Here is a 72089-nt window from a genome sequence, read left to right on the forward strand (position 1 = left end):
AGAATTGCGGGATCCATATCCCTCTGATGCACAGCATTAGTAACGATTGACATCAGGTATCCAGACATGGCCACTCTGCATGACCTACAGTGGGAGATCCAGAACCAGCTTCATCAGCTGACCAGAGTCGCTAACAGGGACCTGCTACATAAACTTGCAGTATCGTGTCAAGAAGAAGAGGTGGAAGATGTTCCCGGTGAGGATGCAACTGAGGTGGAGCTCTTTGACTTTATCGTTGACTTTCTGAGGAGTAAACGACTGAAGAGCCTCGAAGATCAGGGCATGTCTCGTCTGCTTGCATTTCGTGACCTCATTGATGACCTGCAAGCACCCCAGGTAACTGTTGAACTTGGTCAAGCATCTGATGAAGGGGATGCTGTTTCTGTATCAGAGACTGAACCAGCAGTCGTAGCATCAGTAATGAATAAGAGAGTCCCAACATCAGTGATTGCTGATCCTGTAACTGGTTTAGTAAAACTGACAGATGTTGCTGCATTGTTACCACATAGAGAGTTTAAAATACATGGTGGTCAAATCTCAGACTCAGCTTCTGATTTGAGTTTTAACTGTCTATGTAAACAAATCGATGAAGGTCTGGCTGAGGGGTTCTCAGAAGCTGAGGTCTTAAGAACAGTGCTGAAGGTAATTAAGCCTGGTACCTTTAAAGACATGCTCATGACCAAAGACACTCTGACCCTTGCTGAGTTAAAAAGGTTCCTTAAAGCACACCTTAGGGATAAGAGCAGTACTGAATTGTTCCAGGAACTAAGTAACGCAAAGCAACTTGACAAAGAAAGCCCACAACAGTTTATGTATAGACTAATGGGGGTCAAGCAGCGTATAATGTTTGCTTCTAAACAAGGTACAGACTTCCAATATGACAGCAAACTGGTGCAGGGAGTGTTTCTTCACTCACTTTACCAGGGGATGAATGAAAAATGCTCATACATCAGACGAGATCTTCAACCACATATTTCCGACATGAATGTGACTGATGACTTTATACTCGAGGTGATCACAAGATCACTGCGGGAGGACACCGAGAGGAAAACCAGGTTGGGACAGGTATGCAAACAAAAAGCAATCAGTATCAATACAGCCCAGCTGGACAGTGACAAACAGAATGCCATTCAGGTGCAGGCAGAGGTGCAGGCCAATCGCAGTGCTATACAGGAGTTAACAGCCCAAGTGTCATCTTTGGCCAAAAGTTTGGAGAAAGCCATCACACCGGTAGTGAATGTGGCAACAGAAAACACTTACAACCCTTTGCCACACATAAAACAGTCAGCCAAGCCTGAAGTTAAAGGGAAATGTCACCAATGTGTATCCCAAGGACATGACACCTGCTCACACTGCTTCCGATGTGGAAAAGAAGGGCACAGAGCTATTGGCTGCTTACAAAAGGGAACTCTGTCGGGAAACCGGGTGAGGTCGCTGGGGAGGGACCACCAGTGACCTTGGAGAAAGCAGAGTCCCCAATCCCAGAGAAGCTGCACCCCAAAGAGAAAATTCCATCTTCAACCAAGACCTCCAAATCGTGTCAAGTGTCCAAAAGGGAGCGTGTTGCTCAGCTGATTGGGGGTAGGTGTATGGTAACCTGTTATCTAGATGGGGTCAAACTTCAAATGTTGTTGGATAGTGGGGCCCAAGTAAGTATTGTGGAGAAGTCTTGGGTGTAAAAAGCCTTGCCAAATGTGACAATTAGGCCACTGGAAAGCCTACTCTCAGATCACCCACTCAAAGTCACTGCAGCTAATGGGACAGATGTGCCGTTTGAAGGGTGGATAGAAGTTTTTCTTGAGATGACAAGTAGCAGACATGGCTCAGTTGCTATTCATGTTCCCATGCTAGTAAGTCGCGGAGGGCTGAGCAGCCCGCTACTAGGCTTCAATGTGATACAAGAGATGATTGCAGGGAATGGTGATCAAAGAGACGACGGCAACTTAGTGAGTCTCCTTTCAGAAGCCCTGAGAATTCAGAAGAGTAATGCTGAAAGCCTTGTTTCGGTGGTTCACACAAAGCAACCCCTGGAAGAGTCAGAATGTCCAGTATTAAGAGTTGGAAAGAAGGGACTCACCATCCACCGCAGTCAGATCTGTCAGGTGAAATGCCGCATGAGAGCTTTTCCTGGAGGAGGAGTCATGTTGTTTGAGCCGAATGTAGACTGTCGCTTGCCAGATGGGTTGGAGTTATTTCCTGCGCTCGTTGATGTGCCGGCTGGCGCCTCAAAAATAGTGAGGATACCAATCCAGAATTCAACAAGGCATGATGTTTTTTTACCTCCAAAAGCAGTGTTAGGATTCATTGAAGAAATTGTTGAAAGCACGCCTGTAAACATCCATCCAACTATGCAGGGGCCTGGAGAACCACACAATGACACCCTTCTGTGCGCTACCCAAACAAGTCCAACCAGTGAAGAACAAAGTAATGGGAAGGAAAATGGCCGGGCTGGCAGTGTGGAGGAAAGATGGCATCCAAATGTTGATTTAGATCACCTGCCTGAGCCTGACCAGAGCACGGTACGGCAAATGCTTTATGAGGAATCAGACGTGTTTGCTCGTGATGAAGGAGACATTGGGTGTGTCCCTGGCTTACAGCTCAAAATCAATACGACTGATGACACTCCAGTTCAAAAAAGCTACAATTCCATTCCACGGCCACTGTTTAAGGAGGTAAAGGAGTATATCCAAAATCTCCTAAACAGGGGGTGGATTAGGAAGTCTGTTTCTGCCCATTCCTCACCTGTAGTGTGTGTGCGGAAAAAAGACAACAGTCTTCGCCTGTGTGTTGACTTCCGTGTGCTTAACCGCAAAACCGTTCCAGATCGTCATCCACTCCCACGGATCCAGGATTTGTTGGACAGCCTAGGAGGCAATTCATGGTTCTCCATCTTGGACCAAGGGAGTGCGTACCATCAAGGGTTTGTGAGTGAGGAGTCAAGACCTCTAACTGCCTTTAGCACACCCTGGGGACTCTACGAATGGGTACGAATACCCTTTGGCCTGACGAATGCACCAGCTGCCTTTCAGAGGTGCATGGAGGGAGTGTTAGAGGGCATCAGAGACGAGTGTTGCGTGCCGTATTTGGATGATGTCCTTTGCTATTCCAAAACGTTTGACGAACATGTAGACCATCTAAGACAAGTGTTCCACCGGATGCGACAACACGGCATTAAGCTTCGCCCAGCCAAATGTGAGCTCTTTAAGAAACAAATTCGGTACATCGGGCGAGTGGTGTCAGGAGAAGGGATTCAGATCGATCCAAAGGATTTGGAAGCAGTTCTGGCCCTGAAAGACAAGAAGCCTCGCACAGTTGGAGAGGTCCGGACGTTGCTTGGATTTCTCAGCTACTACCGGTCCTTTATCCAAGACTTTTCACGACTGGCGAGGCCCCTGTTTGAAATTCTCCAAAGCCCAGCTGAGACAGGTCATGCCATTAAGCCTCAGACTGTTAAGGGAAAAAGTCCAGCGACCAAAGGGAACAAAGGGCAACTTCCCTCTCGCTCACCTGTCACTTGGACTACTGAACATCAGAACGTGGTGTCCAGGTTGGTGGACATGTTGACAAACCCCCCCATCCTGGCCTACCCAGATTTTGATCTTCCATTTGTGTTGCACACAGACGCTTCAAACGAAGGTCTGGGAGCTGTATTATACCAACGCCAAAACAACAAACTGCGTGTCATTGGGTACGGCTCCAGGACCTTAACACCTGCAGAGAGGAACTATCATCTGCACTCGGGCAAACTTGAGTTCCTGGCACTTAAATGGGCTATTTGCGACAAGTTCCGGGATTACCTGTATTATGCACCAACTTTCACGGTCTATACCGATAATAACCCCTTGACCTACATCCTGAGTTCAGCAAGACTGAATGCTGTGGGTCACAGATGGGTTGGGGAGTTGGCGGATTTCCATTTTGACATTAAGTATAGACCAGGAAAGAGGAACGCTGATGCCGATATGTTGTCCAGGTATCCCGTGAACCTGCAGCAGCAGATGAATGACCATACAGAGACAGTGTCACCGGAGGTGGTCTCTGCCGTGTGGCAGGGGACAAAATTGGTGCAAGACGATGATGTTCCCTGGGTGGCTGCATTGCAACTAAACGGTGATAATGGAAATGCTATACCACACAATAGTGTTTCAGGCATCATTCCCAGAGATATGAGAGCTGCACAACAAGCAGATCCAGCTATTAAAGAAGTTATTTCTTTGAAACTGAGAGCATGGACTCCAAATGAAAAAGAGAAAAAAACAATGTCTAAACAGACAAGGAGACTGCTCTATGAGTGGAACAAGTTAGAAGTAGAAAATGGACTACTCTACAGAAAAACAAACCAAAACCGACAACTGGTCCTCCCTGAACAGCTCAAATCAGTGGTACTGAAAAGCTTACATGACGACATGGGGCATGTAGGTTCTGAAAAGGTGATACATCTTGCCCGAGAACGGTTCTATTGGCCGTACATGCAGCAAGATGTGGAAGAATACGTGACAAAAAAATGCCAGTGTATTAAACAGAAGCACCCCAATATCCAGCAGAGAGCTCCAATGGGATCCCTCACCACCAGTGCACCTTTTGAGTTGGTCTCTATTGACTATTTGCACTTGGAGCCAAGCAAAGGAGGATATGAGTATATCCTTGTCCTCGTTGATCACTTCACGCGCTTTGCGCAGGCATACCCAACGAGAAACAAATCAGGAAAGACAGCTGCTGAAAAGATATTTCAGGACTTTATTCCTCGCTTTGGGTATCCAGAGAAGTTGCATCACGACCAAGGACGTGAGTTTGAAAACAGCCTGTTCCAAAGACTGCAAGAACTATCAGGAATTGCACACTCACGCACCACTCCTTATCATCCTCAGTGCAATCCAGTGGAGCGATTAAATCGTACACTTCTCCAAATGCTGCGCACCCTACAAGAAGAGAAAAAGAGTGAATGGAAAGATCATCTGCCTCAGCTCGTGCATGCCTACAATTGCACAAGGCATGACGCAACAGGGTACTCTCCATTTTTTCTCTTGTATGGCAGGGCTCCACGGCTACCAGTTGACCTACTTTTTCACCAAGGGAAAGACACTGAGGCACAAAACCACCAAACGTTTGTTCAAAAATGGGCCGAGAGGATGCGAGTCGCTTACCAAATAGCTGCAAATAACAGCCGACAGTCCTCAGCCAAAAGCAAAAAGCAGTACGACAGACATGTAAGAGGTACCACTCTCCAGCCAGGTGACAGAGTACTGGTGAAAAATTTGTCAGAGAGAGGAGGGCCAGGAAAACTGCGCGCCTATTGGGAGAAGGTAGTACATCGCGTGGTGGAGAGACTGGGAGATGGACCAGTCTATAAGGTACAGCCAGAAAGAGGTAGTAAGGCCATGCGGGTTCTTCATAGAAACCTCCTACTACCAGTAAATGACTTACCTTTTGAGGAAGAACTTCCTGTGGAAGAAAAGACAAAAGCAAAAAGGCAAAGACAACCTGTAAGAGATGTCAATGAAACAGCGACAAGTAGCTCTGATGAGGAAGATAGTTATACCTACCACCATGGCCTCCGGAGCAAGATTCCATGCTACAGACTCGTGAACCCTCAACAACAAGGACCTGCCATTCAACAGGAGCACCCTCAGGAACAGGAAACTGTCATTCCGAAGCAGAATCCTCAAAGTGAGCCCAAGCTACGTGCGACAGCAAGAGAGTTCTGTCCACTTGACAGGCAAGAATATGGGGGAGAGCAAGATGTTGTGGAGGCTGAGGAGTTAGCAGAAAAAGACATGGAGGAAAGGGATGGAGAAAATAGAGAAAATGACTTTGTAAGGAGGTCACAGAGGAGGGTGAGACCAGCAGAAAGACTCACGTACAACGCACTGGGTCAGCCATCATACTGTCACTGGAGGGCAGATATGAACACCCTTTCGGCTAGGCAACCCTGGATGTTGACACAAGGTGTCCCATCATTCTTTCACCCCATCTATTCCCAGCCGTACTACCACAATGACTTCACACTCATACACTGATGGGTCCACACATGAAGAAACAAATGTCAGGAGACATTCTTTTAAGTGGGGGAGAGTGTAGAGAGTTGAAAAAGCTTTCTAGTAAAATCTGGTATCAGAGATAAACTGGGGAAAACAGCCCCCCCCTAAAGGTTTTTGTTATGATTGTATTTGTGTACCTGTCAGTTTACAATGCTATTCTGCATCCAGCCGCTAGAGGGCGCATTACGCGCAGTGGTATCGAGTAGCGTTTTGGGGCACAGAGGAAGAATAAACCTTCCTGTTGTGAAACTGACATCAGCTCAACGTGTGTCCCGTTTTCTATTCTTTATCACAGGTTAGTAAATGCATTTAAATGAATGTATACTGCAGACCTTACAAACAGAGGATGTTGTTTATGTGGGTAATGAGCGCAACTCGCTAAAGAAATGGATTCGTTCTGAGTTGTGTCCGAATTGTGGGTTAAGGCTGCAGGCTAAATGATGCTAATGCTAGCGGACTGGGCTAATGTGGGATACTGAGTGTGTGTGGGGAAGCTAATCTGACCTGTGAGAGACTTCTGGACTGTGAACTCTTAATGTATTATGTACTCTGATAAATTGATTTGATACTATGTTTTATTCTTCTGGTTGATGTTGTGGTTACAAGAACAAGTTTGTGGTTTAATACAAAGACATTTATAGAGTGTTATAAGGAAACTGTTTGATCAATGCTGACTGCATAGTAGTAGTGAACGCTGTTAAAGGAGCATTGCACTCTATATAGTTGTAGGTTGTATAAGAACAGTGAATATGTTTGTTTTATGTCAAAGACATTATTTTCTTGTAAAGAGTAAAATAGCTATATTAAAAAAACAGAAGTTATATTGTCAGTACAGTGGAAATACATTTCACATAGATAAGTTAGTGCTGAACGAGAATTAAAATGTTTAAAAACGAGTTAATTTTATGATGTTTGTAAATGTAGTTAAAAATGAAGTACAGAGTACACTATTGTGTTTTGTTTATCGTTGTAAAACAAATGTGTTTATTGTGATACATTGTGAATCTGATATTGTCAATGGATTTAAGCAACATTTTGTTTATGTTTTGTCAAAGTTGTATTGAGAGATTTATACAGTCTCTAGCTCAGGGAACTGTGGCCATGTATGGTAAACTGGACTGAAGCATAAGGCCATTGCTTTGCAGTTAGTGTGGTGATACCTGAAGCTGTTCTAAGCTGTTGAGAAGAATAAACCTTCCTGTTGTGAAACTGACATCAGCTCAATGTGTGTCCCGTTTTCTATTCTTTATCACAGCACCACACGTTGTTGAACAGGAAACCAGTTGCCCCTCTGGTCATCATCTTAGGGAGGCAACATTTGCACAGGAACGCACACGGCTGGAGATCGCTATTCCCCCGCACTCATGGAGAAAAACATGCCTAGTAGTGATGTTCGATTCGTGAACGAATCGTTCAATACTCGAGAATCACTTTACTGACTCGTGAATCATGATTCACAAGCGCAACTGACTCACTGACTCATCTCTGTTGCTGTTAGCAAACTAATTCCATTAGTAGAAATATATCTAGCTTATAGTTAAAATTGTGGGGGAAAAAACAACAGTCAGTTTATTAACAAAAACATTCCTGCTCTGAACTGGAAGAAAAAACCCTGAGTAGAAGCTCACATCAAGACAATAGCTCCTCGGTTCACAGTAGCATCGCTCGCTAGCATGCTAACAGCACATTTGAGGTACTCACCCCCTCCCATGCTGTGCTGAATCATAGCATAAGCGAATCACTCAGGACTCACTCACCCCCTCCCTCCTGACTCACAGCTCAAACGAGTTGAACGACTCACTGACTCACCCCCTCCCTTCTGGCTCACAGCTCAAACGAGTTGAACGACTCACTGACTCACCCCCTCCCTTGCTGTGCTGAATCATAGCGTAAGCGAATCACTCAGGACTCACTCACCCCCTCCCTCCTGACTCACAGCTCAAACGAGTTGAACGACTCACTGACTCACCCCCTCCCTTCTGGCTCACAGCTCAAACGAGTTGAACGACTCACTGACTCACCCCCTCCCTTGCTGTGCTGAATCATAGCGTAAGCGAATCACTCAGGACTCACTAACCCCCTCCCTCCTGACTCACAGCTCAAACGAGTTGAACGACTCACTGACTCACTGACTCACCCCCTCCCTTCCTGTTACGAATCACTCACTCACTCACCCCCTCCCTCCTGGCTCACAGCTTCTTCTTCTTCTTCTTGGTTGGCAACCAATGTTAAGGCACTTTACCGCCCCCTGGCTCACAGCTCAGTGGACATTTAGATGAGAAAATATATATTTGACACATTTAAGGAAAATACAAATAAAATAAAAATTAATAAATGTTCCCTTTAGAATTTTTTTGTTCTTTTTTGCTCTAAAGAAAATAGTTGTTTTCTTTTACAATCATTCATCTTAGCAGTAGGATTTACATTAAAAGAGAAACAAATTAAGTTTGAGTGAAAATATACACTTTTGCACTCTCTGGTCAACTGACTCAGTGACTCAAATGACTCAAGAAACCCGATTCACTTTGGTGAGTGACTCATTAAAACTCGATTCAGTAAAAAGAATCGAATTTACCATCACTAATGCCTAGTGCTCCTCGGACTCGTGATATGGCAGGACCGTCGTAAAAGCATGTGACGTCATCACCGCAGCAAACAGTAAGAACAAAGTGGAACTTATCGGCAGGAATTAACATTGCACTTATAGCGATGCGATTGAAATATAGGGGGACTTTCGGACAATGTGGCTGTGAAACAACGCATGAGTGGATATGAACAAAACTCATCAAATACACTGTATTGTATTTCTCACACACACACACACACACACACACACACACACACAGACAGACAGACACACAGACAGACAGAGACAGCTGTCTGTATTGTATTTGTATTGTATTGTATTATATACACTGTATTGTATTTCACACACACACACACAGACACACAGACAGACAGCTGAGCAAATATGTGTCTGGTACATTGGGGGCTGCCTCTGCACACATAGCAGTGCGGACGGCCTCTTCTGGCCTCTCCACGGTGGATTTAACGGGACGTTCGGCCGGTTTTCTGCGTGTTTACAGGAGGATGACGCTGTTTCTGCTGTTCCTGCTGTTCCTGCTGTTCCTGCTGTTCCTGCTCCTCATGAAGGGTAACAGCGCTCTGATTCTGAGCACTGTTTGAACGCACAGTGTGAATCCGCGGTTTGATTCATACAGAGCGACTGTGTTTGTGAAAGTGTTAGGGCGGGTGTGAGAAAGCCCACGACCCGACACTACGTGACATTAGTAACGTGTGGGGGCGGAGCCAAGTTGCCATGCTACTAAAGCGTGCGGCGCGTTCCAGTACTCTATTTTAGGAGAGTTCCCAACTGAGGGAGGCACGTGACCCTGTGCTGCAGGTTAACTGTTAGATTTGTTTACAGACTCCACTCTGTGTGTTCATCGTGTGTGGATCCACAGATTGGTCGTTTTCACGAGCGGTCTTCTCAGTCTGTCAGCGTGTCTGCGGTTTGACATGATTAATGACCTCGGCAAAAAGAAAGTCTCCAGCTCTGTAAATCCACACACTATCAATATTATCTTTAGACGGCAGAAAACACAGTCTGAGGGGGCTGTAGTGACGTGCTAAGAAACTAACTCAACTAATTAGAAACTAACTAATTAGAAATACACTTAATCAGCAGTGGTGATGTTTTATATTCCCCATAAGATCTGGGGACCTTGGAAAGGTGTAACGAAGGGCCAGAGAAGAGAGTGGCTGTTAGTGAATCATCCAGCAGGTCGGTGTTGAAGTGTTGAGTTTTAGATGAATCTGATTTTGTCTTTCAGATCAGGGAAGGAATACAGAAGTCAGGAGGTGGAAAAAAAGCAAAAAGGCAAAATCCAAGCAGAGTTCAGTTAAAAGCTGTGGGGCACAAAGATTACAGGGCAGCAAACAGAGGCTTTGAGACATGTTGTAGACAAAGGTGGGTTGATTGTCACCATGTTGATTGTAGGAGATTTACCTTAGAATATAAAGCACCTTAAGGTTACTCACAAACATTTTGTTATGTTTGTGGTGCACACAGGCCTGTTATGTTGTAAACTGTTGGGCTGGGAAAAGGAGAGACTTGTGGTTAAATCACACCTTAATATTGCATAAAAGAGTGATGATCACATCATGTGAACATCTCAAATAAAACCTAATACAGGTCCTGTTTCATGTCCACTTTAAACTCAGTGACTGCAGGTCTATGACTGTAGTTTATTGGCACGTTGTCAGTATATCCTCTACTGGCGTTTCCACTCCTGCTTATTCTCTGGCTTATGCTAGTTTTGCCCCACTCGGGAAATACAGAACTAGTTTTTGAGGATTGATTCATAACTCCGGGAGAGAAACAAAGACTTCAATGATGCTGTTCTAGGCTGTCAGTGCTGTGACAGGTCTATGGGAGAGTGCAGCCTGTCCACCCATTTTAAATTTAAAAGCTTATTTCATCGACTTCATTTTGATTAATTGTTTCTTTGTGTGTTTGCTATTTTTATGTTTATGCTACTTGTATTATATCATTTAAACTCAGAGTCAAACCCACAACATGTATTTGATTCATGTTTCTCTTTGTGTGTCCTCAGTTTCCCAGCATGCTCTGGCTGTGGTGGTGGAGGTGAATGAGGGGGAAAGGTCTGTCCTGCTCCCCTGTCTGTACTCAGGTTTTATACCTGACAACTCCACAGTGATGTGGACTCGCAGCGACCTGGATCCCAAATCTGTCCACCTACGACGAGAAGGAGGAGACGATGTTAGAGGACAAAACCAGCGTTACAGCAGACGCACATCAATGAATCGTTACGCTTTCATAATAAAAGATTTCAACCTCACTCTGAGGAAACCCACGAAGACTGACAGCGGCAACTACACCTGCTCCATCAGTGCTGGAGGAGAAGAACGAAAACTCAGAGACATCCAGCTGCAGGTCAAAGGTCAGCAACAAACTCAAAGACAGGGGTGTCCAACTCCAGGCCTCCAGGCCTGGGGTCCTGCAGGTTTTATATTTCAGCCTGGGTCAACACACCTGAATCACATGATGAGTTCATTACCAGGCCTCTGGAGAACTTCAAGACATGATGGGCGTTTATCAATATGCGTACTTGTGCGTACTTGCGTTCTCGTGTACTCGTGATACGTCATCAGTAGGAGACCAAGTACTGTTCCAATTCGAAGTACGCATCACGCCGAGAACGCGAAAAAGTCCCGGATGTGTTCTCGATCCGCCCGTTTTATCGAGCATGCATCGGTGTAGACTTGGGACAGCTAAATATCCCAGAATGCATTTCGTCCAAAACTCAACAGCGGACTCCCGGCACATCGTTTCCAACCCCCCCCAAACCGCTCGCGGACTTCTCACTACTCAGGTTAAAGAAACAGCAGCTGTCTATAGTACTGAGTGTCCACTAGAATAGAAATAAAAGCGTTCTAACATCTCACCTGCTTGTTTTTATTAAGGTATGTACACGTATGTACATGTACACTATTTTTATTAATAGAGGTTTCACTACTGAGGTTAACAATGATATATAAGTCACTTAGATCACTTCTAAATGTTAATGTTTGGTTTATTTCAGTGTTTTATTTGTTCCTGAGTAAACCGGTTTGGCTGTGATTACAGTTAAGCTTCATAACATGTTACTCACAGTTAAATTAAGAGAGGACGGCAGTAAAAACTCCGGACCTGTGACATCATCACGTACGCTGGTGTTCCGACTGTACAAATCACGAGTCCGTGCTCGCGTACTTGAGAATTGAGAAACGGCCCACGAGTCCGTGCTCGCGTTCTCGGCGGGTACGTACTCCCGTGCGTTCTCGGCGGGTACGTACTCACCGAGGACGCGAGTACGTACTCGCGTACTTGGGCATTGATAAACGGCCATTGAGGAGGTCATTTAGCCATTTAAATCAGCTGTGTTGGATCAGCAACACATCTAAAACCTGCAGGACACCGGCCCTCGAGGCCTGGAGTTGGACACCCCTGCCCAAAGACAAATTCAGTACTACAGACAAAGGTCAGAGGTCAAATTTAAAAAAAAAAAATCTTAAATTGTTGTGAAAGGCTTTATGAAGTCAGCAGCTTTTTAGACCTAACCTCAGTGGAAACAGCAAAACATGAACAACAAAGCAGCTCCTACTGTTACAACCTTTGGAGTGCATGAGGCCCCTTTCTTTATGGTCCTTCAGCTGATGTGCAGAGATTTAAACTCCCACTCGGTTTAAATCTGGGACTCTCGGCCATTTGACCTTAGAACTGAAGAAGCTTCTCGGATGAGAGGTGAAACGTCTTCAAGCAACTTAAAGAAGTCCAGACGCTTTTCTTTCCAAGCTCCTTAAACTCAATAGAGAATTCCCCAACAATAGAGACACTTTGGTAATGGTCTGATTCTTATATAGCGCTTTTCTACTCTCCCGGAGTACTCAAAGCGCTCTATACAACACGCCACATTCACCCAGTGTTAAGAAATCAGTTTTACCCCGGTTCTTTTTTATTCCTCGGGCCTTCAGAGATAGCACCGGACCCAGTAGTCATGATTACAAAATCTTTATTCATCTTTATTCATCTTCATTTAAGCATGCACTTCTAGAAGGGAAGACGAGGCCGGTGTCCCTCTGAAACAATCTTCACCCCTTTGTTAGTTCCACCCAGCTTTATAGGAGCGACCCCATCATAAATCCCCCATGGTGTGCTGGAAACTCTGTGTCTGTGTCTATGTGCACGAGCACGTGAGTGCCTGTGTGTGCGCGTACCCGCGTGTCTATGTGAGTGCTCGTGAGTGACTGTGTGTGCATACCTGGTATGTGCGTGCACGTGAGTGAGTGTGCATGTGGATGTGTGAGTGTATCAGTTATAACACTGTGGGTGTGTGTCTCTTCCTAGGGGCCATAAATACCATCTCCCCTCCAGACCACAGTTACCAAGTTAAATGTTGAGACCCCCACACAGGTATCCTCTGGGGAATTTCCACTCGGCATAAACTCCTTTGTCTTACTTTCACAGTTCAACTGGGGAGGGTCTCCTAAGATTTACTCCTAAATTCATGACACAGTCAGGCCTTTATTTATATCCAGGGCAGTGTCAGTGTCTCTACCATAATTCTACATTCTATCTTAACACATTTCTGAACTCTAAAACAAACTAAACATTCCTACACCAGTCACACCCATTCTCACAAGCAATACCTCTATACTGAGTGCTTTCTAATTACACTCACACACATTCATACTCCGATGGATGCATCGGAGAGCAACTTGGGGTTAGTATCTTGCCCAAGGATACTTGGCATGCAGACTGGAGGAGCCTGGGATCGAACCTCCAACCTTGCGATCAGTAGGTGACCTGTTCTACCTCCTGAGCTACAGCCACCCCCAGCTACAGCCACCCCATCCCCCACAACAAAGCAATTAATGCTATGAAAGACTTCACCCACAGGAGCAACCTCCTCACTTCACACCTATGAGGATTTCACACCACCTTCTCCCACTACAACGGCAGTTGTAGTGGGAGAGGGTAGTGGGCAGTTCTTTGCCTGAGTTCAGTTTTGTTTCTTTGACATTTTTATGAGCTTAACATTAATTAATTTTATAAATATAATATTTGGGCTAAATGAATGAAAACTTTGTTTTTCTAATAATTCTTGTGACTCCTTCTGCTTTTTCAACTTGGTTCATCACACAGCCCTAAATATTTGTTTAATGTCCTGGTCAAATATTACTCCAAGGTGTTACTGGAGGCCAAGGTAATGCCATCCAGAGCAAGTATCTGGTTAGATACCATATTTCTAGGTATTTTAGGGCCAAGTATAATCAGCAGCATAAAGTTAGTTGTCACCCAGGTCTTTATATCAAGCTCTGCTGTGTTCAAGCTATTATTTACTGCGCGCAGGAGAGCCAAAACACACATCAAACATTAGAGTTCAGTTATGCCAGCTTTAACCTTGGGATGCCTCAGCTTCTCTTTTATATCCCCCACACTCAACTCTCTGCATCAGGAAGCTCCTGCCACTGGTCACCCTGGGAGTTTCGTCCTTCTACACCCTAACAGTTAGCAGATAACGTAGTGAAGCATCGCTGACACAAAATTTGACTCTGACTTTAAACACTGGTCACTTCAGGTGTTGCTCTGATATACAGGAAATGACATCACGGCTCAAACTCTTTGTCAGTAAACCATTTCTTTATTTAACACATAAAATTCTGGTTTAATTGTTGCAGGATTTCATTACACAAACAAGCTGAAAAAAACCTGCAGAACACATGGATCAATGGATTCAATAAAAATATAACAGGAAACAGATTTCTTAATCAAACTGTTGGAACAAAGCGAACCACTCAACACAAACACTACAGTAGAACAGTTTAGAAAGCTTAAAATGTAACAAGAGGCACATTTTCATTCATAGCTGCCTCATCAGATCTTTACAGAAGACTCCACCTGAACTCTGTGGAGCCTGATCTCAAGGGTTTAAGTCTGACCCTGAAACCAGAAGAGGATCTTTCTGTCTCTGCAGATTCACTGTGATCCAGAGATGGCAATGATTTCAGTCCTGCATCACGCTGATGTTTGCACAGAGAAGATAATTTAGTAAATGTTTTTGATCATTGGTAACAGTAAACTTCATAATCATTATGCAAATTTTTACTCTGTGAATGGTACTCATGGCCATTGACCAGTGGTTGTTGATCAATGCTCATAAGAATTTGCATATTAATGATGAAGAAATTGACCTCACAGCCCATTGTTCATTCATTGGGCCGGTTTCAGTCGTTATGCAAATGTACTGTTTACAAGATTAACGTAAAAGCAGGAATCAAGACGTAACAGTTTATTTGTAACATGGAATCGTTTCTGAGTGGAGTATGAACTGAGATTACTCAAACTCTTTCCTAGATAAGACCTTTATTAGTCCCACACGTGGGAAATTTGTTATCTAATTACTAATACGTTAGTTATAAAAAATTGCTGCTGTAACAGGCTGCCGCACACGGGGGGCGCCGTGATGAAGTTCTCTTTCGTGTGTCTGCGTTCATGCTTAGTATGATCACATGATTGTGAAAAGGTTTTGTGACAGTGTCTGCACTTGTATGGTTTCTCTCATGTGTGGACTCGTTTATGCTTTTCAAGCTGACGTGCACTGATGAAGGATGACCCACACTGATCGCAGACATGCTTTTTAACGCCACTGTGAAGGAGTTCATATTGTTTGAAGTCCTTTGAAGTGGTGAAGCCTCTCCCGCATTCTTTACAGTAGTTCATTTTGTCTCCAGTGTGTCTACGTTGATGTATTTTCAGAGTCCTTCAATGACTTAAAGTTTTTCCACAAAGGTCACAACAAAAGTCTTTCCCACAGCGATGACAGGGTTGAGAACTTGATCCATCTGTGTCGCTCTGCTTCTAAACAAAAACACAAAGACAGTGTAAGTCAGTCCTTCAACATTTTTATCCTGAACGTCACCTGAAATAAAGAGCATCTCTGCCAAAGTCCAATTACATTTTACTGTTTACATTATCACACTCAGCTCAAATTAATGTGCTATAAAAACGTTAAAAGTAAAAACATTAAAGTAGGGATGCACCGATACCGATACTGGTATCGGGTATCGGGGCCGATACTGTAAAATGTGTACGTACTCGTACTCGTAAAAGCTAACCGATACCATGAACCGATACTAATTTACTTCATGAATCAGAAGGTGGCCTGTACTTTCTGTTGTAATTTTTTAGATTGGCCGCTAGGGGGACATGTCACTAGGGGGTTAGGCAAGTGAGACTGGCGGCTCCTGCAGCTACGCTAAACAAAATGTCAGCAGTGTGGACTTACTTCAAAATTTGTGTAGATGACAAAAGCAAGGCAGAGTGCAAACTGTGTACCGGTAAGGTGTCCAGGGGAGGGAAGGAGAGTACATCGTTCAATACAAGCAATTTAATAAAACACCTGAGGACACATCATGCTCAGGAGTACACCGAGTTTGCTAAGGCTAACGCAAGACCAGAACAGCCCACTTTAACACAGGTTTTGGAAAAGCGACAAAAAATGTCTAGAGAAAATCCACGAGCAGTAAAAATAACAGAGGCTCTAACTCATTTTATCGCTCTGGATGACCAGCCACTGTCGGTCGTGGAAAACGTAGGATTTCGCCGCCTTCTCAGCGTACTCGAGCCGCGATATGAGATTCCCAGCCGCCCATACATCACGGACATAATGCTGCCAAAACTTTTTGAAGATGTAAAAAAACACGTGCATAACCTCTTGCAGGAGGTTTCAGCCTTAAGTTTCACTACCGACATTTGGACAAGCAGTGTGTCCCCGATGTTGCTCCTCAGTTTAACGGCGCAGTGGATTGATGAGGAGTTTGTTCGTCATCAAGTAACACTACATGCAAAGTCGTTCAGGGGCTCGCACACCAGCCAAACCATCGCAGCTGCTTTCGATAGCATGCTTCAAACCTGGGATATACCAAAGACGTCCGTCCACGTAGTGCTCTGGGACAACGCAAGAAATATGATAAAGGCCATGAGTTATGCTGAGCTGCCCAGCCTGCCTTGTACTGCTCACACTCTCCAGTTGGTTGTTCATGAGGGCCTTCTGTCACAGAGGAGTGTTGCTGATGCGGTGGCAGTTGGCCGCAAAATAGTTGGACATTTTAAACATTCTGCTCTGGCCAGCTCCCGTCTCGAGGACATTCAATTACAGATCAACCAGCCTGTGAAGCGGCTCCAGCAAGACGTTCAGACCCGCTGGAACAGCACCTTTTATATGGTACAGTCATTGATCGAGCAGAAACGGGCTCTGGGAATATTTGTGTCTGAATATGGACTCCCTGATACTCTCACGGCTCACCAATGGACACTGCTGGAGAAGGTGATATCTGTTCTGGGTCCATTCGAGGAGTTAACTCAAAAAGTCGGCTCTTCAGATGCCACGGCTGCAGACGTCATTCCAGCCGTCACTGTGCTCCACAGATTTCTAACAAGGGAGACTGACGAGGACCATGGGATCAAAGCAATGATGGGAACCTTGGCTGCAGCTGTCAGGACGCGGTTCACTGATGTGGAGGAAAACCCACTCAATAGCATCGCCACGCTACTCGATCCCAGGTGAGTGTTGTGCCTGTGTGTGTGTAACTGTTTGACTGTATGTGAATGTGACTGTGTATGTAACTCTGTGTGTCTGTGACTGTATGTGTGAATATGACTGTGTATGTAACTGTGTTACTGCAAAAAAAATGGTAAGCAAAACAATTGTCAGCTAACTTTTTTCTTTCTGTTTTAGATATAAAAATCGTTTTTTCTCCAGCACCACAACTGCTGTAAATGCCAAGGAGATGCTAAAACTTGAGCTGCTAAGGTTGCCTGGAGAGGAGGATCATGACCTGAATGAACCACCTTCAAGAAAAGCACGCAGTGACCAGCCCACAACTAGTTTTGACAGCATGTTTGATGAAATTGCATTAGCAGGCATCAGCATCAGTGGGCAGAGCTGCGGTAGGTTCTAGTGTAGAGTTAGAGACATATCTTGGAGAGGCCGCAATTTTACGAGAAGACAAACCTCTACAATACTGGATGGTTAATAAAGTGCGGTTCCCAAACCTGGCTAAAATGGCGGGCAGATACCTTTCAGCACCATGTGCAAGTGTAGATAGTGAAAGGCTGTTCAGCTTAGTGTCACACATTGTGAATGAAAGCAGAAACAGGCTCACAGCTGATCATGCAGAGATGATTCTTTTCATCAAAAAGAACCTGCCTCTCACTTTCCCAAAAACAGTTTAGTTCGGAGGTCACACTATTGCTTGCTGACTGAATTTTTTTTTTGTTTGATTAAAATGTGGACACTCTGCAATAGGTGGTTCATTAATGTAATGTGAATCTGAAAGCTGTAGACAGTGCCACATAGTTCACTGTTATTTTGTTTGGATATAATATGGACATTATGCAATAATTTAACAAAAGTGTTTATTTTATTCTGAAACCTAAGTTTTATTTGTTTTATTCTGAACAGAAGTGTTTATTTTTTCAATCTGAAAAGTGGGAAAGAGATCCAAAGAGTTCAGTTATTTATTTATTTGTTTTTACAATGTGGATAGTCTGCAATAGGTTCATTAACGTTATGTCTGAAAGCTGGAGACTCCAAAATACTTGAGTTATTTTGTTTGTTTGTTTGTTTACAATGTGGACACTGGACAATTTAAGAGAAGTGTTTATTTTTTACTTGAAATGTAATTTTTGTGGTCTTTTTTATTAATATTTTATTTTTTATTGACACAGAATAAAAAAAACTGTCTTCCAATTCATTGCATTTTTTATGTGTGTGTGTGGTAGAAGTATCGGTTTTTGTACTCGGTATCGGCAAGTACTCAGATCTAAGTATCGGTATCGGATCGGTTTGAAAAAATTGGTATCGTTGCATCCCTACATTAAAGTAATACTAGTTTAATGATACAATAACACAATTCTCAAACACTATCCCTAAAAACCTGTGATTAGAGTCTGAATAATCATTCAGAGCTGCCAGTAGAATTGCTAACATGCTAACACACTTTGATGAGCAGAGTTGTTTCAAACAGTCGGGCTGACAAGATAAAAATATAAATACATACCTCACAGTAACTGCACTTGTAGAGTCTTTCTGGTGTGGATCTGTTGGTGTGCTTTCAGGTAATGTGGAGATTTAAAAGTCTTCTCACAAAGGTCACATTTATAAGGTCGTTCCTCAGTGTGGGTAAACATGTGACGTCGTAACTCTGTGTTTGTAGTAAACCGTTTACCACACTGATCACAGCTGTACACATCATGTCTGGTGTGAATGCGTAGGTGAATGTTACGGCTGTCTATCCGGCTGAAAGTTTTTCCACAAATGTCACAGCTGTACGCCTTAATTCCAGAGTGGGTAACTAGATGACTCTGTAAGTTGTTACCTTGAGTAAAAGCTCTGCCACACTGATCACAGGTGTACGCTTTAACTCCACTGTGGATGAGTTGGTGTGATTTTAAGTTTCCAGACGTGGTAAAAGACTTTCCACACTCGTCACAGCTGAACGGTCTCTCTCCAGTGTGGATTAGTTGGTGTGTTTTTAAGCTTCCAGACGTGGTAAAAGACTTTCCACAGTCTCCACAGCTGAATGGTCTCTCTCCAGTGTGGATGAGTTGGTGTCTTTTTAAGTGTCCAGAGTGGATAAAAGACTTTCCACAGTCTTCACAGCTGAACGGTCTCTCTCCAGTGTGGATTAGTTGGTGTGTTTTTAAGCTTCCAGACGTGGTAAAAGACTTTCCACAGTCTCCACAGCTGAACGGTCTCTCTCCACTGTGGATTAGTTGGTGTGTTTTTAAGTTTCCAGACGTGGTAAAAGACTTTCCACAGTCTCCACAGCTGAATGGTCTCTCTCCAGTGTGGATTAGTTGGTGTTTTTTTAAGCTTCCAGACGTGGTAAAAGACTTTCCACAGTCTCCACAGCTGAATGGTCTCTCTCCGGTGTCGATGACCTGATGCATTTTTAGGGAAGCTTTCACAGTAAAATCTTTCCCAAACTCATCACGGTTGCATTTTTTTCTTCCACTTCTTTCTTCAACGACATTGTCGGCCTCCTGAGAGCGCTGACTTCTCGATCCACGTTGGTCCTGCAGTGACAGAGACAAAAACAGAGGCAGTGATTTGTGGGAAATACATTATTCTAACCGGCCTTTTATTAGTGGTATTTTGTGAGCTTTTATTAAATAAGTATTTATACTTATTTTCTCCGCCCCTTTCATGAGTGTGGAGGCTTCCTCTCTTTGCTCTTCAAATGCTTTGCTTCTTTTATTGATTTTTATGCTGATTTTTTCCCTTTTTTCTGTATGAGCTTACCTGCGAGAGCTTCTGGACACTTATAGATCATTAGGACTAAAGTGTTCTTAACAGAACAGCAACATTTTTAGTTACCTTATCCTCAGCGCTCCGTGTGTCTGTGGCCTAGACACAGCTGAACCCTGATTACAGCGTCTGGACACCGAACAGCCAATCCGGTTGTTCAGTGATGACGCGACGAATCCTACTTCCGGGCCTAAAGTAGTCTGCGTTTAATATGGCTTTTGTGTTGTTAACATGTTTAATGCTTTGTATTTTCTTCTATTTAATCTCAAAAAGCTCCTAAAAACAGTCAGTGATCACCGTTGACCTCCCTCGGCTTTTATTACCGCTAATCATTTATTTAAGCTCAGTTTTTAAAACCTTACGATGTAACTACAGCACAGCCCATGCAGCATGAATAACTAACCTCGTATTGTGGATGGATTATCTCAGTTGTTCTCCTGGCTGAAGTTTGGTCCATTTACAGCATCCTGCCATGCGATTACATTTGTTCCTGACCACTGAGAACACTCACGTTAACTTTTATCGAGTGGAAAAAAAAAAGTTAGCTTGTTTATATTATGCTAACATAGCTGTGTCGCTAGCGGTCACGTAGCACATCACTATATACCAGCTAGCCAAACTTCAGTAACCCTACAAACGTCACTGCTGTTTAGTTTTCTGTCTTTATTTATGTTGGAAGTGATGACAGAGCTGTACGTTTTAATTTGTTTCTAAACCCCCGCAGTAGGGACATGCTATATTGTATTTAGATGGAATCTAGGGAGCTAACTTCCTGCTAATTTCGTTTTCATGGATGCCTGGATGATAAACTCAATTGTTACACATGGTAGAGCAGAACGCTGATCATTTTATTAAAGATGAAAGACTTTAGACAGTGTTTTAACTCTCAGTAATGCCACAGTGATCATTTGATATATGGACCTGCAGCAGAGTTTAGGCCCAGACACGGCTAGTGACGTCAGACTGAACAACCGGATAGCCTGGAAAGGTGCTAACTGCTAGGCTAACTAGCAACAAGATGCCCTCCCTCTCCACAGATGACTACCACAGCCTCCTGCAGAAGATTGCAGTACTGGAGACAAAAATTCATCGCTTAGAAGTAAATGTGGAGGTAAATGGACTGTGTGGAAATGAAACAACCTTGCCTTTGATTCAAAGCAATGGCGATGAGCAAGCTAGTACACAGTTAAGGAGCACAGATAACATGACCAAGAAAGTAGACTCTGTGCATCATTATTATAAATCCTCAAGCAATAATCCCCCCTTGGACTGTCTTGGTGCAAAACCAAGACATAAATCATGTCTCCTGGAAGGGGGAGGACGTATCACAGGCAGAGCACAGCGAGCTGAAATCTCTGAAACCGACTGGCCTTCACTTCCTACGAGACAGAGAAGCTCTTCTACCCCTGTATACGGGAGGAAACAGGACTGGACAACCGTGAATAGGAAGGTTAACAACAAACCTCCAAAACAACTGAATGTGAAACTGCAGAACAGATTTGCTCCACTATCAAAGGACCTTGGATCTATATCGGACAACCATCCACCTAAAAGTAGCGAAGTAAGGTCTGAAAATCTGTTGAAAAGTAAAAGGCCACAGGGAAAGCTAAAGGCTAGGCCTGAAACTCTGATTGTGGGTGACTCTGCCGTAAAGGATGTACAAAGGATGTGCGGTAAGAACACTAAAGTCCTCTGCTTTCCTAAGGATATGGTCAACAACCTGAAGGAGAGAATTCTTCAAATTGCAGATGAATATCCAACTGTGACAAACATTGTTCTGCATACAGGGTCAAACGCTGTGTCCAAACAACAGTCGGAGGCTCTGAAACGGCACTTTACTGGATTATTAAATACTGTAAACTCTCTGAATGCAGCTGTATTCATCAGTGGGCCTGTACCGCCCGTCAGAGGAGGAGACGAGAGATTCAGCAGATTGTTTGCACTGAACAAATGGCTTATATCAGCATGTACTGACCACTCAGTGCATTTTATCAACAACTTTAATATTTTTTGGGAACGCAGGCATCTGTTTAAAGCAAATGGATTTAATTTTAACAAGTCAGGGGTGAAACTGTTCATCTCCAACTTGTTTTATTCCATACGTCATCCATCTGTGCTTGGTGCCAAGGCTGAGATAAACGAGGAGTTATCTCATAAAGAGGAACAAACAGTACAGGATAAAAGATCTGATGTCTCAACAGGACCTGGAAAAACTAGTCCATGCATTCATCTTTAGCAGGCTTGATTACTGTAACAGCATCTTTACAGGTCTACCTAAAAAATCAGTCAGACAACTACAGCTCATTCAGAACTCTGCTGCTAGAGTCCTCACTAAGACCAAAAAAGTGGACCACATCAGTCCAGCTCTGAGGTCTTTACACTGGCTGCCTGTCCGTCAGAGGATAGACTTTAAAGTTCTGATGCTGGTCTATAAAGCTCTGAATGGTTTAGGACCGAAATACATCAGTGACCTCCTGACCCAGTATGAACCTTCCAGATCCCTCAGGTCATCTGGATCCGGTTTTTTATCAGTCCCCAGAGTCAGAACCAGACACGGAGAAGCTGCATTCAGCTTTTATGCTCCATATATCTGGAACAAACTCCCAGAAAGCCTCAGATCAGCTGAAACACTCAGTTTATTTAAATCCAGGTTGAAGACTCACCTGTTCTCAGCTGCTTTTGAATAAAGCACCAAATCCACACTTTTAAGCTTAAATTTCAAAACTTACATTTTAACTACTGATTTGATTTTATCTACTGTTTTGATTTTTGATTTTATATACTGTTTTGTTTGTTTGTTTGTCTTAATCAATTTTAAATCATGCTTTTTATCTGTTTTGTTTTCAATGTCTCTGTAAAGCACTTTGAATCACCTTGTTGTTGAATTGTGCTATATAAATAAACTTGCCTTGCCTTGCTCACATTGCAAATGTGCTCATGAGAGTTGGCATTCAGTCTTTTGAGTGTCAATGCAAACACGCTTACAGACACAGATAAATATTAGACTTGTTTCTAGGGCAAAGATTAGAGACATTTGGCTGTGCCTGTACGCCTGCTCAGTGAGATTAGCACAGAATGTACTCTGGATGTTTCAGAGACGTGTACGAGGAGAAAAACAGCAGGAAACACACAGAGTGTGAGACGGTGAGGACGGTTTTTAAGTGTTATAGAAGTCAAGTAACTGACGCATATTATGATATCTGCTTACGTATTGTGAGGCTGGACTTTAATATACAAAAGTAGTGTGATGTGTGCTTCCTAGTTGAGATCTCTGTAAGTGAGTGACGCTGCAGACCTCTCCCACGTACATGTAATCAATAAATCATTGTTTGACTGGACTTCTCTGGAGTGTTGGTTGTTTTTTCTCGAACTCAAATAAAAGGATCGGGACAGGGTGAAATGCAATCGTGAAACAAACTGAACCTTCAAACTCCCTCCAGTAACACTAGTTTTAAACCCGAGGCTGGTAGTGATGTGAAGTTCACAAGTTTGTTCTAAGAGTCGATTCTTTGTAGTGAACGAGGAAAAATGGCTTCTGTCACAAAGAAGCTAAATAACCTCGCCTACCCCACCCGCTTCTATATATATATATATACATATACATACATACATACATACATATATTCTAGTAGGTGTTGGGTTCAAGGGATTTCTGCAAATGTGCGCAGGGTTAGTAAATCTAGTGTTGAAGTTAGCTCGGTGCTTACCTTTAGATGAGCCCACAAACCGAGAGAAACTCCGTGATGAAGCTGGAAATCTTTCCAAACAGGAAACAGGTCAGGGAGCAGAGACCCACGTGGTTCACGCTGATCTCAGCTACGATCCAGGAGACAAGGGTGTGCAGATCGATGAAGATATCGATCCAAACGTTGGTAGTGGTATATGACCGATACTTTAGTTTGTTTCTCTCCTGGAGGTTCACTATTTACTCGCTGTGGATGAAAAAGCAGCTCTGTCTGTGTGAACACCTCTTCTTATGCGGCAGACGGACTTTGCTCCGCCCCCTTCTTCCTGCCCTGCTGGGATTTGTTACTGTGCCGTCACGTGACTCAGAAGACGCATTTGGACTGCAGAGAGAGAGAAAGGGGAGCAACATGTGGAGATATTTTATGACTGTAAATGAAAATGCTGGAGAACAGCTGGAAGGCTGTCAAGCCACAGGGGACCACAACAAGCTGTAGAGTTCAGCTTATTTTTCACACCTCAGTTAAATGCTTTGACTGAAGTCTCACTGCACACACTCAAACTTAGTGTTTGTGTACACCTTGGTCATTATAACCTGACACTGATCAGTGCTGCTCTGACGACCACACTCACATCCATGTAATCATTTAACTGGGATGATCTGGATTTACTGCACAATGCTGAATGTGTCCTTACAGTACAGGGAATAACTCTCTCTGTGTTCCTGTAGAGAAACTCTGGGTTTGTGTGCTGACGAGCATCACTCACAGTATGATACAAAGGCTCACTCATACCTTTCCACACATGTGACAAATTCAAAAAGATGCTGAAACCTTTAGAACATCATAAACTACACATTGTTGTACTCTTTTAGGATGGAACAGCTTTCAGATTTATTTACTCTTAAAGGATAAAAGATGTTTTTAGGAATTTTGCATTCAAGAGGAGAATGTTTAAATAAGTCATGTAAATGAGAATTTCAAAGTTGGTGGCTGCAGTATATACAAATTGGTGTATCTCGAAAATAAAACTATGAAGAAACTCAAACTTAATTTGGAAACTGTTTTATTCAACTTTTTTACATTTACAATTTTCAGGGATGAAACTCTGAAATTACTTTAACTAGAAATTTGTGTAAAAATACCACTATTGCAATTTATGTAGTTACTGATGACTTGATGCATACTTATGATTAAAATTTGGGATATAATGGTTGTATTGATGTATAGCAACTTAAAATACTCCCAGAAATGGCACTACAACATGTAAAAATATAAAGATAAGCTCAGGCGGACTGGGTTCTTTAGTAGGGCTAAAGGGTCAAACTGCGTCCTCACATCTGCTTCATGAATATGAAGGGTTGTAGTGGGAGAAGGTGGTGTGAAATCCTCATAGCTGTGGAGTGAGGAGGGGGCTCCTGTGGGTGAAGTCTTTGATGGTGGTGATGGCTCTGTGCTGGTGGGAGTGGGGAGGTGGGGGGATGATGGACCAAAGTGTCTCTATTGTTGGGGAAGGTGGAGGTGTCAAGGCTGCTTGATGTCTCATCAAACCAGCAGTAAAAGTCGTTGAGGGTGTTGGCCAACAGCAGGTCGTCAGTGGAGTGGGGCTGTGTGCTTATATCCTTACTCTCATTTCCCTTAGCGTATCTGTAACAAGCGTATCTGTAACAAGCGTATCTGTGGGGCAATCGTGGCTCAAGAGTTGGGCGTTCGCCTTGTAATCGGAAGGTTGCCAGTTCGAGCCCTGGCTTGGACAGTCTCGATCGTTGTGTCCTTGGGCAAGACACTTCACCCGTTGCCTACTGGTGGTGGTCAGAGGGCCCGGTGGCGCCAGTGTCCGGCAGCCTCGCCTCTGTCAGTGCGCCCCAGGGTGGCTGTGGCTACAACATAGCTTGCCATCACCAGTGTGTGAATGTGTGTGTGAATGGGTGGATGACTGGATATGTAAAGCGCTTTGGGGTCCTTAGGGACCAGTAAAGCGCTATATAAATACTGAATATTGAGATACACCGAAGTGATAAAAATAGTTTGGGACTCTGACCAGCAACATCCAGCAAGACCCAGACAGCGTTTTCTATCTCCCAGCTGTAGTGTTTTGTTTGTCTGTGACTGCAGAGTCAGATCTTTGTTGAGCTTCACACTTGCAGAGGTGAGTCAGTTTGCAGAGATCCCTCCCACCCTGGCTTTCATGTGCTAGATTTCTTATGTGAAACAGTAATATTTCAGTGACTGCTGCTTATACCACAGGTTAATACACTCTACTGATCCCTGATGGGAGAATCATCACCTCTGTCAGCAAAGAAGCCTGGTGGATGTTTGTTTACAGTCTGATGATGTGACATCATGCTCTGCATCTTCAAAGTTTGTCTCTTGATCATCATTCATTCACAGTTATGTAAAGTATGCTCATATCTAGTAGAGCAGGGCAATATGGCCCAAAATATTTATCACGATATATATTTGAAAATTTGCGATAACGATATAACTGACGATATAAATGACACTCGACAAAATACTTTACAACTCCACAACATTATTAGTGCAAAAACCCATTAATGTATTTTCATTTAAACAAGCAGCTGTTTTTTATGTGCATTAAAGTTATATAAAAATGTAACAGTGCAAATGCAAACTCCTCACTGACAGTTTAACCAAAAGGCATTTCCAGTGGAAATTGGCCAACATATCCTCAGCATAACCATGTATAATATCCACAAAACTTAAAATGAGGTTAAACACACACAATGCAGTAATATTACGTTGAAGCACCGTATCACTGCGAGGCTCCCGACTATGGTAGCCGTAATGCTCCAACAGTCCATCAAGCAGTGCGGCTGCATAGCTCAGCAAAGTCATACTAAAACATTTGTGACAGATTTCTGAGCGCCGTGTGCCACCTAAAATCTGTTCGGAAAGGCAGGTTATCCATATTCTATCTATTTCATTTTTTTTTAATCATTGAATTCAATTCAATTCAATTTTATTTATATAGCGCCAAATCACAACAAAAGTCGCCTCAAGGCGCTTTATATTGTACAATAGATCGCACAATAATAAATACAGAGAAAACCCCAACAATCATATCATATGACCCCCTATGAGCAAGCACTTTGGCGACAGTGGGAAGGAAAAACTCCCTTTTAACAGGAAGAAACCTCCGGCAGAACCAGGCTCAGGGAGGGGCGGCCATCTGCTGCGACCGGTTGGGGTGAAGAAGGAAAACAGGATAAAGACATGCTGTGGAAGAGAGACAGAAATTAATAACAGATATGCTTCGATGCAGAGAGGTCTATTAACACATAGTGAGTGACTGGAAAGGAAAAACTCAATGCATCATGGGAATCCCCGGCAGCCTACGTCTATTGCAGCATAACTAAGGGAGGATTCAGGGTCACCTGGTCCAGCCCTAACTATATGCTTTAGCAAAAAGGAAAGTTTTAAGCCTAATCTTGAAAGTAGAGATAGTGTCTGTCTCCCGAATCCAAACTGGAAGCTGGTTCCACAGAAGAGGGGCCTGAAAACTGAAGGCTCTCCCTCCCATTCTACTTTTAAATACTCTAGGAACAACAAGTAGGCCTGCAGAGCGAGAGCGAAGTGCTCTAATAGGGTGATATGGTACTACAAGGTCATTAAGATAAGATGGGGCCTGATTATTTAAGACCTTGTATGTGAGGAGCAGGATTTTGAATTCAATTCTGGATTTAACAGGAAGCCAATGAAGGGAAGCCAAAACAGGAGAAATATGCTCTCTCTTTCTAGTCCCTGTCAGTACCCTTGCTGCAGCATTTTGGATTACCTGAAGACTTTTCAGCGAGTTTTTAGGACATCCTGATAATAAAGAATTACAGTAGTCCAGCCTGGAAGTAATAAATGCATGAACTAGTTTTTCAGCATCACTCTGAGACAGGATATTTCTAATTTTAGAGATGTTGCGCAAATGGAAGAAAGCAGTCTTACATATTTGTTTAATATGTGCGTTAAAGGACATGTCCTGGTCAAAAATGACTCCAAGGTTTCTCACACTGTTACTGGAGGCCAAGGTAATGCCATCCAGCGTAAGAATCTGGTTAGATACCATATTTCTAAGATTTTCAGGGCCGAGTACAATAACCTCAGTTTTATCTGAATTAAGAAGCAGAAAGTTAGCGGCCATCCAGGTCTTTATGTCTTTAAGACATTCCTGCAGTTTAACTAATTGGTCTGTGATACCTGGCTTCATGGATAGATAGAGCTGCGTGTCATCTGCATAGCAGTGAAAATTTATGCTATGTCTTCTAATGATGCTGCCTAGGGGAAGCATGTATAATGTAAATAGAATTGGTCCTAGCACTGAACCCTGTGGAACACCATAATTGACCTTAGTGTGTGAAGAGGACTCTCCATTTACTTGAACAAATTGGAGTCTATTAGATAGATATGATACAAACCACTGCAGCGCAGTACCTGTAATACCTACAGCATGTTCTAATCGCTCTAATAGGATATTATGATCAACAGTATCAAACGCAGCACTAAGGTCTAGCAGGACAAGCACAGAGATGAGTCCACTGTCAGAGGCCATAAGAAGATCATTTGTAACCTTCACTAAAGCTGTTTCTGTGCTGTGATGAGCTCTGAAACCTGACTGAAACTCTTCAAATAAGCCATTCCTCTGCAGATGATCTGTTAGCTGTTTGACAACTACTCTTTCAAGGATTTTTGATATGAAAGGAAGGTTGGAGATTGGCCTGTAATTAGCTAAGACTGCTGGGTCTAGAGATGGCTTTTTGAGTAAAGGTTTAACTACAGCCAGCTTGAAGGCCTGTGGTACATAGCCGATTATTAGAGATAGGTTGATCATATTTAAGATTGAAGCATTAATTAATGGCAGGACTTCTTTGAGCAGTTTTGTAGGAATGGGGTCTAAAAGACACGTTGATGGTTTGGAGGAATTAATTATTGAAGTTAACTCAGAAAGATCAATTGGAGAAAAAGAGTCTAACTTAACATCGTACTAAAAGTAGGTGTAGATAATATTACACCTGTGGGATGATTATTGGTAATTTTTTCTCTAATGATAAAAATTTTATTTGTGAAGAAGTTCATGAAGTCATTACTAGTTAACGTTAAAGGGATGGTTGGCTCAGTAGAGCTCTGACTTTTTGTCAGCCTGGCTACAGTGCTGAAGAGAAACCTGGGGTTGTTCTTATTTTCTTCAATCAGTGACGAATAGTAAGATGTTCTGGCTTTGCGGAGGGCTTTCTTATAAATCAGCAAACTATTTCTCCAGGCTAAATGATGATCCTCTAAATTTGTGACACGCCATTTCCTCTCCAGCTTACGAGTTATCTGCTTTACGCTACGTGTTTGAGAATTATACCACGGAGTCAGGTACTTCTGATTTGAGGCCTTAGTTTTCACCGGAGCTACAGTATCCAGAGTCGTACGTAGTGAGAAGGTAAAATTATTAACAAGATAATCGACCTCTGTTGGAGTAGCGTTCAGATAGCTGCTCTGCTCTATGTTGGTACAGGGCATTGAAGATGATAACAGTGGGTGGATTATATTCTTAAACTTAGTTACAGCACTTTCAGAAAGACATCTACTTTGATAAAGTCTACTCTCCACTGCTGTGTAATCAATTATTGTAAATGTAAATGTTATCAGGAAATGATCAGACAGCAGAGGGTTTTCAGGAAACACTGTTAAATGTTCAGTTTCTATGTCATATGTTAAAACAAGATCTAGAGTGTGATTAAAGTGGTGGGTGGGTTCTTTTACATTTTGAGAGAAGCCAATTGAGTCTAATAACAGATTAAATGCCATGTTGAGGCTGTCATTTTTAGCATCTACATGGATGTTAAAATCACCCACAATAATTATTTTATCTGAGCTGAGCACTAAATCAGATAAAAAGTCTGAGAAATCAGAGAGAAACTCTGTGTAAGGCCCAGGTGGACGATAGATGATAACAAGTAAGACTGGTTTCTGAGTTTTACAGCTGGGGTGGACGAGGCTAAGCATCAGGCTTTCAAATGAATTAAAAGTCTGTCTTGGTCTTTCGTTAATTAATAGGCTGGTGTGAAAAATTGCTGCCACACCGCCCCCTCGGCCTGTGCTTCGAGATTTCTGGTAGTTAGAATGACTCAGGGGTGTTGATTCATTTAAACTAACATACTCATCCTGCTGCAACCAGGTTTCTGTAAGGCAGAGTAAATCGATTTGTTGATCAATTATTAAATCATGTACTAACAGAGACTTGGAGGAGAGAGACCTAATATTTAATAATCCACATTTCACTGTTTTACTCTTTGGTTCAGATGTGGATACTGTATTGTTCTTTCTTTGTGATTTTTTATGTTTAAGTTGTTTATTGCTGGTTTTTAGTTTGTTTTTTGTCTGTTTGGGAGCTGACACAGTCTCAATGGAGATGGGTTTTTGCCTAACATTATAACGGTATGATATGGCCCAGCCCTACTATAACTGGGCCAAACTGGTAGTCTTCATTTATGGAGGCTGTTTGAGTCTGAATGTTGGATGTTGTGTATCTCATGTTCTCTGGGCTTTGTTGTCCTCAGTCTCTTTGCAGAATCAGAAAACTGTCACGGTTCTGGGTCAGTTTGATAAAGTATTTTGAGTTGTTATGTTTTGGTGTGTTTTTGCATAATGGATTGTTTTCTTATTTTCTTGTAGTGCTTGTGTTGATGATGATGATGATGATGATGATTAGAGTTCCATGTTTCTGTTTATTCATGTTTCAGGATTTGTGTCTCATGTTCAGCATTGAGTTTCATGTGTTATATTCTGTCTGCCTCTCAGTGTCAAGTCTGCGTCTTTGAATAAACCACCTTCACACCTTTACAAGTGCTTGTAAAGGTGTGTAAGAAACTCTGTAAACAATGTTTATCTTGCACTCAGACCGAAGTTTGATCATTATCGCACAGGTAGATACACGCAGTGTGTGAAATTACCGATGTAATGATGGCTTTAATGTAGGAGAGCGAGGGGTGGTGTGAGAAAGTCTGGAGCGACTTTGTGTTGAAAGTTTGAGCTTTGAGAGGCTAACTAGCCGTGCTAAGCTAGCTCGGTGACAGGTCATGGCTGCAGATAAAAGGCTTTATTGACGGGTCTGATAATCCTTTATATCACAACAACATCATTCTCAGACAGGTGACAGGAACATGCAATGAAGTGGACACCTATATCTGCTATTGTTGCCAAAGTGTGTCAATGTTAACTGAAGCTGCGAGTCCCAGTTCTGCCCTGGTCCTCCTCCATTAGGACATGCCTAGAAAAAGCTCCGTTTGGAGGCATCCTTGTAAGATGCATGAACCAGCTCAGCTGGCATCTTTTGATACGGCAGGACTCTAAGCCTAAATCATAATATAAGATGAGTAACAGTATGGTGGACATTAGGTAAGGCTGCACTTTTTGCAGTGATCTTGTTTAGAAAACTATTTTTGTATCAGTAATATGTTTTCTTTTTGTCTGTTAATAATCTTGTTGAACTGCACATGATTATTTGCAGCTAGCAGGTAGTTAATGCTATCCACCAAGTCTAAAAACAGCATGTTAATACTTGGAGATCCCGAAGGCTGCTCCAAAAATGATGACATTATATTTTAAATATTTGTTCAATTCAAATGATCTTTTCCTCTCAAAGAAATCTACTACATGTGTAATTTTTATGTCATGTGTAATTTCCATTGCAAACATTAATCACAGTTAAATTAAGAGGGGATGGCAATAAAAACTCCAGTGATACCATCAAGTACACTGCAATTTCAGTTGTGGGACGATCGCACTGCGTTCTCCGGGAGTCCGGACTCCCGTGTGAACTTACAAAGTCTGGACAAGTGACGACTGGAGTACGGACTCGCATACATGAGTACTGAGAAACAGCCTGACAGTCTGCAGTCTATGAACTAACATCAACTAACTACAACTAACAATGTTAGCTCTGTAGCAAGCAGCCTTAATGAATACTAATAGAAATCACACAGCAATAGTACATCAAAGATACTGAAGTTTTGGCCGTCCCATTCTTCTTATGAAGTGGTGTCGGAGTTTCCAAGTGAGGAATGATTTCCTGCCCGTGCACTGCTGGCTCTGGGTTCATTGTGTAACTGACACCACCAGCAGGATGCTTGCATTAGAGCCTTTATTATGTGTTTTGTTTTGGTTTCTGGTAATCAGAATCAGAGAAACTTTATTAAACCCTGATGGAATTTGAGTAAAAGAACCCAAAAATAAATAAAGTGGGCCATGAGTCATGCTCGAAACAGCGATATGCATGCAACATGTGATATATGTGTACATGCTCATCCAACTGAGCTAAACCTGCGCCCGAACTTGTTTAATCACCAACATTGGAGAAGGCATAGAGTGGGGATAACCTAAGTAGCCTATAATATATAAAACAGGAAAAGACCGCCGTGCATTTATTTCAACAAAGTAACTGTAATCTGATTACCACCTATGTAAACGTTAACTGTAACGGAATAGAGTTTCTCATATTGTGTATTTTAAATATGTCAGTACATGTATTCCATTACTCCCCAACACTGACTACATCTCTGCATGTTGGAACGTTTTTAGTTGATCATTTAAAGCTATTTCTGCTCCTAGTGGTCCATTTTTGCAGCTGGGACCTAACCCAAATGTTTCCTTAGGAGTGTTTTGGGAGAATGTGTTCATCCATTCAGGACAGAAAAGGACACTTGGATAATCTGTGCTGAGGAGCATTAAACTGTTCTTGATACATCGAGAGCTCCTTCAGACACAGCAGCCTTTTCACTGTATTTAAATATGTAAAGATTAAAATGTTGTCATTTCTTTGTAAAATGTTCCCTAAAGATAATGTTACTTGTAATCTATTATTTCAACCTTAAATCAAACCCAAACATTCCTTTGATTTCTGTTGTTGTGTCTTCACAGTTTCCCAGCATGCTCTGGCTGTGGTGGTGGAGGGATATGAGGGGGAGACTTCTGTCCTCTTGCACTATGTTTACAAAGGTTCGATACCTGAGGACAATCCCACAGTGATGTGGACTCGCAGTGACCTCAATCCCAAATCTGTCCACCTACAAGGAAAAGGAGGAGACGATCTTAAAGGGCAAATCCAGCGCTACAGTGGGCGCACATCAATGAGTCGTTATGCATTAAACACAAAAGACTTCAGCCTCACTCTGAGGAAACCCAAACTGACTGACAGCGGTATTTACACCTGCTCCATCAGTGCTGGAGGAGGAGAACAGAGACTGAGTGACATCCAGCTGCAGGTCAAAGGTCAAACCTGCTGTAATGAAAGAGTAAAAGTCAGTACAGTAGATGAAGCTCAAATAGTCCCAAAAGCAACAAGAAAGCCAAGTTTTTTCTGAATAGTTCTGAAAGTCTTTGTAGGAGCCATGAGTTGCTCTTTTTTGACTAAGTGAGTTGGTTTAAATGGACTCACTGTATTGGTGCACGGGTGTGGGGCGTGTCTCATGGGTGTGTTAGATGATAAATGTGGTGGCACTCACCTGTTCACCGCACCTGATGTTGATGAGCAGAAAGGTAGGGTGAGCATGAGGCAAAACCTTCTGTTTACCGCAGCTTGAATGCTTTTGATAGATTTTGACTGTAACTTGATGTTTTTTGTATATTTGTGCACTAATTGATGCCATAGGCCAAGTTGTAATTTGGCATAGTAATTAGTGCAGCCATTGTGAGTTGCAGTTATTTGTTTGTGCAGTCTGTGCGTTTGTTTAATAGTTAATCCCATGTGCTGATTTGTATATTGGACAGTTGCATGTGGACTAAAAGGTGCAAATGTTACAGAAGTGTATTTTATGCGTTTATTGTTGCGCGTCATCTGTGTCCTCATGTTCAGCCTGCCGCAGCCTTTGGTTGGAGGAGCCGCAACAGTCTTGATTAACCTAACATAAAGATTTCCAATGGACCGAACCTTAAAATGAAACAACAAACATGAGCAGGAAAGTAAACTAAAATAAGATCTTACTGATACAGCCTCTGTGGTATATGGCATTGCATTCTTTTAGGTGTGCAGAGTTGTCTTCTCTGCTCAGGGAGACAAATGTCAGTAGACTTTTTACATATTGTCCATGATGAAAAACTCAAGATTTCTTTTAAAACACTGAAACATTCATTATGATCCCTCAATTGTCTGTAGCTGTAGCAGCAGTTCATAAATTCCAGTTTAGTTACCACTCAAAGCAAAGAGTAGTGAGCCACATTAGTGAAGTCAGAGGTCAGAAATGCAGAAACTTGTCATTTGCCATGAGTGTGACTGCTATTGGTCCTATATTTGATATTGTGGTTTCTTGTCCTTTCAGATCATCACGTGAAGGTGAAGGTGGAGGAAGGCTCAGAGTCTGTCACCCTGCCCTGCAAAACAACACCTGACCTGCCTGAGAACACCAGAGTGGAGTGGACTCGCTCTGACCATGAACTCTTGATAGTTCAGGAGTATTCAAACAAAGGTGGCAAACTTATGAAACAGGACAAGTTTTACAGACACCGAACAGAAATGAATGAAGACCTGCTGAAAACTTCAGTCTGACCCTGAAACAGCCCACAGAGAGACACAGGAGGATACATCTGCACCATCTACAGGGACAAAGACATCCTGAGACAGAAAGTAGTGCTGCACTATGTCAGAGGTCAGAGCTGGTGGACAGTGGCTCAGATTAACTTCAGAATTCAAAGGTCATAATTTATTTATGCATTTATTTTTTGTTTCTCCACAGAAAAACTTCCACTTTGGGCCACAGCTGTCGTAGTTCTTCTTGTTCTTGTGTTTTTTGGGGGTCTCACATATAGTTTTCAACACTATTTCATGTCAGGTGAGTCTCTTGTATGGAACGCCAGGACTGCCATAATGAATTAATTAAATACACCATTAAATAATTAATTAAATGTGGCAGTAATTAATTATTATTGGAATTAATTAAATAAATACTTATGACACATGTAATTAAACTATTGACACATTTAATTAATTATTTAATGATATATTTATTTCATTTTGGCAGTCCGGGCTCTCATCATGAATTAATTTTATCTGTCAGACTCACCCATCAAACTCAGGGGGCTTGTGACCTGCTGATAAAAGATGAACGACAGTCAGAAATATACTGAAAATCTAACAAAGGCAGAGGTTAAGAGTAATTCAGGCTTTTCCTTGCATGTTATGTAGCTGATACCTGCTGTCTTGTGTGGTCTCCTGGTTGTCTGGGCTGTTGTCAGCTGCATGAGTGTTACTGCCTGCTACACAGATTTCCTCAGACGGACGTGATCTGACATTACATCTGTTAGTCTGACGTCTGTCCACGGTCGAAGACTCTATGACTGAAGCAAAAATGTCTTTAAACGCCGCCAGAGAGCGTTTGACAGTCTTAGGAGTGATCAGTGACTTTGCTGTCAGAGGCACTGGAGCTCCTCCTAGAGGTTTTAATGAAACTGCCGTGTTGCCATTTTTGGGAAGAGCGAGTCTGGGAGATTTGCTCTGTTTAGACGGTTTCTTCCTTTCTTTTTTAGGTTCAGGCCTCTTGGGATGAAGCTGCTGAGGCTTTGAGGACATGTTCTCCAAATCTTCAGCTATGTTGTTGACATGCCACCATCCGCCCAGGGCTCTCCTTCTCCATTTGGCTGAATCTGCTTCCGTGAGCCACTCCTTAAGTCGGCTTTGCGACACGGGCACTTTTGGTGTGACTGATAGTTTTCCAATAGGATCGTGCTGATATCAGTCTGACTCTGAAAAACCCCACACAGGGAAACATTGGGAGATACACATGTTACGTCTGGAGAAAGGGAGACATAATCAGATCAAAAACAGTGATGTTCAAAGTAACAGTTTCTCGGGTGCCATTGTCTAGATATTGAACTTTGGTTTTATTATATTAATTTCCTCTTTATGATAGAATGAACTTTAATGTCCTCTTGTTTAACCTTCACCCAGGAGTACCCGAAGCTAGCGTGCAGCTAGCAGGCTGCACTCTGCTGGGACAGGACAAAGGACAAAGGCATTATGTTGGTTTTTTCTGAATCTTTGGTTTTTATTTAGCCTTTTCTCTATTTTTTTCAATGAGTCTTAGCTGCACACTGCCTTTGAAACACATGTTCAACAAGAAGCCACAGAAACCTTTATCACATTAAAGTCTCATTGTTTCTGTACAGATTTTCATGTATTCTCATGTGTTTGGCTCCCAGAGTGTCGATTCCTCCTTCTGTCTCATCTTCCTCTGTTCTCTGTTACCTGGTCTTTCAGAGTACTGTTAGGGTGATATTCTGCCAAGTGTGAAGTTGATGAGCTTCACAGTTACAACAGGTTAACATTTCTGAATAACATGATGAAAGTACAAGCATGAACATTTTAAACATGTTTTTATATTTATTTATATTTCAACAATATGTTTGAATGTTTTAATCCAGCAGTTTAAGGTCAGGCTCAGACTAAAGTCTGTGCTAAGACGACACCATTGCAAAATGTTCATTTTGTTTTTCAGAGGTGGGCTTTCTGCATCATTACCCTGTTGCATAATCTGAGTGAGCTAAAGGGCATGAACTGATAGCTTCATATTCTCCTTCAGGATTATCAGATAGGGAGCAGAATTCATGTTCATCAAGTGAGACAAATTGTCCAGAAGCAGCAAAGCAGCCCAGACCATCACACTACAACCGCCATGTTTGACTGTTGGTATGATGTTCTTCTTATGAAATGCTGTTATTTTCAGTGCAGATATAAGGGGACTAAGACTTTCCAGAAAGATGAGCCTTTTGTCTCGCCAGTGCACAGATTATTTTCCCAGAAGACTTGGGCATCATTGAGATCATTTTGGCCAATGTGAGATGAGCCTTCGTGATCCTTTTGGTCACCAGCAGTTCTCGTCTTGGGATTCTCCCGGTGTTTGAGGATGGAAGCAGGGTTCCTACAACTTCAGGAAAGTTAGATTTAAGACTTTTTTGTCACTCAGTATTTAACAATAACAAAAAAATTCATTAAGAGTTAAATTTATTAAGAGTTATAGACTAAACAGGGGTTAGAGGTCAACATGTTGAAATTTGTGTGTGATCAGTGATGAGGGGTTTCTGTATTACCCCTGACATGCTGTTTATTTTACAGTCAGCAGACTTCAAGTCTGAAAGACTTTCTTCAAAACATACAACATGCCTCATACACACTTACACTGCTGCTTTTATCCATGATGATTCTGGCTCACAGACAGGAAAAAAGAAAATCATGTCTTTGAATGTTTGAGACATTTTAATAACAATTAGTCTTATTCTGAATTTTTATGGATCTGATCTGAAGTCTGAGGTGTTTCTTTGGATGATGTTAAGTCATTTAAGTTATGTCCTGAGTTTTGGTTATTGGTGCTTTTTTGAACAGAATGGCTTGCTATACTAATACAGCTGCCTCCCTATCCCTCTGTGTCTTGTGAGTCCTGCATTTGGGTCCTCATCTTGCTTGCCACAGCACTAACCTCGACATATAAGCAGAAATCGTATCGATCCAGAGGCACATTTATCAATTCAAGTAGACACAAACCTCAAGCTTATCAAATTTATTATCATGTAATTTATTAACCAACTGGATGAAAGATCAACCAAACATATTTGAAGAAAGCAACAAGGAATGAATATTGGGTAACAGTACTGAACATGTCCTGAGTGTGTTTGGATCTTAGTGTGCACGTGTGTGGGAGTTTTCTGTGAAAACAATCTTGTGTGACCTTTTTGCCACAGTTTCTGTGGCTGTGGGTGCTGTCTGTTGATTGAATGTGAAATGCTTTGCATTAAAGCACTCACAGGTCACAATTTGTTTTGCTGTGCACTGGCAGCTGACGTCCCTGTATGTCAGTTCTTGGGAAATGAGAACTGCCTGATGTGTCCTCAGTGGATGGAACTGATGGCCCATCTTTAGCCATCTCCTGAACTGCTTTCTCAACTGCTTCAAACAACTTGATTGCCATTTCTGCCTTTTCAGACTGAAAGAGACTTTATTAATCCCAGAGGGAATCTGAGTTGTCATAGCAGCTAATATACAACAAACATCAAGCACTCATATAAAATTGTGCCACACAGTAAACAGTTCTGCAGCATCTGAAATTTCCCGTTGCTGACAAGACAGTTGGTGCTATTTCTGAATAGAATAGAATTCAACTTTATTGTCATTGCACATGTCACAGGTACAGGGCAACGAAATGCAGTTTGCATCCATCCAGAAGTGCTTTAGCCATGATATAGATATATTACAATATATATTAGCAAAACTATAGATATGTGAGTATATTACAGAAATGGGTCTATTATGGTATGTTATAATGTACACGGTGTGAAGTATGTTATGAATATTCTATAACTATAAGTATGTACAGGCTGTAGTGAGTACAAGCTATGTACAGGCTATGAACAGGATATAAATATGAAATAAAAACTATACAGAAATGAGATATACAGTTATACAGAAATGTGAACTATGCAAGTTATGAACACTTGTACGATTAAAAATTATTGTATGTACAGAATGATTATTTACACAGAACTATACAGTAGTGCAGTTAAGATAAGTGAGATATGTGGATAATTTCTACAGAGGCTGTATAAAGTGCTAGTGGTTGTGAGTGGTGGTTCAGTCCATGTTATTATTGTGTGTTTGAGGGTACAGTTGTCCATTGTGTGTGTGTGTGTGTGTGTGTGTGTGTGTGTGTGTGTGTGTGTGTGTGTGTGTAGGTGGTTGTGGGTGTGTATATGTGCAGTCCATGAGTTTAATGTGGGTCAGATGTCAGGAGGCAGAGTTCAGGAGTCTGACAGCTGTGGGGAAGAAGCTGTTCCAGTACCTGGTGGTCTTAGTCCGGAGGCTCCTGTAGCACCTCCCAGAGGGTAGGAAGGTGAAGAGTCCATGTGATGGGTGACTGGGGTCTTTGATGATTTTCCCAGCCCTTTTCAGACACCGCTTCCTGTAGATGTCCTTTATGGCAGGAAGTGGTGCTCCGGCAATGCGCTGGGCAGTTTTCACGACCCTCTGCAACGCCTTCCGGTCCGAGGCAGAGCAGTTCCCGTACCAGACTGTTATACAGTTGGTCAGGATGCTCTCGATGGTGCAGCGGTAGAAGTTCACCAGGATGTCTGAGGACAGGTGGTTCTTCCTCAGAGTCCTCAAGAAGAAGAGGCGCTGGTGAGCCTTCTTGACCAGCTTGGAGCAGTTGGTCGTCCAGATGAGATCCTCAGAGATGTGGACTCCCAGGAACTTGAAGCTGCTCACACGCTCCACAGCCGTCCCCTTAATGTGGATGGGTGGATGTGGGTCAGCATTCCTCCTGTAGTCCACGATGAGCTCCTTAGTCTTCTCAGTGTTAAGCAGCAGGTTGTTTGTGTCGCACCACTCAGCCAGACGATCCACCTCCTCCCTGTAGGCGGCCTCATCATTGTCACTGATGAGGCCAATCACCGTGGTGTCATCTGCAAACTTAATGATGGTGTTGGAACCATCAGCAGGTCTGCAGTCGTGGGTGAAGAGGGAGTAGAGGAAAGGGCTCTTCTGTTCTGTCCTCTTGAGGGTTCATCCCACACCATCCAGTGGACCCTTCTGTGGCTCGCCGTTTCATGTCCCAGCAGTGAATACTAGTTTGAACAGTTCAGTAGAAAACATAAAACAATTCCCTCTCTGTCTCTATTGAAAGCATCACTGCAAAAGTGGATTGTGAATGTGCCCTCTGCATGTAATTGAGCACTGGTGACAAGTGCTGCCAGATTGCTGGTGGGCCCTTAAGTCTTGATGGGGACACTGTGCAGAAGGATGTTGGATGGGAGGATGTATGTATATAAAGCACATCTGTGTGCTGGTGTGATGTTCTGAAGTGGACTGCTTGTATTTCTGTGCTATATTTTCAGAGCTCATTTTCAGAGGTCAACATGAATCAAGTCTTCTTGTGCTTTCAAGCCTCGTCTCTTTTTTGATTGTTACTCTGGATGTTTTGCCACTGGGGTCATTCTTGTGCTCCTAATCCACTACTGCCTGCTGGAGATAAGTCACTTGGCTCTCTGCATTGTACTGGATGGAGACTGGGAAGAGAGATCCTTGCACTCAGAACATTCTCCCTACATGTAGTTTGTTTTCTGTGTGATGGCTTTCACAAGATCATCCAGATCGACAGTCATCACTTTCAAGTGGTGAAGCTTCTGCACAACAACCCAGATTCTCATGCATTTTGCACATATATGTGTCCCAATAAGTCTCGAGGGGTAACAAGGTGCAGTTCAGTTTCTTTTCTTTCCTTGATATTATGCTGTGTCTTTCTCCACCTTTGCATTGACTTCATATCAGTATTTATTTATATCACGAAACTGAACATGAATCTCAACAACTCGAGTAATTTCAACTGTACAACTTAAAAATCAGGTAAATAGAGTAAAATCAACAAATATTCACATTAATAAATCATTTAATCCATTGACTCTACTCACTCCTGTAACTGGTACTCAGTCTACTCTTTATATGAGTAACAGGACTGAAAGTAATAGGAGTGAGTTTTTAGCATACAGTTTGCAATATAGCCACATGGCATCCTTGCTAGTATGAGGACAGTGAGCACAATCTAATGATTTTCCCCAACATTTTATTTTAAAAATAATCAAATAACAACTCAGATATAATTAAGGTAATGGGGCTGTATGTTTATATCCAGCCATAGTTAAAATATCAAATAAATGAGAAAACGTACTTTTGGTCTTTGCATGGCTTTTAAAAGATTCACCTTATGCAACTTCCTGTTGTGCATGTGACTTCTGCAATGTTCCACATTTTTTACACGGGATAATATGTTAGGGTAACAGGACTGGGTGAAAACCCAGGGACATGACTAAAGTGTATATTTAACAAAATTATTATAGGTTTCTATGGAAATATTCAAGATTCAAGACTCAAAGATTTATGCAATGCATAGAGCGGAAATGCAGTCACCACAAAATGCACAAAACCCCAACATTTCTTTAGGATTGTATTCAATATGTTTCATTTTAAGATGTAATGAGGACAGGTGACAAATACTGTTTTTTTTTCAGTATTCAAAGCAGTTCTTATATTATTCCTTCACAACATATATCTTAAATTTTCAATCAGATCAATATGTGTGACATTTTGCTTAATAAGAAAATGTGTTTTACAGTTAATCTTCATCAGAATTTATAAATATAATTTCCAGGGGTTGAAAATGGCGCCCATTCGGTGGAATGACTCATTTAACATTTCAAAGTTTGGCACATTTAATTTAACGGGACGTTCGGCCGGTTTTCTGCGTGTTTACAGGAGGATGACGCTGTTTCTGCTGTTCCTGCTCCTCATGAACACATTGACTCTGAGCGCTGTTTGAATGCACACTGTGAACCCGCGGTTTGATTCACACAGAGCGACTGTGTTTGTGAAAGTATGAGGGCTGGTGTGACAAAACCCACGACCGACACTACGTGACATTACTAACGTGTGGGGGCGGAGCCAAGTTGCCATAAAGCGCGCGGTGCGTTCCAGTACTTTATTTTAGGAGAGTTCCCAACTGAGGGAGGCACGTGACCCTGTGTTGCAGGTTAACAGTTAGATTTGTTTACAGACTCCACTCTGTGTGTTCATCGTGTGTGGATCCACAGATTGGTCGTTTTCACGAGCGGTCTTCTCAGTCTGTCAGCGTGTCTGCGGTTTGACATGATTAATGACCTCGGCAAAAAGAAAGTCTCCAGCTCTGTAAATCCACACACTATCAATATTATCTTTAGACGGCAGAAAACACAGTCTGAGGGGGCTGTAGTGACGTGCTAAGAAACTAACTCAACTAATTAGAAACTAACTAATTAGAAATACACTTAATCAGCAGTGGTGATGTTTTATATTCCCCATAAGATCTGGGGACCTTGGAAAGGTGTAACGAAGGGCCAGAGAAGAGAGTGGCTGTTAGTGAATCATCCAGCAGGTCGGTGTTGAAGTGTGGAGTTTTAGATGAATCTGATTTTGTCTTTCAGATCAGGGAAGGAATACAGAAGTCAGGAGGTGGGAAAAAAGCAAAAAGGCAAAATCCAAGCAGAGTTCAGTTAAAAGCTGTGGGGCACAAAGATTACAGGGCAGCAAACAGAGGCTTTGAGACATGTTGTAGACAAAGGTGGGTTGATTGCACACGGGCCTGTTATGTTGTAAACTGTTGGGCTGGGAAAAGGAGAGACTTGTGGTTAAATCACACCTTAATATTGCATAAAAGAGTGATGATCACATCATGTGAACATCTCAAATAAAACCTAATACAGGTACTGTTTCATGTCCACTTTAAACACAGTGACTGCAGGTCCTCCTACATGTGGTATGACTGTAGTTTATTGGCACGTTGTCAGTGCAGATATTTTCACTGCTGCTTATTCTCTGGCTTATGCTAGTTTTGCCCACTCAGGAAATAAGGGACTAGTTTTTGAGGATTGATTCATAACTCCAGGAGAGAAACAAAGACTTCAATGATGCTGTTCTAGGCTGTCAGTGCTGTGACAGGTCTATGGGAGAGTGCAGCCTGTCCACCCATTTTAAATTTCATTTCAATTCAATTCAGTTTTATTTATATATCAAATCACAACAGCAGTCACCTCAAGGCGCTTTATATTGTGCAATAGATCGTACAATAATAGATACAGAGAAAAACCCAACAATCATATGACCCCCTATGAGCACTTTGGCAACAGTGGGAAGGAAAAAGTCCCTTTTAACAGGAAGAAACCTCCAGCAGAACCAGGCTCAGGGAGGGGCGGGGCCATCTGCTGCGACCGGTTGGGGTGAGAGAAGGAAAACAGGATAAAGACATGCTGTGGAAGAGAGACAGAGATTAATAACAGATATGATTCAATGCAGAGAGGTCTATTAACACATAGTGAGTGAGAAAGGTGACTGGAAAGGAAAAACTCAATGCATCATGGGAATCTCACTGAGGTCTAGCAGGACAAGCACAGAGATGAGTCCACTGTCAGAGTCCATAAGAAGATCGTTTGTAACCTTCACTAAAGCTGTTTCTGTGCTGTGATGAGCTCTGAAACCTGACTGAAACTCTTCAAATAAGCCATTCCTCTGCAGATGATCTGTTAGCTGTTTGACAACTACTCTTTCAAGGATTTTTGATATGAAAGGAAGGTTGGAGATTGGCCTATAATTAGCTAAGACAGCTGGGTCTAGAGATGCTTTTTAAGTAAAGGTTTAACTACAGCCACCTTGAAGGCCTGTGGTACATAGCCAATTATTAGAGGTTGATCATATTTAAGATCGAAGAATTAATTAATGGCAGGACTTCTTTGAGCAGTTTTGTAGGAATGGGGTCTAAAAGACACGTTGATGGTTTGGAGGAATTAATTATTGAAGTTAACTCAGAAAGATCAATTGGAGAAAAAGAGTCTAACTTAACATCAATGGTACTAAAAGTAGCTGTAGATAATATTACATCTGTGGGATGATTATTGGTAATTTGTTCTCTAATGATAAAAATTTTATTTGTGAAGAAGTTCATGAAGTCATTACTAGTTAACGTTAAAGGGATTGTTGGCTCAGTAGAGCTCTGACTTTTTGTCAGCCTGGCTACAGTGCTGAAGAGAAACCTGGGGTTGTTCTTATTTTCTTCAATCAGTGACGAATAGTAAGATGTTCTGGCTTTGCGGAGGGCTTTCTTATAAAGCAGCAAATATTTCTCCAGGCTAAATGATGATCCTCTAAATTTGTGACACGCCATTTCCTCTCCAGCTTACGAGTTATCTGCTTTAGGCTACGTGTTTGAGAATTATACCAGGGAGTAAGGTACTTCTGATTTGAGGCCTTAGTTTTCACAGGAGCTACAGTATCCAGAGTCGTACGTAGGTGCAATTATTTTATCTGAGCTGAGCACTAAATCAGATAAAAAGTCTGAGAAATCAGAGAGAAACTCTGTGTAAGGCCCAGGTGGATGATAGATAATAACAAGTAAGACTGGTTTCTGAGTTTTACAGCTGGGGTGGACGAGGCTAAGCATCAGGCTTTCAAATGAATTAAAAGTCTGTCTTGGTCTTTCGTTAATTAATAGACTGGTGTGAAAAATTGCTGCCACACCGCCCCCTCGGATGGCATTATTCAGTCTTTTAATAACATTTCTTATCATTTCTATGCCATTGACATTCAGCCTCATCAGCTCAATAGGCTATCCACCCTAGTCCACTGCTTAAATCAGGGGACTGATTCACTCTGTAGCAAATACTTTGTCTTAAACACCAACAAGACTGAGACCGTGATCATAGCTCCTCATGAACTACAAATATAAAATTGGTTCTTGCTTCTTTTTGTTCAACTTTAAGTCCAACATTCAAAATCTTGGTGGAATATTTGATTCTTCTCTGGGCTTCAGCTCACATATAAAATCTGTCTCGTTCCTGTTTCTTTCATTTAAGGAACATTTCTAACTGTGACATATGGTCTCCTCGGCTGAACTGGAAAAAACTGTTCATACATTTGTGTCATCGTGTTTAGATTATTGTAATGTCCTGTTTACCAGCCTGGACACATCATGTCGTTCTCACCTCCAAGTTATACAAAATGCTGCAGCCAGACGACTAACATGTTCTAACAAGCGAGCTCACATTACTGCTATTTAATCTTCTTTATATTGGCTCCCAATAAATTTCAGGATTTGTTTCAAAATTCTTGTTTTAACACACAGAACACTAAATGATCACGTCCTAGATTATTTATCTCAACTTCTTACAAATATATGCTGCTCGTTGTCTCCGTTCACGGACTCATGATGTGTTAGTTGTTCCCTGTACACGACTAAAGACTAAGTGTGACAGAGCCTTTCAGTCTGTGGCACCAAGGCTGTGGAACAGTCTGCCTCCACAACTACGTTTAGTCCACTCTGTGGATTCTTTAAAAAAGATGTTCAAATGTTTCTGTTTTACAGGCTTTCTAATGACAAACATTTTATTGAATTATTATTTATTTATTTTAAAACTACCTGTTTATTTTACTGTCTTATTGAAACTTTTTTTCCACTTAATGTTCATGTTTATTTGAGCCTTTTGTGTGAAGCACTTTGTGACCGCTGTGAAAAGAGCTTAATAAATAAGCTTTAATTGCTTATCTCTGAAAATCAATCAATCAATAATCAAACAGTGAGTTTGTGCGTTTGAGTTTGTGTGTTTCTTTTTTTTTTTTTTTTTATTTTATTTTTTTTTTTTTAAACCTGTCCCGTTTGGTTCTTTTGCCATCAGAATTATTGTCTAAAGGTGAAGAAAGATGCCCAACGGATTTACTTTACCAAATGGACCATCCCAGCCTTGCCGTAATGGTCCATTTGATTCACCTTTTATTGTTTATTTTATTTTCACTTGCTGAATACGGGACAGACTTAACTGGGGGAAAGAAAGGGGAGAAAGAAAGAGGGAAAGAAAAACAGCGGGGAAGAGGGACGGGGAAAAAGGGCAAAAAACCAAAAACCAACAGAATAAGCAGACAAAAAAATACATATATCGATCATCTGGTTCACCTGTTGAGAAAGAAAGAGAAAGCAAGCAGAAGAAAACGAGAGTAATAAACAACATCACAATGATCTATGGGAATATGACAGTAAATACTAAATGTTAGACATTATTGTGCAGCACGTAAGATCGACAGCGCACAGTGTGCTTTGAGGTAAGAGCCAAAAAGGGTGTAGTTTGTGTGTGATCACCTGTGTGTACACCTGTGAGCATGGACGCGCTTGTTTTTTTTTAAAGGTTCCTTCATGTAATGATCTGCTAGAGGGTGTGGGGGCCACTGCCCCGTCCTCCAGGGCATGACGCAGGTATGGAGGAGATCAAAACTCCAGACGTCCAGAGGCCCCCAGAACACAAGAGACCAAGGAAGACCAACAGAGGGGCAGCCGCGCCACTATCCCCGAAAGAGCTGAGGAGAGTCCCAGATGAGGGGTCACTCAGCAGCCGCGGAGCAGAAGCCAGGGGGGGTTGCAGTGACGTGCCCGTGAGCTCCGCCGGCAGCCAGCTGTGCCTGAGTGACCGAGCCCCAGGCCGAGAGGCCGAGGGCACCCCGCCTCCGAAGTGGCCCGAGCGAGCCCCAGGCTCCAGGCCCCGATAAGCAGCCGCCAAGGAGTGAGCCAGTGTGTACCTGGGCGCCCACCCCCGGACACAGAGAACCACCAACGCACCGATGTCTGAGGGCGTCTGCCACCGGCAGGGGAAGTGGTGGGGAGAGATAGGCCTCCAAACCTTGGAGGGCCTGAGATGTCCCCAGAGAGGTGGCGTCTGATACCCAACCTGACATATAGACACAGACATACAGGCACACACAGATACAAACATCCATTCCCACCCTCATGCTCTCATAGGCAATTATTCCACACTCAACCAACGCGGAGACAGACATAAAGAGACGCTGTACACACAATCACTCTCCCCAAGCGTACTCTAAGAACCGGGTCTGGGTACCCTTGCCCCTGGAGGGGGAAGCTGCACCCAGACCCAGGTGGTGTTACCCTTTTCCCTGCGGTGGGGAGAAGCAGACCGCCCCGACTCCGCAGCAGCAGGGAGGCCCCACATTCCAGACCCCAGTCGGACGGCCAACTCCTCCTCCTAGCCCCCCCGCTCCAGCAGGCCGCAGAGAACGGGGGTGTGTGAAGACTCCAAACCTCCCTCCACCCGCTCATATGTAGTGTTGATGTATGTGTGTTCTAAGGTGCATTTAAAACCCAGGAGGGCATGGAGCTACCTGCCAGAGCAGCAGGTAAGCGCATAGCCCCTCCTGCTAGCCCTCAATGTCTACGTGTATTTAAAATTGAGAGGTGGGCAATGACGCCAGGGGCGAGGTGTACACCCTGATGGTAATTTGGATTCTGTGTGGCGTGCCCACCCCCAAGATCCTATATGTATGTGTAATGAGAGTGTGAGTAATGTGAATGTCTAAGTTGTGGGATAAAATTGAGGCACAGGCAGCCAGAAGGGGACAGAGGGGGGGATGCCTCCCCTGCACCCTGGTGACACACCCCTACCCCAAGGCCCTGCATGTGTGGGTGACTGTGGTGGAGCGAGAAGAGGGAGGCAGCTGGAGATGGGGAGGGAAGGAAGGGAGGGTCAAGTGACCCCTCCCTGGGGCCAGCTCCCCCGCTGACCCCAGTAGGCACCCCCATACTCTGCAACCCGCCAGGGAAAGGGGGGCCCAGGCCCATCCGGACCGGGGCCCAGTGCAGCAGCGCCGCCCGGCCCCACAGAGCCCGGGACAGTCCACCTGACCCCACCACAGAGAAAACTACACCCACCCCATCATCCACTCATCTTCCAGACTACACAAGACAATAGACGCCCAGGCTGAGATCTTCCTCCACCTCTCCTGTATCTCCCCCTCCTGCAGAGAGAGTTCCCGAAGAGAGGAAAGCTCCTGCAAGATGTGACAACCTCCCCCACCAGTTGAAGAGCCCCCCAGGTGGCTCGATGCACTGGCGGCACCCTGCGCCAGGACCGGGCCCCCATACACCCACCCGCCCACAACCCCGGCAACACACCAACCAGGACCCCGGCCCCTGAGGCCCGGCCAGGGCCCCAGCCCAGAGGCAGAACGCCCCCAGAACCTCACGCCCATCCCGGACCCACCCAGGGGCAGCCAGGCTACCAGGTCAGTAACCCACGTCCGTCAGCACAGACCCTCCCCTAGCCCTGCTGCACGCAGCCACGAGGAAACCGTCACCCAAGAGCCAACAGAGCCCCTAATTGGCCATGACCGCTACCCCGGGTTGAGCCCCCCAAGGAAGATGTTCCTGGGGAACCCCCCAATGCCCTAAGCCTGTCCCTACCTCCACACCAATCACAACAGTGAAGGTGGGACCAAACTATGACCCCCCCACCCCCACTAGGTGATGGAGCTGATCAAAGGAGCCCAGAGAAATTGATCTGATGTGGTGGCAGAGGCTGTATCAAGACTAATGTGATCTAATAGATAATTTCTATATTGGTTAGAATTAAGATTATTTTTATTTTTCCAGTTCATGAGGACTGTTTTCTTGGCTATGCATAGTGCAGTGAAAACCATATGGGCTATATTCTTTTCCGTAGTGACATTATCTAAGCTGCCCAACAAACATACTAAAGGGGAAGTTGGAATGTTACATTTCAGACACTTTGATAAGTCTTCACATATCTCGCGCCAAAACTTCTGAACTGGTGGACAGAACCAAAGTGCGTGGATATAATTGTCCGGTGAATTGGTTTGGCAGTGTGAGCAGTTGTTGGTAGACGTAAAGCCCATCTTGAACATCCGATGACCTGTATAGTGCACTCTATGTAGTATTTTGTATTGAATTAATTGAAGACTGGGATTTCTAATTAGATGAAAGGTTTTTGAGCAAATCTGAGACCAGAAGTTTTGGTCTAAGTTAACTGATAAATCCGCTTCCCATTTTGCAATAGGAAGTGATATTGATTCATCTATTTTAGAAAGCATTCTGTATATTTTGGACAGTAATTTGGGGGTTTTAAGAGTCAGAAATTGAACCACACTTGGTGGTGTTTGTAGTTCATCTTGACCTGGTTTAAATCTCTTTTTTACTATGGATTTAATTTGCTGATATTCTAAAAATCTTTTCTTGCTGATCCCATATTGTGTAACTAGTCTGTCAAATGAAATAAATTCTGTTCCTTCTAGTATATGTTCTAAGTATTTGATTCCTTTACTACTCCAATCTGAAAAGTTTATCATATTATTGTTTTGTAATATATCAGGGTTGTTCCAAATGGTTGTACGTTTGCATGGGATTAATGAAGACTCTGTCAACTTCAGAAACTCCCACCATGCTGTCAGAGAAGAGCTGATGTTGATGCTTTTGAAGCATTCATGTCGTTGGATGTTTGAGCTGATAAATGGTAGATTTGAAATCTCTAGATTATTGCAAAGTGCTTGTTCTACATCTAGCCAAGGTTCATCTAAGAGGGTATGTTTTTGCCATCCTGAGATGAACTGAAGCCTGTTGGCTAAGAAGTAGTGCTGAAAGTTAGGTAGTTCTAATCCTCCTTTATCCTTGGTCTTTTGTAATGTTTTTAAGCTTATACGTGGGGGCTTATTTTTCCAAAGGAATTTGGACATGTATCAATCTAGAGATCTGAACCAATCTTGCGGCGGTTTAGTTGGGATCATTGAGAATAAATAATTTATTTTTGGTAATACCATCATTTTTATAGCGGCAACCCTTCCCATGAGTGATATGGGTAGACATTTCCACCTAGCCAGATCACCTTCTACTTTCTTTAAAAGTGGGATATGGTTTAATTTAGTTAGATCTGCAAGCTTGGGAGAAACATTAATACCTAAATATTTTATATTTCCCGATTGCAGTGGAGTAGAAGAGGAATTATGGAAGGAGCAATTAATCGGAAGGACTATAGATTTTGACCAGTTAATTGAGTAATCTGATATTCTTGCAAAAGAGTTTATCAGTTCAATCACCCCAGAGATATTGGTTTGTGAATTTTGGAGAAAGAGTAACACATCATCCGCATAAAGGCTGATTTTATGTTCCATGTTCTTGCATTTTATGCCCTTAATTACTGAATTCTGTCTAATTGCTGCTGCTAGTGGTTCGATAAAAATTGCAAACAGTGAAGGGGAGAGTGGGCATCCCTGTCTGGTGCCCCTCAGGAGACAGAAGCTGGAGGATGTTTGATCATTTGTTCTGACACAAGCTGTTGGGGAATTATATAATATTTTTAACCAGTTGATGAAAGAAGATCCAACACCAAATTTGTTTAAAGTTGTAAATAGAAATTTCCAGTTAACTCTGTCAAACGCTTTTTCTGCATCTAAAGATAATATTGTAGTTTCAAGGTTTTTACTGTATGAGTAGTCTATCAAATTAAGTAATCTACGTGTATTTGTTGATGAGTGCCTACCTTTTATGAAACCAGTTTGGTCAGGATGAATTAAGAGGGGGGTTATTTTCTCTAGTCTCTTCGAGAGAGCTTTGCAGATAATTTTGAGGTCTACATTTATAAGGGATATTGGACGATAGCTTGAGGGATATACAGGGTCTTTGCCTGGTTTTAGCAGGAGATTAATGTTTGCAGAATTCATATTTGATGGAAGTCTGCCATTTTCTTTGATTTCCAACAATGTTCTGTAAAAAACTGGTGCTAGAATCGTCCAGAATTCTTTGTAGAATTCTGCAGGAAAGCCGTCTGGACCTGGAGCCTTATTATTGGGCATACTTATCAGGGCTTCCTGGAGTTCACCTGGTGTCAGTGGCGAATCTAGTGCCATTGCTTGAGTGTCTGATAATTTTGGGAGAGTTATGTTGTCTAAAAACTGATCAATTTCCTTTTTAGATGGGTTTATTTGAGGTGAATACAACATTTTATAGAAATCCCTGAAAATGTTGTTTATTTGTTTCGGGTCATATATTGTGTTCCCAGATGAATCTTGAACAGCACATATAGTTGTTTTTTCTTTATTTATTTTTAGCTGGTTTGCTAGAAATTGACCGGATTTATTACTATGTTCATAATTTTGTAAGCGTAGTCTTTGTACTAAGAATTTTGTTTTTTTATCAATTATCTCATTTAATTCCAGTTTTGTTTTGCGTATTTTGTTCAATGTTTCCTGATCTTGGTGGGACGCGTAGGCTTCTTCTAGTGATTTGATGGTTTTTTCTAATTCCTGAATATTTTTGTTTTGTTTTTTCTTTTTATGTGATGAGAAAGAAATTATTTTACCTCTTATCACAGCTTTCCCTGCTTCCCATAAAACAGAAGCTGATGTTCCGGGAGTGTCATTAAAGTCTAAATATGAAGTCCACTCTTTTTTAAAATATTTAATAAAGTCTTCATCTTTGAGCAGCGATGTATTAAATCTCCAGTTTTTACTTGGTGTAGTATTATTCTTGTGCATTAGTGTTAAAGATACAGGAGCATGATCGCTGACAGCTATAGGGTGAATCTCAGTGTCTGAAATGTCACTCAGCAGTGAGCTGCTGACCAAAAAATAATCCAGACGAGAGTAGAAGTGATGAACATGTGAGAAAAAAGTATATTCCTTACTGGTGGGGTGAAGGGAGCGCCATGCATCGCAAAGACCAAAGTCGCTCATATACTGTTTGATTATATTTGTGGACTGCCAATTACGCTGAGTTCCTGCTGTATTGAGCCTATCCATTTCTTCATTTAGTCCAAGGTTGAGGTCGCCTCCAAGAACAAGTGTGCCATCTAAGTGTTCAGAGAGTGCACTGAAAAAACCGTGAAAGAATGAGGGATCATCAACATTTGGACCATATACACTTACAATACATAGCTTTTTATCAAGTATAGATAGTTTAATGATTAAGAATCTGCCCTCTGGATCTATAACTGTATCAAGTACTGTGAAATTAATATTTTTATGTATTAAAATTGCTACTCCCCTTTGTCTAGAATTATAACAAGCTGAGAACACATTAGGAAACTCAGGTGTTTTAAGTTCATTCGAACCTCTAAGAGGTCTGTGGGTCTCTTGTAAAAGGACAACATCTGCCTGTAGTTTTTTGAGTTGGTTAAATATTTTTAACCTCTTTTCTCTGGAGCCAGCTCCATTTACATTCCATGAGACGAATCTTAGTGCACCCATAGATGTCTGTGTATAACTAGGGGTGTATGCTGTGTGTGTTGCTTAGACAGGTGGAGAGAAAACATCAGTTGTTCATAAATAAAGAGAAGGAGAGAGAGAAGGAATATGTGGCGAGATGCTCCCTGAGTCTGACTATGTGTTTGCATATTTACTAATATGAGTACGCTTGGCTTAAGTGTGTGTATCCTATACGACTGTGTGCGCTGTCTGACTGATGTAAATGTGCTGCCGTTGCGCGCATGACTGTGCGTGATCGTGCTGTGCATGTGTCGAAATAAAGGATGTTGTTTGTGGATGAGTGTGGAAGCAGGTGATCGAAGCAGTGAAATAAATAAAGAAAGAAAGAAACCAAGGACAAGGGTGAGCAGCATAAAAACAAGAGGGGGAAAAGAGAGAGGAAAAAACGAGAGGGGAAAGAAAAAACAAAAAACAAAAAAAACAAAAAACGGAAACATTCCAATTAAACCACTGACGGAGATTGACGGTGTTAATTCTGCTATGATATCACACTTAAGATGCGATTTAATACTACTAAGTTAGACAGATGTTAATGCAAATTAGTGTGAGTGGATGGGGAAAGGGTGTAGCGGATTCTTATCTGGTGTGAAGTTAATACAGCCACGGAGTGATGTCGGGGTCGCGGTGGAGCTGTCCGTCCACGTACAGCCGGTCCACAGCGATGACAGCGCGGGAGCCCTTCTGGATGAAGCCGCGTCGGATTGGGAAGAGGACCCTGCGTCGTTCCAGGATCTCTTTGGGGAACTGGTCGTTCACGCTGACGTCCGTTCCTTTTAATTCCCTGCCGCGGCTTTTCACATGTTCCTTTTGTTTGAAGTGGCCGAATTTGGCCACGATAGGACGTGGTCTCCCGGCCGCAGGTCGAATAGGGCCGAGACGATGCACCCTATCGAAGATGATGTTCTTCACCGTGTCCTCCGGCAGCTTCAGGTGGGTTTTGATGAAGCTTTTTACCGTGGTCTCCGCATCCTCTCCAGCGGCTTCTGGAATACCAGAAAATACCAGATTATCACGCATGCTACGAGCTTGTAGATCAATAACTGTTTCTTTTATTTTTTTATTTTCTCTATTTAGCTCAGTAACATTGTCTGTGAGACATTTCACCGACTCCCTTAGCGTGGCATTTTCAGCAGCGAGCGTTTCCACCTGCTGCTGGCTGAACTCCAGTGATTCTCGTAAGCATTTAAATTCCCGGTGAAGAAGCTCCACCAAGGACAGCCTTGCGTCGAAAGTGGACAATCGCTTGTCGATTGACTCCAGTATGTCGGCAATATCTTTGCCGGCTGGCGATGTTGTGCCGGGGGAATCTGCCGGGCGAAGTCTTTTCGACGATGGCGTCTCAGGTTTGGCCGGGGAAGCTGCACACTGGGCCTTCTTCATCACTAGATCCTGAAAGCACTGATCAATATAATCTTGGAGAGCCTCTAAACTCTCCCCGTTGTTCTCCAGGGTGTTGGAGATTATTTAGACAAATAACGTTAGTTGTAAGACAATTGATAAATGTATTTGATAAGATTGAAGCTTAAAGGAATTTGTTCAAATCTAAACTACCATTCGCTTTAATTTTCCGCCAAAATCTCCGGCGTCTGACGTGAGTTACAACATGAGTCCCTTACCTTGTCCGTCATTTCCGTCACCTGTCCGTCACTGTTTGTGTGTTTCAAAGATGGAGGCCACGCTGCTCTCAGAGGACTGTGTGTGGTTGTGGTAAACGTGTGAGCTGCTGCTGCTTCTTCCTCACATGTTTGACATGTTTCATATTTCCAGCTGATGCTGATCACACTAACCTTAACATCACAGACCATCCTTTGGTTCTTCTTCTGTTCCTCTGAAACTTCCTGTGTGGTGCCTTTCAAATTAAAAGCCCTCCCTGACTGTAAAGACTGGACTGTGCTGCAGCTGGTGGAAACAGTGTGTAGGTGTGTTGTGTTTGATGGAGGACTGAAGTGTGTGTCCAGCTGAGCTCTCTGTGTGCTCATATATACAGATGCTGATAAACACATGTTTGTATTTGGACCCTGTTACTGATCAGGACCTGCTGTGTGTTTCCTGTCCACAGGTCTACAAAGAGTCGCACTTCCTGCTGTGGTTCAGATGTTCAGCGTGTTGCTTTGTTTCTCACATGTTGGCTCCACGGTCTCTGCTGCTGTGGGCTGATGTCATGCAGCAATACAGCTGCTGAACATCTGGCCTTGTTTTGCTCCATCAGCAGATATTTGACTTTTAGATCACATGATATTTGCATGTAACCTTCAAACACGTGTGGAGAATTCATTATTTCTTTGAGAGATTTTTTAGTAAATAACAGAAAAAAGAAAGTAAGAGAAAAGCAAAACTTTAATTCTATAAAAGAGTAAAAATTCCACACACATGTAACTCACCACTGTGTGAACATCACAGGGGAGAAATCGTTTCTCTGAGTCAGAGATGAGTGTCAGTAACACAAAAGTAACACTCAGTGTCATGCAGTGACTTTTACACAACCAGATCACATGAACCAACTCACACTAAAACATGCATTTTGCTGCACTCTTTACACTTATTTCTTTTCTTTCTGCTCTTTTATATATTTTGTAAAACCACAAAAAATGTTTCATATCGGCAGCAATTTTTCTCAAACTGCTGCATCACAGCTTTCATGCTCTGACCTGCATGTGAAATGAGATAAAAGCTCTTTATTAGTAACCTTTACAACTTCTGGCAGGTTAATGTCTGAACTTTGGAGTGAAAAACACCCTTAGTTACAAGAAATAACACCACTGTCTGTAACAAAGTGAATCCACCTTAACACCACCTGTGTGTGTGTGACTGCATTACACTCCCTCTGCTGGGAACCTGAACAAGAACCAGAACAAAGTCTAAAATAGAAGCTGACAAACAGCTGCACCACCGAGTGACACTTTATTTTATAAACTTGACAACAGGTTTCATGTTGTGACCTGTGGACGTGAAATGACGCAAAACCTGTTTTACAATTTTTGAGCTACAGGCAGGATTGAAACACACCTTAGTTAAAAGTCAAACAGCAACATTTGTCTCCTCCCCTCACGTCACTCAAATGTGACAAACCAGGAAACAGGAAGTTCTTCGTCCTCAGTAAAGAGAGACACACAGACGATCAGACGGAGTTCAGACCAAACTAGCAGCTTCCTCTGAGTGAGTCCAGCTACAGGAGAGAAAAGTGGAAAACTCCAACACTGCTGCTTCAAGCTGCTGACGCTCCACACACTGAATGTGAGTTTGAGCAAAAACACGACTCAAAGGAAGTTTCAGTGAAGGTAGTAGAGGAGTGAGGGGAGCCAGGACTGACTGTACTTCCTGTCTGCTGTTTTCAGCTTCACTCACAGACTCAATGGCTTCCAGATCAGAGGAGGATCTCTGCTGTCCGGTCTGTCAGGAGGTCTTCAGAGATCCTGTTCTTCTGTCATGTAGCCACAGCTTCTGTAAAGACTGTCTGAAGAGATGGTGGAGAGAGAGAACAACACACGAGTGTCCAGTTTGTAAGAGAAGATCTTCAAGGGATGAACCACCTTTAAGTCTGGCTTTAAAGAACCTGTGTGAGTCGTTCTTACAGGAGAGAGATCAGAGAGCTTCAGAGGCTCTCTGCAGTCTGCACTCTGAGAAACTCAAACTCTTCTGTCTGGACCATCAGCAGCCAGTGTGTCACATCTGCAGAGACTCAGAAAAACACACCAATCACAGATTCAGACCCATCGATGAAGCTGCACAACAACACAAGAAGGAACTTCAGGAAACTCTGGAGCCCTTAAAGAAGAAGTTAAAGGTTTGTGAAGAAGTTCAAGTGAAGTTTGATCAAACAGCAGAACACATTAAGGTCCAGGCCCGACACACAGAGAGGCAGATTAAGGAGCAGTTTAAGAAGCTTCACCAGTTTCTAGCAGAGGAAGAGGAGGCCAGGCTGGCTGCACTGAGGGAGGAAGAGGAGCAGAAGAGTGGGATGATGAAGGAGAAGATGGAGGCTCTGAGCAGAGAGATAGCAGCTCTTTCAGACACAGTCAGAGCCAAAGAGGAGGAGCTGAGAGCTGAAGACGTCTCATTCCTGCACAACTACAAGGCTGCAGTGGAAAGAGTCCAGCGCTGCCCCCTGCTGGATGATCCACAGCTGCCCTCAGGAGCTCTGATAGACCAGGCCAAACACCTGGGCAACCTGACCTTCAACATCTGGAACAGCATGAAGGACATGGTCTCCTACACTCCTCTCATTCTGGACCCAAACACTGCTCATCCAGAACTCCTCCTGTCTCAAGATTTGACCAGTGTGAAAGGAGGAGATGAACAGCAGCTTCCTGATAATCCAGAGAGGTTTGATTCGTTCTACTCTGTCCTGGGCTCTGAGGGCTTTAACTCAGGGACTCACAGCTGGGATGTTGATGTTGGAGACAGTACAGTGTGGGAACTAGGTGTGTTAGCAGAGTCTGGGCAGAGGAAGGGAATCATAGTGTCTGGATTGTGGGCAATAAGGTTCTATCAAGGTAAATACTCAGCACTCTCACCATCAGCTCCATCCACTGCTCTCTCAGTACAGAAGAAGCTCCAGAGGATCAGAGTGAATCTGGACTGGAACAGAGGAAAGCTGTCGTTCTCTGATCCTCATACTAACACACACATACACACCTTCACACACACTTTCACTAACAGGATGTTTCCATATATTTGCACTATTTCTGGTAAAGTGAAGGTGTGTCCGTTGAAGGTGTCAGTGTCAGTGGAGCAGATGAGTTGAGGATGATGATGTTTCTAATGTTGTTTCCTGTCAGTGAATTGAAGCTGTTAAACTGCAGCTGTCCTCCTGCTGCCTCGTTGTTCCAAAGCTCTTTGTGTCTCTTTTAGTTCTCACTGTTTCTTTCTGTTTCTGCTGTCCACCTTTTCACATGGAAAATCATTTCACTGTTTCTCACTGAATGACTCCCCAAACTAGATTTGAAATTCTATCAAGTTTCTAATCATTACAAGTGATTCATGTTTCTATTTGATGTGTGTAAATGGAGATGATTTAGTTTGCTGGGATATGGACTGACATGTGTTGAATGGGAGGAGCAGTTTGTTGTTGTCTTCTTGTCTGTTTATGACAACAATAAATATATTGTTGAAACAATGATTCATGTTTAACTCCATATATGAAATGTTTCTGATCTTTGAATTCTGTTTGATTAAAGACTTTCTTCATGACACAAATGAGATTTCAGTGTATTAATAGAACTAAATAAGCTCAGAGTTGAAAGGCTGCAGTATTATGTACGTGCTTCACTGTCAGTATCTTCAGGGGGATTCAAAGGGAAACATCAAACTGCTGTAATGAGATAAACTAGTTGGGCTGAACACACTTATCTGTAGTTTGTCTCCATCCAGGATCATCAGAATATAATGAACATGTGTGAAGAGCCAAAAAATGCTGCTGCCCTCTCAGCATGATGAGCTCCAGCCTTTGTTAACAGGACAACAGGAAACATGAGACAACTTTCAGAGGCAGTAACCAACTGTGGCCACAAGATGGCAGCAGCTGATCTGAGATCCTTTATTGGACAGAACGACTCTGCTCTGTGACGTCATCAGAGAGACGGCCTTCACTTTGATAGATCTGACGTCATGTCTGCACTGCGATGATGAAAGCTGATAAACACATTGTTATTGATCCATGAAATCACCTCTGTCCTCTCAAGTGTAGCTGTTTACAGAGCTAAAGAAGTCCTTCATCATCAAAACAGACAAACATGTATTTTCTGTATTAAGTGACGTCATCCTCACTCTAACCTCTTACATACATTCTGTTCAGTTTTCCTGCTGTAAGAAATAAACTGTGTGCAAATATAAATGCAGGGAAACATCCATTAATCACAGGTGAGCCGTTTGTTTCTGACTCACATTAAATGAGGCTTCAGCTGTAAATACCTCAGAAGTGTTTCTGAGTTCAGTAGAACCAGACCCAGTCAACCATCATGGCATCCACAACACTACACAATGCAACAGAAAGGCCTTCATCATCTGCTGAACCACCTCTGAACCACGACGCTCTCCCTGCATCTAAAAGCTGTTAGTCAGGATGAGATGCTGCTGTGATCGCTCACAGTTTACCTGTGAGATCTTTGTAAATATTGTCTTTGTTTCTGAAGGAAACACCTTTAGTCTGTTTGTATTTGGAGTGCAGATCTGGGCGTCCATCACTTTAACCTGCACACGTTTAGTTATTGAGTGTAGTTGATGTTTGGCAGCATTTTATAAGTGACAGTTCATGAACGGTGCAGGAACAGAGGACGCCTGACCATCCTACCTGTGTCAGTAAGAAAACTTTCATCACAACTTCACAACTTAACACAACTGAAACCTGAATTCTGTGTTGCATAGTTTACTAACAGTGTGTGCTAACACTGAAGTTAGCAGTTTGTTTCCTAAGAGCTGCTGGGACAAACCACAGTGAGCGGCTACAGAGTTTTAGTTAAGGTGGTTCTAATATGTGACCTGTTGAATTATTTACAGGGATTCGCCTAAAGGAGGTAGAATAACACTGGACTTCATCGTGAGAATATGATTCGGGGTAAGAGGCTCTAAATTTGGATCATTTAGGTTCTCTACTGTTAATGGCCTGCTATTCACAATAGCCATAACTTCATAAAGAAACGTTCTGAGTGAGGAACTGAAGTGTGATCCAGAATAGAAGTTAAAACACTTCTAATAGTTCTAATTTGCCTCTCCCAAACACCTCCCATGTGGCTTGAAGAGGGGGTGTTCAAAACAAACTCACATCCGTATTGTTTCAACTGTTCTTTGTCAAAATCCTTTATTGCATTCAAAAACTCTCCCTTAGCACCGACAAAATTAGTACCTTGGTCACACCTGATTTGTCTTACATGTCCACGAATAGAAATAAAACAACGTAACGCATTCATAAAGGCATCAGTGGTAAGGTCATCCAACATTTCAATATGTATTGCCCTCGAACACATACATGTAAAACGAAGACCATACCTTGTAAGTTCTTTTCTACCTTCTTTTACATAAAAAGGTCCAAAACAGTCAATGCCACAGTAGGAGAATGGGGGTGTTGGTTCCATTCTATCCTCTGGTAGATCGGACATCCGTTGATCTTGAGTATGTCTCCTGTACTTTCTGCAGGTTGTGCACTTGTAGATGTGAGAAGCAACTGCATTGCTGCATCCTGTGATCCATAGTCCATTGGAGCGCAGCTCGCTGACAGTTATTCCTCTTCCTTGATGCTGCATCTTTTCTTGGTAGTGTTTAATGAGTAAAGACGACACGTGACTTGATTTGGGAATAATGGCAGGATGTTTGATATATGGGTGCAGAGTTGCTCTTGTTAAACGTCCTCCCACCCTGAGCACTCCTTGCTCATCAACAAATGGACTTAGGCTGTACAGCTTGTGTGTCTTATCCTTCAGTTGAATGTCCTTTCCTCTAGTTAAATCCTTGATTTCTTTGCTGAATGTGTTTTCTTGTGCAAGTTTTATTATGAACAGTTCCGCCCTTTGTCTGTCCTCAACACTTGTGTTTTCACCTTTTGTTTGGGTGAGTCCTTTAAAATCCTTCACAAATTTCTGTAGACGAGCAATAGCTTTAACCACTCTTCTCCAGTCTGAGAATTTGGTGAGACGGTCTAGTATTGTTCTCCTTTCTTCTACTTTGGTGTTGAACACATGTATTGTTTTTAGCTCTGGATCATTGGGCTTGACTTCCGTAAACTTGCCATTTTCAACGGGTAGCTCGCTTTGCCACAAAAACTCTGGACCTTTAAACCAGTTAGAGTTGAGTAGCTGTTGGACAGTAGCTGAGTCCTCTTGATGCATGGTCTGCGGGATTACTTTCAGATGGTACATGATGCCACTGTCGTGGGTCTGTGAGTGACCGTATCCTTCGAATCCTATTTGCCACAAACACGTGAAATCTCTTTGCATCATTATTCACATATCCCAACACTACCTTGGAATCTGTCCAGAAGTGTTCTTCAAGATCACTTATCTCCAGTTCATTTCTTAACATTGCACTTGTTCTTGCTGCAACTACTGCAGCCGTTAATTCAAGTCTAGGGACAGTAGTGACCTTGGTTGGGGCTACACGTGCCTTTCCCATGACCAGGGCACAATGAATATCACCCTTTGATGTTACTGTTCTTAAATAACTACACTCTCCATAGCCTGTCACACTAGCGTCTGAAAAATGGTGTAATTCACAATGTGCAATGTCTGTGTTTGCAGGTAAGACATGTCTTTGAACTTTCACCTTTGACAGGTTTTGAAGATCTAGGAGCCAGGATTCCCACTGTGTGCGGAGCTCATCTGAGAGTGGCTCGTCCCATCCAACCTTCTCTTGACATAGCTGTTGCAGGATTTGCTTTCCTCTTAGGATGACCGGTGCCACAAATCCCAGTGGGTCATACACTGATGCTATTGTGCGCAGGATTCTTCTTCTTGTCATTGGGTGCTCTTTTACAGTTATTCTGAACTGAAACTCATCAGCAGAAACGCACCACTGAACACCAAGTGCCCTTTCCATTAATGGCTCTCCAAGCGCCAGATCTAAATCCTTAATACTTTCGGCACACTCTTCTCTCGGCAATGACTTCATCACATTTTCACTGTTTGATACGAACTTGTGTAATCTTAGTTTACCTGTGCTACACAGTTCTCTTGCCTCTTTGACTAGTTTTATGGCTTCTGCTTCTGACATAACACTAACAAGTCCATCATCTACATAAAAGTTCCTTTGAATGAACCTTACAGTGTTTGGAGTGAACTTTCCCTCACCTTGCGTGGCTAGATGTTTTAACCCAAAGTTGGCACAGCCAGGAGAAGAAGCAGCGCCAAAGAGATGAACCTTCATTCGAAAGACTGAGGGTGGAACGCTTAGGTCACCATGCTCCCACCATAGGAAGCGTAAGTAGTCCTGGTCTTGAGGTGTTACATGGAACTGGTGAAACATGCGTTCCACGTTGCACATTACAGCAATGGAGCCCTTCCTGAACCTACAGAGCACTCCCACCAAAGTGTTTGTGAGGTCAGGCCCTGTAAGCAGGTGCATGTTCAGCGAAGTGTCTTGATATTGTGCAGAGCAGTCAAAGACTACACGTATCTTGCCGGGCTTCTGAGGGTGGTATACCCCATGGTGGGGGATATACCAAACAGGGGCATTACAGAGTTCTTTCTCCGGCACTTTCTCTGCATCACCACATGCTATCATGTTCGCCATAAAATTTGCATAGTCTGTGTAGTACCTTTGGTCCCTTTTGAATCTGCGTTCGAGACTACTTAAACGTTGCATTGCACTTGGCATGTTATTGGGAAGATCTGGCCTGTCGCTTTTGAAAGGCAGTGGCATTTCATAGTGTCCATCTAGCTTTTGCTTTATTCCTTCTTGTAGCTTTGTAAGAAAGCGGACATCTTCTTGTGAAATGCTTGTCTCTTCCACTGCTCTCTCTGTAAAGTCTGATTCAAGTGCTTTGATTACATCTGGAAATGTTACTTCCTTTACTTGTGTCTTGCAGATGTAATGAACCTTATTCTTTAGTTTGGTGAGTGGCTCAGTCTCTGGTATAACTTGTTTTACAATGATGCGGTGACTTACTCCAATTACATCATTACCCGTTTCACATGAATCACAGTAGCTGATGATGCTCCAACCCAAATCTGTTCTCTGAGCGTACGGCTGGTTTTCTTCACCACATACAACCTCTCTGGGCATTAAGGCTTGTGTGCAGTTGTACCCTAACAGGAGTCCTATTTCACAGTCCAAAGGGGGGGCAATATGTTCAGTGAGATGCTCCAGATGTGACCATTCCCTTGCAGTGTCTGGAGTAGGAATATGACTACGATTAGCGGGTATAAAGTCTCGTGAGTAAACAACTGATACAGTGAGTTTCTTCTTGGAAAACAGTCCTCTTATTTGCAGAACTTCAAGTTTTGTGCAGGGTACAGTGGTTTTCTTGGATGACATTGTAGATAGATTGAGCTTAACTTGAGTTTTGGTTGTGTCCAAGTTATTTGCTACTTCATTAAGAATAAATGAAGAATCACTCTGTGTGTCCAGCAGAGCGTAGATAAGTACTTCTTTACTTGGCTCATTTTGTGTGGATACGTAAACTGGGACTATTGCAGATGTCTGTGTGTTTTTACTTTCATGAGTCACTCTATTAGATGTGGTCTCATTGACTGTGTCTTGTGACTGTGTTACCTGATGCTGGATTTCCTTCAGTTCACTTACTTGGGAGATCAGAATTGGTGCACATGTTCCAGGTTGTTTCCCATATATAGTTGGGTGTGTTAATATGCTCAGCATGTGCAGCAGATGTCAGGTTTTGTATTGTTGATTGTTATTTATGCTTAGAAATATCTACCCATATATGCTTAGAGTTTTATAATCAGGTGTAGAGTGGTAGAGGTTTTGATCCTTAATAGTCTGCAAACTTTGTGTGCATTCCAGAGCACTCTTGCATTCTTGGAGCATGGGAGAGGTCGTATCTTGTCTTATTGTTTTATGGTAGGATAAACGTGTTTTAGTCTAAGTGCCTTTTGTTTAGATGGACAGCTTTGGGGAGTCTTCCTGGGGTCACATCTTGACCCCACACACACACAGATACACACACACACACACACACACACACACACACACACACGCACAGTGTATTCTTTGTTTACATGCATACCTATGTAAGATGTTATATGTTAATGACCCTATGCATATTCATGTAACCACAATAAAAGAGCAGTGTTATGGGAGAGCGGACGAGAGCAACTGGGGTCAAGCGAAGGAACGGCGCCTGTCCGGTTCTCTCCCGTGCACGGAAAACATAAAGAACTTTGCTTACTCGTGTCTTGCTATGCTGTGTAATAAAATTGTCTTCAACATTCCAGTGAATAGGTTCAAGCTACAAACCTATCAGCAGACATAACAGTCTTTCTCTGTGGTTCTGTTAAACATGTATCTGTATCAAGCATTGTCCATCTCTTTTCTCGGCTCGTGTATTGTTTTCTTCCGTCTTCCAGGTCGGATAGCGTGATGAGCCGTTGCCAGTAGTGAGATGCCAGTTACCACCTGAGAACACGTCATGCTTGAGGTTGGTCACACCCAAATGTATCAGTGAGCCTAGAGTTGGTCAGTGGCAGGAGAGAATGAGACTGCAAGCTGAGCTCAATCAGCACTCCTCCCTCGCCACTGGACCCACTGACACCGGGGGAGATTCCCCTTACACTTGTGCATCTCTAGTGGTCTCGGCTTCAAACTTTCTTGCAGTGGCTCTGATGAATCCAGGATGGTCTCTCTGCAATTTTACAGGCTGTGGGTGTGGTCAATAACACTTGGTATGGGCCCTCCCAGTGGGGTAAACTAAAATATTTCCTCTGGAGCACCTCTTTAGGACCCAATCACCTGGTTTCAACATGCAAGAGACTGGAGAAGAGTCATATGGCAGTTTATTGTTCAAAACAATATCCTTATTTTCTAATAGTTTTGTCATCCATTCTGCCAGAGTTGTTTCTCTGACAGATTTGTCTAAAGGTTTACTTGTCACTGGGAGTGGAAAAGGTCTCCCATGAACGACCTCAAATGGTGTAAGTTTTTGAGAGCCTTGTGTTAATCTCATCCACATTTTTACTAGGCCTATGCAGATCAGGCCATGGTCTTCCGGTTTCTTCCATGCATTTTCTGAGTCTCTGTTTTATGGTGCCGTTAGTTCTCTCCACTAACCCTGCACTTTGTGGGTGATAAGCACAATGGTTTCTTATGCTGAATCCTAGTGCTTCAGAGACTTTACTGATCTGACTTTACTGATCTGCGTCGAGTGCGTTACAGGATGCACTCGACGACGCAGACTGGGACATGTTCAAAAACAGCTCCGATGATGACGTCAACGTGTTTACGGAAGCGGTGGTGGGATTCATCGGGAAACTAGCGGATGATACCGTGGAGACAAAGACTATCACAACGTTTCCCAACCAGAAGCCGTGGGTGGATAAAACCATCCACGACGCTCTGAGATCTCGCACCACTGCCTACAACACGGGACTCGCGACGGGGGACATGGACCCGTACAAAGCCGCGTCATATGACGTGCGGAAGGCGGTGAAAGAGGCGAAGCACCGCTACGGGAGGAAACTAGAGTCACAACTCCAACAGAGTGACTCTAGGAGCCTGTGGCGGGGATTAAGGACAATAACGGACTATAAAGCACCAACAACCGGTTTGACGAACGCGGACGTGACTCTGGCAGACAAGCTGAACACTTTCTATGCTCGCTTCGAGGCTGCAGCTAAGGACTCCAACGATGCTAGCGCTAGCGGCGCTAACGGCTGCAGATAGGAAGATACTGCCAACACCGGAAACGTGCTCGTCATCTCTGAGCATGACGTGAGGAGAGCCTTCAAGAGAGTGAACACTAGGAAAGCAGCAGGACCAGACGGCATCTCAGGTCGTATCCTCAGAGACTGCGCATACCAGCTAGCACCTGTGTTCACTGAGATATTCAACATCTCTTTATCTCAGTCGGTGATCCCCACATGCTTCAAGGAGTCCATCATTGTTCCTGTCCCGAAGAAACCACACCCTGCTTATCTCAATGACTATCGCCCTGTAGCCCTCACCTCAGTAGTGATGAAGTGCTTTGAATGCCTGGTCAGAGACTTCATCATTTCTTCACTACCAGACACACTGGACCCACTACAGTTCGCTTACCGTTCAAATCGTTCCACAGACGATGCCATCTCTCATCTCCTCCACACATCACTCACTCACCTGGACACCAGAAGGGGGAATTATGTTAAAATGCTCTTCATCGACTACAGCTCTGCATTTAACACCATAATTCCCTCCACACTCACCACCAAACTGGAGCACCTGGGACTCAGCTCATCTATGCGTCAGTGGATCTCCAACTTCCTAACTGGCAGACCACAGGCAGTAAGGATGGGCGGACATATCTCAGCCTCCACCACTCTCAGCACTGGAGCCCCCCAGGGGTGTGTTCTGAGCCCCCTGCTGTACTCTTTGTACACATATGACTGTGTGGCCACTACCAGCTCCACCACCATCATCAAGTTTGCTGACGACACCGTCGTGGTGGGCCTGATCTCTGACAACAACGAGACGGCCTACCTGAAGGAGGTTAGGAATCTGGAGACCTGGTGCCAGAGGAACAACCTCCTTCTAAACGTCAGTAAAACAAAGGAGTTGATAGTGGACTTCAGTACTAAGCAGGAGAGGAACTACCAGACCCCCGTCATCAACGAGTGCCCAGTGGAGAGAGTGGACAGCTTCAAATACCTCGGAGTTCACATCACGCAGGACCTGTCATGGTCCTGTCACATCAACACCTCTACCACCTCAGACGCTTGAGAGACTTCCGACTGCCCTCCAAGGTGCTCAGGAACTTTTACTCGTGCACCATAGAGAGCATCCTGACGGGAAACATCTTAACCTGGTTCGGGAACAGCACCATGCAGGACAGACGAGCTCTACAGAGGGTTGTGCGATCAGCTGAGCGCACCATCCGCTCCGAGCTCCCTGACCTGCACTCAATCTACAGCAGGCGGTGCTGGACCAAGGCCAGGAAGATCGTGAAGGACCTCAGCCATCCCTACAACGGACTGTTCTCTCTGTTGAGGTCAGGAAAGCGATTCCGCTCCCTGAAGACCAACACAGAGAGACTGAGGAGGAGCTTCTTCCTGCAGGCGATACGGTCTCTCAGTCACACCACCACATAGAACGGTCCCACACACATGATTCTTACACACACACACTGGACAGTCTGGACTTTGTTTACACTTAATCACTTTAAGCATATTTGCACTGCACAAGACACCTACAATGTGGTTTGCACAACACTGGACATTATATTTCTTCATTTCCATTTAATACTTGTAAAATGCTGCTGTTATTGTATATATATTCATATTTCTTCATACATTCTTATATATTTCTATACTGTGTATTGTGTATTTTGCTGTACAGTTACCTTATTTTAAACTTTAATTCATATATATTTTATCTTATTCTTTCCCAGTTAAATTTGCCCTTCATTCTAATTTGTGTGTACAGTTATTTTATTTTCAACAAATTCATATATATATTTTATTTTATTCCTTCCTAGTTAAATTTACCCCTTTTAATTTTCATATTTATTTCCTATCTTATTCATAGCCTTTTTTTTTTTGCCTTAGGTCACGAGCAGTTGTGTAAGCATTTCACTGCATATCGTACTGTGTATGACTGTGTATGTGACAAATAAAATTTGAATTTGAATTTGAATTTGAAAACTCAAGATTTCTTTTAAAACACTGAAACATTCATTATGATCCCTCAATTGTCTGTAGCTGTAGCAGCAGTTCATAAATTCCAGTTTAGTTACCACTCAAAGCAAAGAGTAGTGAGCCACATTAGTGAAGTCAGAGGTCAGAAATGCAGAAACTTGTCATTTGCCATGAGTGTGACTGCTATTGGTCCTATATTTGATATTGTGGTTTCTTGTCCTTTCAGATCATCACGTGGAGGTGAAGGTGGAGGAAGGCTCAGAGTCTGTCACCCTGCCCTGCAAAACAACACCTGACCCGCCTGAGAACACCAGAGTGGAGTGGACTCGCTCTGACCATGAACTCTTGATAGTTCAGGAGTATTCAAACAAAGGTGGCAAACTTATGAAACAGGACAAGTTTTACAGAGACCGAACAGAAATGAATGAAGACCTGCTGAGAACTTCAGTCTGACCCTGAAACAGCCCACAGAGAGAGACACAGGAGGATACATCTGCACCATCTACAGGGACAAAGACATCCTGAGACAGAAAGTAGTGCTGCACTATGTCAGAGGTCAGAGCAGGTGGACAGTCCTGACTCTCATCATGAATTAATTTTATCTGTCAGTCTCACCCATCAAACTCAGGGGGCTTGTGACCTGCTGATAAAAGATGAACGACAGTCAGAAATATACTGAAAATGTAACAAAGGCAGAGGTTAAGAGTAATTCAGGCTTTTCCTTGCATGTTATGTAGCTGATACCTGCTGTCTTGTGTGGTCTCCTGGTTGTCTGGGCTGTTGTCAGCTGCATGAGTGTTACTGCCTGCTACACAGATTTCCTCAGACGGACGTGATCTGACATCACATCTGTTAGTCTGGCGTCTGTCCACAGTCGAAGACTCTATGACTGAAGCAAAAATGTCTTTAAATGCCGCCAGAGAGCGTTTGACAGTCTTAGGAGTGATCAGTGACTTTGCTGTCAGAGGCACTGGAGCTCCTCCTAGAGGTTTTAATGAAACTGCCGTGTTGCCATTTTTGGGAAGAGCGAGTCTGGGAGATTTGCTCTGTTTAGACTGTTTCTTCCTTTCTTTTTTAGGTTCAGGCCTCTTGGGATGAAGCTGCTGAGGCTTTGAGGACATGTTCTCCAAATCTTCAGCTACGTTGTTGACATGCCACCATCCGCCCAGGGCTCTCCTTCTCCATGTGGCTGAATCTGCTTCCGTGAGCCGCTCCTTAAGTCGGCTTTGCGACACGGGCACTTTTGGTGTGACTGATAGTTTTCCAATAGGATCGTACTGATATCAGTGTGACTCTGAAAAACCCCACACAGGGAAACATTGGGAAAGACACGTTACGTCTGGAGAAAGGGAGACATAATCAGATCGAAAACAGTGATGTTCAAAGTAACAGTTTCTCGGGTGCCATTGTCTAGATATTGAACTTTGGTTTTATTATATTAATTTCCTCTTTATGATAAGATAGAATGAACTTTAATGTTCTCTTGTTTAACCTTCACCCAGGAGTACCCGAAGCTAGCGTGCAGCTAGCAGGCTGCACTCTGCTGGGACAGGACAAAGGACAAAGGCATTATGTTGTTTTTTCTGAATCTTTGGTTTTTATTTAGCCTTTTCTCTATTTTCTTCAGTGAGTCTTAGCTGCACACTGCCTTTGAAACACATGTTCAACAAGAAGCCACAGAAACCTTTATCACATTAAAGTCTCATTGTTTCTGTACCGATTTTCATGTATTCTCATGTGTTTGGCTCCCAGAGTGTCGATTCCTCCTTCTGTCTCATCTTCCTCTGTTCTCTGTTACCTGGTCTTTCAGAGTACTGTTAGGGTGATATTCTGCCAAGTGTGAAGTTGATGAGCTTCACAGTTACAACAGGTTAACATTTCTGAATAACATGATGAAAGTACAAGCATGAACATTTTAAACATGTTTTTATATTTATTTATATTTCAACAATATGTTTGAATGTTTTAATCCAGCAGTTTAAGGTCAGGCTCAGACTAAAGTCTGTGCTAAGACGACACCATTGCAAAATGTTCATTTAGTTTTTCAGAGGTGGGCTTTCTGCATCATTACCCTGTTGCATAATCTGAGTGAGCTAAAGGGCATGAACTGATAGCTTCATATTCTCCTTCAGGATTATCAGATAGGGAGCAGAATTCATGTTCATCAAGTGAGACAAATTGTCCAGAAGCAGCAAAGCAGCCCAGACCATCACACTACAACCGCCATGTTTGACTGTTGGTGTGATGGTCTTTTTATGAAATGCTGTTATTTTCAGTGCAGATGTAAGGGGACTAAGACTTTCCAGAAAGATGAGCCTTTTGTCTCGCCAGTGCACAGATTATTTTCCCAGAAGACTTGGGCATCATTGAGATCATTTTGGCCAATGTGAGATGAGCCTTCGTAATCCTTTTGGTCACCAGCAGTTCTCGTCTTGGGATTCTCCCGGTGTTTGAGGATGGAAGCAGGGTTCCTACAACTTCAGCAAAGTTAGATTTAAGACTTTTTTGTCACTCAGTATTTAACAATAACAAAAAAATTCATTAAGAGTTAAATTTATTAAGAGTTATACACTAAACAGGGGTTAGAGGTCAACATGTTGAAATTTGCGTGTGATCAGTGATGAGGGGTTTCTGTATTACCCCTGACATGCTGTTTATTTTACAGTCAGCAGACTTCAAGTCTGAAAGACTTTCTTCAAAACATACAACATGCCTCATACACACTTACACTGCTGCTTTTATCCATGATGATTCTAGCTCACAGACAGGAAAAAATCATGTCTTTGAATGTTTGAGACATTTTAATAACAATTAGTCTTATTCTGAATTTTTATGGATCTGATCTGAAGTCTGAGGTGTTTCTTTGGATGATGTTAAAGACGGAGTACTGTCTCCTCGGTAACCTGGACCTCTGAAGGTTTGGGGTTTTTTCTTACTAACATTAAAAACTGAAGAAAACTGAAGTTTAAATTTAACGATTCAGATTCAGTATTTTGAAATCTTAAAATGTAAATTATGAACCTGCAAATCACCAGAATCGGTTCACTTCTATTACATCATCTCTGGTCAGGTCCTGTCAGGTTACAGCTAAAAATCTAATACAAGACCTGGTCTGAATCAAAATCAGTACCTTCCTCCCGATTTATGTGTTTATTTATGTATATGTGTATGTATTTATGTATTCTAGTCTTTTCCCCCTGTCCTCTGCCCTTCTGCCCTCTCCTCCAGGCTGTCCTCAGGCCTGTAAGATGCTGCTGTCATGTTGTCGGTCAGGTTCTTTCTGAAAGAAGCAAACATGAAGATCAGAACTAAACACACAGACAACACACTGGTGAAACTGGAGCTAAAGAAAGACCAAAAATTCAAAATAATGAAACATTGAAAACTCACAGCAAACAGAACTTGGAGTAATCCAGTAAGACTGGAACTCTACATGCTGAGATAGCAAACAAATCAAGAACTAAAACACAGATCACAAAGTAGAAATCAACATTATCAATAAAGACAGAAATCAGAGATTCAACTATATCACGAGGCTTCAGATGCACTTTTAGAATATTGTTGAAGAAAAAAATGCTTACAATTATTTGAAGTATTACTATACTTGTGCTGTTTTCTTCATCCTGCAAAGCTGTTCATGTTCAACATGACTGATGAACAGATCCACACAGTCATTCAGTTTGTTTGGAGGAAGCAGCTCATCTGAGGTCATGTGATTATCAGCAGGTTTCAGTGGAGCTGATTTAACTCTTTGGTCCAACAGAGCAGCTCAAACAGAACTGTAGAGATGAGCTGTGTTGATCCTGAGGACTTAGTGATGTGTAGAAATAATGAAACCTTGATGTGTGACAGTTTCTGAGGCTCCAGGTTGAAGATGTGTTTTAAATCCGCTGCTTTGTTGAGTCATATTGTCCTACAAAGAAACCGATCCTGACAGAAGACAGGATCTGTGATCAGAACTCCTTGAACTCTCTAATGTTTCATTTTAGTCCCACAAACACTTTCAGCAGTAAGTAGATCCACACTGACAGGAGACATGACTGTGAAGCAGCACCATCAGACTCTGATCGTCTCCAACATCTTTAAAAACTGCTTTGACTTTTTAGATCTCTGTCCTGTTACCTCCTGCTGTGGTCTGCTTCTCTCCTTCAGCTTTCTCTATAACTCTGCTGCAAACTGCTGCTGCTGCCATCTGTTTAGCTCACGGTGTGTTTGTGTCCTCTCAGTCTGTCAGGTGGAGGTGGAGGAGGGGGCGGAGTCTGTCCAGCTGCCCTTCAAAACCACAGAAAACCTGCCTGAAGATGTTAGAGTGAAGTGGAGGGACAGATACAACAGGAAGCTTCAGGTGTATCAGAACGGCTGGAGGCCTGAAGAACAGCACCAGGTTTACAGAGACCGAACGAAGATGGATGAAGACCTGCTGAAAACTGGAGACCTCAGTCTGACCCTGAAACAGCCCACAGTGAGTGACAGTGGGAGATACAACTGTGTAGTTGACAGCAGGAATATCTACAGATACAAAACGGTGCTGCTTAAAGTCAAAGGTTTGTTTATTTGTTTGTTTCTATCTGACTGTCTTGTGATTTGAGTTTGACTTGTTAGAATGATTATGTTGGATTATGTTTCAACAGCAAGCAAACTAAATGTAGTTTCAACCAGTCTGGGCATCAACAAGTGGGAAAATGAGATTTATGAAACTGACTTAGTAGCCTTGATACCGTTTTATTGGTGATACTTTAACGCAACGTTTCCATAAATTTAATTTGCGACTACTCTCACTTCTAAACTCATCATCATACACAGACACTAATAACTGGAGCTCCAGGTACCACAATTTACATTAGCAACAGCTTAATCTTTAAGTACCTTCTATCCATTTCTTCCTCTTAACCGGGGCAGCAGCCTAAGCAAAGAAGCCCAGTCCTCCCTCTCCCTCCCCAGCCACCTCTTCCAGCTTGACTGGGGAGCACCAAGACGTTCCCCGGGGCCTCCTTCCGGTGGGACATGCCCAAAACACCTCACCCAGGTTAAAGCTCATTTCCACCACTCGTATCTGCAGTCTGGTTCTTTCAGTCACTACCAAAGCTCACGACCACAGGTGAGTGTAGGGACATAAATTGACCGGTTATTTGAGAGCTTCACTTACATTCAGCCACATTCCAGTGTGAGTCAGTGATGCTCTTTGACTCTGACAGTCTGGAACAATGAGGTTGTACATTTTCTTCTCACATGTAATTCTGATGTGAATAAAATATCACTTCAGTGATTCAGTTTTTAGAGGCGCTTTGACTAGAAATGAAACTTCATTGTCTGACTGTGTTGTGTCTCCTCTGCAGGGAGAGTTCAGGTCCAGGATCAAACAGGGGACATCAGGAACAGAAGCAGCTCCATTGATCCGACTCCTCTGATGGCTGATCAATCAGTTTGATCTGTGTGTTCTTTGATTATTGATCAGTGATGTCAGAGTGGAGTCAGTGTGATGTTGTTGTTGTGTGTTTGAGACTTTTAGTGTCCATGAAGGTCTCTGCTGCCGTAGATCCTCTGAACTGTGACAGAGGTCTCACTCTGGAGGAAACTCTCAGCACTTTCCAGCAGCTCCTCCATCATGGAGGACGTTCCCTCACTGTAACAGGTGGAGGAGAGAGGAGAGGAAGCACAGGTGGATCCTCTGAGGAAGAGGAGCGTTTTCAGGCTATGTCCACATGTGCATGGGTATTTTTTGGACTTTCATCCACATGATTAGCGATTCACATGGATCCCTGAAAACCAAGGGTTTTTATTTATTCATTTTTTTTTACAACTGCTAAGTGAAGATTCTCAGATCCAGAAGATTGTCTGCATGGACATGAGGACAAAGCAATCAGATTTTGTCTCGCACCTTCAGACGTGTGTTTGTCTTTATCTCCTTGTTAGAGGTCAGTCTGCATCCTGTTATTGTTTGTGTGCTTTTGATTGGCCAACACTGTCTCACGGTTATGGTTATGTTGCTACCTGATGCTTCTGCATGATCCTGGCAGCAGTTGAGTTTATTTATTATTGAGATTGTTTTTTAAAAAACGTACTTGGAAAAATGTGTTTGAAAAGATATCTTGTATCATGTAATATATTAATTTTACTACATGAAAGAAAAACACAAGTGTGCCTTCACTTCAGTCATAAACCCGATCATAGTGTAAAAGTATTAAAGTTGTTTGTTTCAAACTGACCTGTGACCACCTCCACTCAGTATGAGCTGTTCACTGTTTCTCTTTGTTTATTGGTTGGATCTGCACAGGGACTACAGATGAGGCCAAATCTGATATTTTTACATTTTATATTTTTATAATGATAAACTTGAAATAAAAACTTTGTCAGGTTTCATCTGATCAGTGTTGTTCTTCTTCTGTGGTGTTTCTGATGCTCCTGATGTGTTTGAGGCTGAATGTGGGCTTCAGGAAAGTTTGATTTAAGACTTTTTTTAAACGTCATAACATCACAGAGAATTAAAATTTGGGCATTTTAAAAAAGTTAGATGGAAACTTTGGTATCTATGTCATCGTGTTGATTCTGTCCTGAGGGCATTAAACGCCTCAGTGCCTGCAGAAACAAACTGTCTCACACATTAAAAC

At 42.8% G+C, this 72089-nt stretch overlaps 3 protein-coding genes and 1 long non-coding RNA gene across 6 annotated transcripts; 3 read left to right on the plus strand and 1 right to left on the minus strand.

Annotated features, from left to right (window-relative positions):
* Nucleotides 1–14606: 14606 nt before the first annotated feature.
* On the minus strand, nucleotides 14607–23664 carry LOC112844844 (gastrula zinc finger protein XlCGF7.1-like). Of its 2 annotated transcripts, XM_025904443.1 has the most exons (3): nucleotides 23623–23664; nucleotides 18666–19683; nucleotides 14742–15462 (listed from the first exon to the last, which is right to left on the minus strand). In XM_025904443.1, exon 2 carries the CDS (start codon nucleotides 19555–19557, stop codon nucleotides 18667–18669), a length of 891 nt encoding a protein of 296 aa, XP_025760228.1. In that variant the 5' UTR covers nucleotides 19558–19683; nucleotides 23623–23664; the 3' UTR covers nucleotides 14742–15462; nucleotide 18666. The 2 variants fall into 2 exon arrangements, with proteins under 2 accessions (XP_025760229.1, XP_025760228.1); XM_025904444.1 differs by lacking the exon at nucleotides 23623–23664 and having other exon boundaries at nucleotides 14607–15459; nucleotides 18666–20176.
* LOC102081433 (zinc finger BED domain-containing protein 4) lies at nucleotides 15482–18656 on the plus strand. Its single transcript, XM_013267952.3, has 2 exons — nucleotides 15482–17166; nucleotides 17342–18656. Exons 1-2 carry the CDS (start codon nucleotides 15869–15871, stop codon nucleotides 17562–17564), a joined length of 1521 nt encoding a protein of 506 aa, XP_013123406.2. The 5' UTR covers nucleotides 15482–15868; the 3' UTR covers nucleotides 17565–18656.
* A 9447-nt stretch (nucleotides 23665–33111) lies between the features above and the next one.
* On the plus strand, nucleotides 33112–35975 carry LOC109199772 (uncharacterized). 2 transcript variants are annotated; one of them, XR_002060067.2, is made up of 4 exons: nucleotides 33112–33132; nucleotides 33912–34238; nucleotides 34326–34421; nucleotides 35116–35975. It is a non-coding gene; the product is annotated as an uncharacterized LOC109199772 (long non-coding RNA). The 2 variants fall into 2 exon arrangements; XR_003217594.1 differs by having other exon boundaries at nucleotides 33126–33137.
* Nucleotides 35976–54316: 18341 nt separating this feature from the next.
* Nucleotides 54317–56036, plus strand: LOC109199769 (nuclear factor 7, ovary-like). The gene is made up of 2 exons (XM_019355100.2): nucleotides 54317–54445; nucleotides 54547–56036. Exon 2 carries the CDS (start codon nucleotides 54564–54566, stop codon nucleotides 55953–55955), a length of 1392 nt encoding a protein of 463 aa, XP_019210645.1. The 5' UTR covers nucleotides 54317–54445; nucleotides 54547–54563; the 3' UTR covers nucleotides 55956–56036.
* Nucleotides 56037–72089: the final 16053 nt, after the last annotated feature.

Source organism: Oreochromis niloticus, unplaced genomic scaffold (genome assembly GCF_001858045.2).
Source record: "Oreochromis niloticus isolate F11D_XX unplaced genomic scaffold, O_niloticus_UMD_NMBU tig00001668_pilon, whole genome shotgun sequence".
Classification (NCBI taxonomy): Eukaryota; Metazoa; Chordata; class Actinopteri; order Cichliformes; family Cichlidae; genus Oreochromis; species Oreochromis niloticus.

What these genes read in the sequence shown, in the direction of transcription:
- LOC102081433 (XM_013267952.3), top strand. Translation starts at nt 15,869, where the DNA reads ATGTCAGCAGTGTGGACTTACTTCAAAATTTGTGTAGATGACAAAAGC. An exon ending in GCCACGCTACTCGATCCCAG is followed by an intron (nt 17,167 to 17,341) that starts GTGAGTGTTGTG and finishes TTTCTGTTTTAG; the next exon opens with ATATAAAAATCGTTTTTTCT.
- LOC112844844 (XM_025904444.1), bottom strand. Translation starts at nt 19,557, where the DNA reads ATGCATCAGGTCATCGACACCGGAGAGAGACCATTCAGCTGTGGAGAC.
- LOC109199769 (XM_019355100.2), top strand. Translation starts at nt 54,564, where the DNA reads ATGGCTTCCAGATCAGAGGAGGATCTCTGCTGTCCGGTCTGTCAGGAG.